The sequence below is a fragment of the Cucumis sativus genome, chromosome 3 (genome assembly GCF_000004075.3).
Source record: "Cucumis sativus cultivar 9930 chromosome 3, Cucumber_9930_V3, whole genome shotgun sequence".
Lineage (NCBI taxonomy): Eukaryota > Viridiplantae > Streptophyta > Magnoliopsida > Cucurbitales > Cucurbitaceae > Cucumis > Cucumis sativus.
This window is the reverse complement of record NC_026657.2, coordinates 17,768,913-17,841,001: the sequence shown is the minus strand read 5'-3', so window position 1 is coordinate 17,841,001 and position 72,089 is coordinate 17,768,913. Positions and strand designations below refer to the sequence as shown.

Here is a 72,089-nt window from a genome sequence, read left to right as displayed (position 1 = left end):
TTTATAAAATATAATAAAATTTGAGATTATGTACACTAGTATATTATTAGTATATCAATACTTCCATCCACTGATGAGACTACTGTACTCCTTCGTACTTCTCCCTCTTCTGTCCAGTTTCCTGCTTTGACCTTCTTCTCAAACCATCGACTGATGAGGCCCCAACGGAGACTGAGTACTCTTTACTCTCACTGAGGCTGGAGGAAGAGACAATACTAACTTCTCTCGTACTCACACACAAGCGGCTACACACACATGCATAAACTAGTTACTACCAAAATCCAAGGTCCCCGGGTATGGGTCATTTCCCCCCGGAGGTAGGGGAAAATACATTTGTTCTATTATTATCCTTCAGATTTCAATTTAGAGTGAATTAAATTTCAATCTCAACTGTAACATTAGTGTATCAATATATATTCAAAATGGTTACCAGTAATATGCTAGAACATTAATATTCTGAAGCAAAAGAATAAAGATTCAAACAAAAGCCACAAACAACAACAAAGTGACGACCGCTCATTGGCCAATAAATTTAGTATAATGAAGGGTAAATTTAGCATATCAGTTCTATATAGATATAAAGTACATCAGGTTGTGCAGCACAATGAAGCAAAGAGAACATAAATTCCCATTAAAAGAAAAATGCTTGTAAATGCAGATTTATACATGAAATGACAGAAAAACAACGATTCTAAGAATCATGAGACTCCACGAGCTGCTCCAGAAAGGGGTTGAGCAATAGCTAAAGGGTTCACTTGATATGAAAATGCAAGCTGCCACAGGTCTACCAGTGCCTTCTTCATGGACGAACCTTGTTCCTGAGCCATCCTAAGTTTACAAAAAAATAAATGTCAATATTGTAATGCCAGTAGTTTCACCTGTTACAACTAAGCTCCTCGAAATTGTGAAGATTCCAGAGAAACATTAGATAACATCATATTGCTCCAATCATATGCATAATGCTGCTCCATCTTCTAAATACAAAATTTGTTTTATACAAACTTTTCAGTTTTCATCAAGAAAAAATGAAAAAAAAATATTCACATACAAGAAGACTATGCTCTAAAGAAAGGAGAAACATTAGATAATACAAACAATTTTGAAAACTCTAAAAATACCAAAACTACTAAAGAAGACATTTGCAATGAGTGAAGCTAACAAAGGAGTAAAGTTCACGACTCCACTCCCCAGCACTCCCTTAAAGGAGTACAACTTCATTAGTGTTCCTTAAATTAAAGAAGAAAAAAGCATAAAAAAGAAGTGCTTTCATTCAAAAACATTCTTTTTTTTTTTCAGAAGTCATCTCAAACTTAGCCTTAGCCTTGATCTTTCCTTCTCTAATCCTCCCAGTATTTTCACTTTTCCTTGAGAGGGAAAGAAGATTTCAAATTTTTCCTGCCAGAAGATGCAAATATACAATATAATAATTGTGCATCAAAGTACTGTATTCCTAAAATACACTACCGTATAAACAAAACTTTGATCTGAAAAAAAAAACTTCTCAATCTAAAATATCCTTCATCTACTTTGTTGAACCTCTAACTTGCGTAAAGAATTGGCTTGGATATAGCTAGTAGAAAGAGAGAGATCAGAACAATGTACTTTATTTGACAAAGAGCATACCTCTTCAAAGCTGTTAGTTTCCTTCGCAGCAGATAATAAATTAGAACTAGCAAACAGCTAAGCACAATCTTTCTGGTGGATATGACAAGACGAAAACTTCCAAACTTCAATGTTATGGTACGGAACGGCCAAAACGATGGTTTTGTAAGTTTATGTAGTCTTAGAACTGTTTCTCTGTTAGCACTTCCTCCATCTTGATATGCAGGGTCTAAGGCTGTTTCTGATGCTTGAAGTCCTTCTGAAGAAGATAAATGTGTTCTATGGTCATTTCTAAGCAAAGATGAAGAAGACGATTGTGACGAACTGGCCGCTTTCTTAGACTGCAGGTAGTCTAGCCTCCTCAAAATTATCTAGCCAAAGAGTTTTGAAGAAAAAGATATAGCCGTTAGTCACGGTTGACAATTCAATTTTTCCAAATTACGAGGATTCTTTGAATCTTTATGAGGAAGGATTGATGCAACAGACTACTGATAAAGATGGTAATGATAGGATTAAATTAAGTGCTTCATCCGCCAAAATTCCTTGGAGAATTTATTTGAGATGCATTAACAAAGATGAAAAATGCAGCAAACTAATGAATATTGATAAAATATTAGAGTTATTATGAAGTTGTAGACGTAGGAGATATCTATAGAAAAGAACAAAATTTTAAAAAAAATCAAAACCATGCCAGATGCCCTGGAAATGGAAAATAGTTGGAAGAATAGAGAAGTATAATAAATGAAACAAAGAATAAGTACAAGAACACGGCTACAACATATTTGTAAATCAAAATCCCACTTATAGACAAACCAAATAATCTGATGTCCAATCCAATATTAAACTTTCTTAAATGACATTCAGTAGAACATGAAAAACAACTATTTACCTGACGCTTTCCCTCAGGTAAAGCAGCTTTCTCAACCCAAGAAACAGCAAGATCCACATCCTTCAAACCTATCTCTGTGACAATCCGGAGGTAAACATGAACAAGTTGGAGATATTCATCAACAGTCAACTGAGCATGGCCATCAAAACATTCTCTGTCATCAATACTTCTTGAGCCAACAAAAACATATATTTCCTCATTCAATAAACTCCACTTGCTAAGGAACTCTTCTAGTAAAGATTGCATATCAGAAAGACCTTCCGAGAAATGAAAACACGCCCTAAGAAATTGAGCATAGTAAAATTAACTATTAGAATATGCTCATAGCAATATGACTCACCCACAAGTAAAATCTTCATAGGACAATTACTTAAACCCTACAAAGTTTAACATCAGGCATGCCAATTGTATTGATCTTTAGATCAACGGCCACCAAGTTACTAATCTATACCCACAAAGATATGCGTTACTCCTTGCCCTTCCCACCATTGGGCCAACACAATATATCTTAACTCAAAGGATAAGAGAATGATTAGATCCATTTGCAACTCAAAGGAAGTTGGTTGGGCCAAATGGAGGAATGTGAACATATTACAAATGAAATTAAAGGAGGTATGAAGCCGAAGTAGATGAGACCTTCTCTCTATAGGTTACAAAATCTTGTCACTCCACATGTCCAGTTGATTTATAGCATTATTGACTAGACTACCTATTTCAATTCCAGTTATTTCATGATCACGACGAGAGAGACAGAGACAGAGAGAGACAGAGACGTAATTCATCAAGCTAAACACTGTTGTGCAGATACACTAATTATTTCAACATGCATTAAAATACTAGTACAACAAAAACATTTTGGGAAGGTAGTGATTCATCTTAGAAAAATTGTAAATACTTCAGTGAAAAGAGTTGTGAAAAGGACAAGTTGTTAGATCAATATACAGAACAAACATTGTAACTAATTAAGGAGAACCAACCAAGATGTCTTTACTTTTTCCATTATGATGGTTGGATAAAAACTCACATTTTCAATCAATGGACAGGAGAATTGAATGTATTACTATTACAAGACTAGCTTGATATTATGTTTGGCAGTTCGATAGTAGAACTGAAGAGATTACCCAAATAAAAGAACAGTAAAAGGGATGGCTGCAACGGAAGGAAATGATACTTTGAGCTCATCCAGTATCTGTGATGTCCTGTAAGTACACAAGTGAACTGAATGATTGGTTTAATATACAAAACAATATATGAACTGTCTTTCCATTAAACAATTCAGAAAATACTAACAACTAAAAGATGAAGAATGTTCTTAATCAAGATTAACATTACAGTTCAGCAGCCCTTCGAGAATGAATCAGTGTTAACTTGGTTATTGTAGGAAATCTAAACTAGCAATTTAACACACAAGAAATCTAAGAATAGGAAAGTAGTTTTAGAATAAAGCTAAGATTACCTTCCAAGTTCCTTCAAAGATTGAATTAAAACCATACCAGCCGATTCCATCATTTCATTTTTTTCAATACCATTTTCCAGTTGAGAAACACGCTTTAAAACAGAGGAAGATAGGGCTACTGCTTCCTCGAACATGGCGCACACAAGATAGCTGCAAAACCCATTGACGAATTACGGGTCAGCTCATGTTTCCAACTACGTACATCAGGAATGAATCAAACTGATAAATGAACACGTTTTTTCTTTGTAAGACAATAGAAAAATAAAGAAATTAGATATGATACCTCTCAGCGAGTTCGATCTCTTTCCAAATTACTTCTCCGGCATCCATAGTCGGCCACCGTCGGTTTCGAAATTAAGAAACTGAATATGGAGGAAGAGGATAACCTTCCGTCCACACTAATGAAGGTTCCTCTTCGGATTCACGAAGTTTAGGAGATGATTTTAAATTAATTATTATTGTTGTTAGTATGGTTGGAGTGGGAGATTAGACAAACATTAATTATAATTATTTTCGACATTAAATTAATTACTTTGTTAGCAATACAAAAAGTACATTTCCTTTTAATAGGAAAATAAATTAAAATATTTATAAATTATAGTAAAATTGTGGATTCCATCCATAGACTTCTATGATTTATAGACAATCCTACTTATAGAATCATATTAAGGTCTATTATTTATATAATATGAAATTTGGTTGTAAATATTTTATCAATTTTGCTATTTTTTACCATTCTTCATACAAAAATTTGAAATTGATGTATTTAAAATTTCTCTTAAAATTTTGTATTTAAATGAAAACTGAGAATGAAGTTAAGAATTTAGTGATGACAAATATAAACATTTTAATTATAATGGATTAATTGAAAAATAATATATGACAAAGTCAATTAATTGATTGGGTTGAGAAAGTTTTTAACCCACATCTTAAATGTAAGGATTTTGTTATGTTATATCACTCTTCTTACATCATATCACTTTTCTAAATTTGAAAGCAAACCATGCTTAAACATAATCTAGTAAAACAAGTTTAGAAATTAGGTTGAAACTTATTTGGTTACTAACATAGCTAACTTCTCAACCTATAAATCTACTCAATCTCTTCTTGCCTTGAAATTAGAGAATTTAAGTCCAATTTAATCCTCTAAAATTAGAAAACAACAAAACTTAATTTAAAAAATCTAAGAAAAACACCAAAAACCTAAATATAGTATCATAAAACACTAAGCACAACCCTCAGGGTGCATGGTCGTGTGCTAGCCTTGCACGCTAGACATGACGTGTGGCTCACGACCGCCTGCACTATGCCCCCCTCTGTGTAACGAGCGTACTTATACAGAGCGATGTTTGCCTATGGCCATATGGCCAACTACTTCTGATTTATCTTATCTTTATGTCTTGTATTTTGTTTAGCTTGTTGTTTTCCTTTTTAAGTCATAAAGCTTGGGTGTGACATTTCAGTGTTTTCATATGCAAGCCTACCAGAGCTGAAAATGTTCAAAATGAACTATAGAAGAGACATAGTAGTTGAATCTCCGCCCATGCCTTATCACACTCTTTGCAATCTAAGCTTTTTGTTGCAATTGACAGTATTCAATGCTTATTTTAACAATGATTTCAATGAAATTATTTCTCTCTCACGTTTTCTAAAATATTTTCTCAAAAACATGACGAGAGGTTGAATTGTATCTTGAGTTTGCCTGCGATTTTTGGATTTCGATCAGCTCACTTGTTGACTGGGTCGAATAAGTGCCACAGAATCGCTCGTCCTGAGGTTGAAAGGTTGTGATTGTGACAAATGGTATCAGAGCCTAATTGGCCAGTTGACAGTTTAGACAGAAAGATGTCAGTTGTGAAACAGTCGAGCAAGACCCATAATGAACGACTTGTTAAACTTGAAGAGCAAATGTTCTACCTGGTGGAAGTTCCTAATTCAATTCGGTTCTTAGAAAAGCGGCTTGAGGAAGTTGCCAAGAAAGCCGATTGCATTGATGCAGTGTCCGATCTTCTCAATGGATTGCCCATACAAGAATTGCTTACTAGAGTTGACACTCTAAAATCTTGAATGTAAGAACAGGAAACATCATCTATGAGCGTAGGGACAGTTCGTCAGACTCTGCTGTCCAAATGGAAGAACGAGTTACTGAGCTAGACAACTCCCATAAGAATATGTTGAAAATGATAAACAACATGACAGAGAATTTTCAAGCTACCCTCTGTGTCGTTAGAAATGAAATCACAGGGGTGAACACATAGGTGAACCTTAAAGTACGAGTGTTAGTCAACCAGACTCTGGCTAGAGGAGCAATCTCAATTGGTAGAATAAAGATTCTTGAACTCAAGCCCTTCTGTAGGGCAAGAGATGCAAAGGCGTTAGAGAATTTCATCTTTGACATCGAGCAGTATTTTAAGGACACAAGTACAGTTATCGAAGAGGTCAAAGTGACATTGGCGACCATGCATCTATCTGAAGATGTGAAGTTGTGGTGGAGGTCTCGGTATGTTGACATCCAAGAAGGGCATTGCACAATAGGTACGTGGGACGCTCAAAAGAAAGAACTCTATTTGTAGTTCTTCTCCGAGAATGTTGAAATTCTGGCTTAGCGGAAACTGCGCGAACTGAAGCACAACGACAACATACGAGACTATGTGAAACAGTTTGCGGGGTTGATGCTAGATATAAGTGATATGTCGGAAAAAAAAATCAAAGTTTTCTGTTTTGTCTAAGGTTTGAAGCCTTGGACTAAGACCAAACTATATGAACAAAGGGTTCAAGACCTCACATAGGCATACGCAACAGTTGAACGGTTGTTTGACTTACCTAGTGACTCCCAAGATGTAAGACACCATCAGAGTTCCTCCTCTAGGGGAAATAGGAACAACCGCCAACTTTTTCCAAGTCTGCAGATAAGGACAAACGTCATAACAGAAATCGCAAGCCCTTTCAAGCAAATACAGGAAACATCTGGCAAGGACCTTACAATCAAAACACAACCAGCTGTCCTTTCAGTTGTTTCATATGTAAAGGGTCTCATCTTGCTAGTGAGTGTCACAACCGAATTGCTTTCAATGCTTTTCAAGCCACGTTAACCTTCGACTCAGATGATAAATTGAGTCAAACAGAAGGAGAAATTGGCTAGATAGAAGAAGGCGAAAATCCTAGAATGAGAGCCTTGAAATTTTTGTCATCTCTCCAGAAAAAGCTAGGGGAGACTAGTGGGCCGACGAACAAGGGTTTAATGTATGTGGACTGTTGGGTTAAGTAGAAATCATCCAAGAGCACTATGGTGGATTCTAGTGTAACCCACAATTTCATACTACAGGCAGAAGTCAGAAGGCTGAATCTCCGTTGGGAGAAAGACACGGGAAAGATGAAGGTCGTGAATTAAATTTGACTGTCTTGCCTATTGTCGGGCTGGTAAAACGAATGATGGTAAGGTTGGAAGCATGGAACTACCTCATAGACTTGGTGGTCGTTAAAATAGATAACTTCGATGTAGTACTGGAAATGGAATTTCTACTCGAACATCATGTTATACCAATGTCACTGGCCAAATGTCCAGTGATTACTGGATCTACGCCCACTGTTGTACAGAGTGACATTTGTCAGCTCAACGAGGCAAAGATTATTTTGGCCATGCAACTTAAAAAAGACCTTGATCGAGACGAACCAATGTTTAGGGCTATTTCGCTTGAGTCGTTGGAAAATCCGGGAGAAATAGTCCCCAAAGACATTTTGTGTGTCTTAAAGAGGTACAAGGATGTAATGTCAAATAGTCTGCCTAAATCTCTGCCTTCGCGAAAAATGATTGATCATGAGATAGAGTTATTGCCATGGGCAAAACTACCTGCGAAGAATGCTTATCGTATGACACCACCAAAGTTGCCTGAACTTCGAAAATAATTAGATGAATTATTGAATGCATGATTTATTAGACTTGTGAAAGCTTCATATAGATCCCCCAATCCTTTTGTAAAAGAAGAAGGATAAAAGTTTGCAGTTGTGCATCGACTACCATGCCCTAAACAAGATTACATTTCGCAACAGATACTCGCTCCCCGTAATCACTGACTTGTTTGACCACCTACATGGGGTAAAGTATTTTTCGAAGCTAGACATGCGATCGAGTTATTATCAAGTGAGAATTGTCGAAGGAGATGAGCCTAAAATGACCTATGTCACAAGGAATGGAGCGTTCGAATTCCTTGTTATGCCATTTGGTCTCACCAATGCGCTTGCAACCTTTTATACGTTGATGAACCAGGTCTTTCATGAATACCTTGACAAGTTTTTTACGGTTTATCTTGACGATATAGTGGTCTATAGCTCCACGATGGAAGAACACCAAGACCACCTCCAAATGATTTTTCAGAAGTTAAACAAGACCCAACTGTATGTCAAGAGGGAAAAGCGTTCCTTTGCGTAAGAACATATACATTTCCTAGGTCATGTGATTGAGTGTAGCCAAATTGGTATGGAAGAGGAGAAGATTGTCGCGATATGTGGTTGGGCAGTACCAAGGGCAATCACCGACTTAGGTTCCTTTCTGAATTAGATAACTATTACAGGCGATTCATGGAAGGATTCTCCAAAAGAGCAAGCCCACCGACCGAGTTAGTGAAAAAGGACAGCTCATAAGGTTGATCCCCGAATGTCAGGCCGCCTTCGATGAGTTGAAGCAAGCTATGATCGAGGAGCCAGTTCTTGGGATTATCGATGTGACTCAAACATTTAAAGTCGAGACCGACACGTCTGATTATGCATTGGGCGGTGTTCTCCTCCGATGCTTGTTGTGGTACATTGTTTGAGGGCCTGGAGACAATATTTATTGAGGTATACTTTTGTTGTGAAAACAAACAACAGTGCTACATGTCATTTCTTTACCCAACCAAAATTGACTTCAAAACAAGCAATGTGGCAGGAATTCCTAGACAAGTTTAATTTTGAATTTGAGCATAAGAAATGGGTGAGCAATTGGGCAACCAATGCGCTTAGTCGAAGAAGTGAACATGTGGCTCTATGCATGTTAGCACATCTTCACGCAAGTCAGATTGATGGCTCAATGTGCGATGTTTTGAGATAATTCTTATAGAAAGATTCTGCCGCTCAGAATGTCATGAGTTTAGCTAAGACGGGTCTGACAAGACTGTTTTGGATTGAAGATGAAATGTTAGTAACAAAAGGGAAGCGACCGTATGTCCCTAAAGGACGGGATCCGTAGAAGAAACTACTACACGAGTGTCACGACACTCTATGGATCGACCATCTCGGATGGCAAAGAACATATGCCTTACTGAAGAATAGCTAATTTTGGTCCAATATGAGGGACGACATCATGCAATACACAAAGACATGTCTCGTCTGTCAACAGTACAAAATCGAGAAAGCAAAAGTTGTTGGACTTCTCGAACCTCTGCCAGTTCCAGCAAGACCGTGGGACAGTATTTCTATGGACTTCATCACCCACCTCCCTAAAGTTGGTAATTATGAGACCATCTTGGTCATCATAGATCGATTTTCAAAATATGTCACTTTCATTCCTACTACCAAGTTGTGTTCCGCTGAACTGACAGCCCAATTGTTCTTCAAACTCATTGTCAAGTTATCGGGTATACCAATAAACATTGTGTGCGATCTAGATGGTAGATTTGCACTAGTAGAAAAATGGTCTACTATGACAGTTGTATATATCTCAAATTGAAAGGAGAAAATAAAATACTATCACAAAAGCTAAAAAACCGCGTTTTTGGCGGGAAAAGACGGAATTTTTCGGATTTTACTTTCCGCGACAGTTATTTGGTGTCATAAAAGATACAAAAAAATATTTTATTTAATTTATTTTAAATAAAAAATTTATTAAAATCAGATTTTTTCCTAATTCTAAAAACATTAAATAATTTATTTATTAAAATAAAACATCTTCAAAACTTTTTCTCTACCTCCTCCTCTTCTTCTTCTTCTCTTCTTCTTCTCTTCTTCTCTTCTTCTTCTCTTCTTCTTCTTCTCTGTGGAAGATCCACACGTCACCCCTCTTCGATTTTTCCTCCCTTCCGCTAATCATCTCTCTCCCTCTCTCGTGTACGCCGGAAAAGACTAGACTTTTGGTCAACAACGCGCAAAATCCCTCTCTTTCTCTCCTTCAGCCGATGCAACCACCCAACACCCCTTGCACCGCTGAACTCACTGTGAATCTCAACCATTATTTCTATTGTTTGTATTTATACAGTATATTAACTTCAAATGCTTTCATTTTACCCACAATGTGATATATTGATGGTTTTTTTTTATGAAAAACATCCCTCATAGTTTTGCTTTTATATGAGATATGTGTTTGTTTTGTCTACCATCCTATTCAATATTGTTGTTTACAATCATTTTTTAATTTGAATCTACATTTTTTCTTTATGGTTGGCTATGTGATGAAACATTTTGGTAGCTTACAATGTGTTTGATGAAATGCCTCAATGAAGCATTTTGGTAGCTTACAATGTGTTTGATGAAATGCCTCAATGAACAATTTGGTTGATTTTTGATTGATATTTGTTCGTTCAAATTAGGAAATCAAGGTCAAGGGAGATGTCATGGCTATGGGCTGAAGCTTTGAGAAAAAGAGAATGAAAAATGAAATGTGAGGTTTTAAACTTTGATAGTGTGTAGGGTCTTTTTGTTTGTCTATGCATTTTCCAAGTGAATTTTAGTACTTTTGATTTTTCTATTGATATTTTGTTTATGGTTGCTATTGAGTTGCTTTGATTGAAGGATAGAGGGAAGTGATTATTGATAATTATAGGTATGTTCTCTCTCCCTTTCTTACAATAAGGATAGTAGCAACAAAAATTACTACATGTTCTATATTGAAAGGAAAAAACAAAAAAATGATGGTGAATTAAGATTTATTTTGTATGGTAGAATTTTATTTGCCACTTACCATGCTAGATCTTTCCAAGAGGAGTAAATTTGAAAATGTCGAAATACACCCTCTGCTTGAAACATAAACCGCGATGTATGTTATACACATTGGAAATGTATGAATGTGTATGTTGAAACTTAAGCCTATACACTTTCCAAGAGAATTTATGTATGTTATCTATTTGGTTTTTGGCTTTAAGTTTTTGAAACTTAAGGCTACACACTTTTTTTACCTCTACTTTTTCTCAACGTTTTAAAACTATATTTTCTTCCTATGACTACCTTATGACATTTTGAATAATTGATTGAATTGAGGATTAGCATAAAGTTCTCTTACTTCAAGGACGTTGTCGTTATTTGTTCAAGTAAGTAGTGTCTACCTCCCTACCAAAATACATATTCAACTATTGTGGTTTAAAGTATATTTTGTATAATTCTAGTCTCGTTGAAAGTGTTTTAGTCTAATTAGTATGGTATATTAGTAGTATATCAACGTTTGCTTGAATTAATATCATCCAAAATCTCCATAGTAGTTCTTTCCTTACTTTGAAAGATCTTGTTGTTCCTTTCCAACAATAGTGTTGGAAATTGGGGGGAGAGGGGATTAAGGGCTTTATGAGAGTTATCAACTCAACTTTGTCAATTTGTCATGTAAAACTGTCGCGATTAACATATTCATGACAATTAAAAAATGTCACAATAAATGAATTCGCGACATTTATTTAACCGTCGTTAATACACAAATGATGATAGTTATTTGTTGTCATAAAATAAAATATGACAGTTATTTGACGTCGTTGAATTCTGATTAACGACATTTATTTCATGTCATAAAATAACTTCTTGCGACAGTTTTTAAAAACCGTCATTTAACTTCTTGCGACAGTTTTTAAAAACTGTCATTGAAGGACTTTCCATGACTCCCGCTTCTATGACTGAAAATAACTGTCGCGAATTTCGTTTATGACAGTAAATAACTGTCGTCGTAGACCACTTTTGTACTAGTGAATTGTTGGCACTTTTTGGACAGAACTATTCACTTTCTTGGAGACAAGTTTGAATGTGTCCTCAAGTTACCATCCTCAGACAGGTGGTCAAATCAAGTGGTTCAACTACATGCTTGAAGAATATCCGTGCCATTTAGTTAATGCAAGACAGAAGAATGGGATTAAGTTGTTGGATGTAGCCCAATTTTGTTTTAATGCTTAGACGAGCACGTTAACTGGGAAAAGCCTATTTGAGATCGTTTGTGGTAGACAACCTGTACTGCCACACCTTGTTAATCACTCTTATGCTTCAAAAGAACCTCACTCTCACAACTTTACCAAGAAATTAAAGCAGACAATGGACATCGCTCGAGCCTATTTGGAGAAATCCTCGAAGTAGATGAAGAAGTGGACAAATAAGAACATCGCCATCTTGAGTTTCGGGTGAAAGATCGGGTCCTTATTAAACTTCAACCGAAATAGATTTGATTATGAGGACGTAAGGACCAACGCCTCGTCAGAAAAAACGATGAACCAGTGGAAGTGCTGAAAAGGGTAGAGAGTACATCTTACAAAGTGGTGTTACCCACAAGGATGAAAATTCACCTAGTAATTCGTGTGGGTAACTTAAAGCCCTGCCATCAAGATCCTGATGACATACAGCACAATGTTGTAGTCTGACCAAGCATCGACCTCAGTCAGAAAGATGATAAAGAAGTTGAAGAGATTCTGGCTGAGCTAGTGAGGAAGAGCCAAAGACCCACAAGAAGGATCCACGAATACTTGGTGAAATGGAAGAACTTTCCTGTGGAAGAAACTAGTTAGGAATGTGTCGAAGACCTAGAAGCCTAAACACATAAGATCAAAGAGTTCAAGCTTCACCAGTCGACATAGACGTCAACTGTTTAAGTGGGGGAAAATGTAACGGGCATACGTGTCCATGGCGATGTTTGCCTATGGTCGTATGCTCAAATACCCTTAATTTATCATATCTTTATATCTTGTATTTAGTTTAGCTGGTTGCTTTCCTTTTTAAGTCATAAAGTTTGGGTGTGACGTTTCAGTATTTTCATATGCAAGCCTACGAGAGCTAAAAGTGTTCAAAATGTACTATAAAAGAGATATAGTAGTTGAACCCCCGCTCAAGCCTTGTCAAACTCTTTGCAATCTAAGCTTTTTGTTTCAATTAACAGTCTTCAATGTTTGTTTTAACAATGGTTTTGTTGGAATTTATGTCCTAAAACTCGTAGTTTGTATTCAAAATCCTGTTCAATAAAATTGTCTTATTGATACTATAATCTGAAAGTCAATAAACTAATGTTCTGAGGCTATTAGGTAGACTTGAACTTTATGTACAGACATAAAAGTGGATTAAGTTTGAGTCATAGCCTAAATGGTCTATAGTATATGGATAAGGTTGGACGCCTTATTCAAAAGATACTATTGATGCGGTCTACTTTATAGTTAGTACAAACAATGTGATCCTAAATCGTTCATGTAGAGACATGGAAGTGAGGGCATCCTATGTAAAGAGTTTACATAAGACTGGAACCATGAGATATCCAATGACTGTAAAACTGACTATTTCGTTTATAGATATCCAATGTAACGTAATCTTAATTTTGAGCTAACTATGAACTTCTGTTCACATGAAATTATCCTTAGAATTGCATATGTGAGGGCATCTCAATCTCAATGGCGCTGGCCCAATAAGCCTCCCATTTTAGGGGTAAGATCGGGTCGATAACTAGGAACATAAGGTGCAAGACGAAATTCACTCCTACCCACTTTAGGGTTAGTAGATAGGTTGCTCCCTTAAGGACTGAATCCAGGTCTTGAACAAGAGACCTCATCCTCTCATTGGCTCGAGAGGGATTCGATTTAAAGGTTGGACCTTAAACTAATTGTTCAATAGTGGATCAGTGGGACTTAAGGAGAAAAGATATAATCTCGAGGGTAAAACGGTACTTTGACCCAGCTGAGATTATGAACAACCTTTGAAGGATTAACTTACTTATCATGGTCATATCACATGGACACAAATATATCTATAGTGAGTGGAGTGCAACTACAGGACTTTAGTGGAATGATCCGTTAGTTAACGAAGGTTGATTAGCTCGGTCTAAAGAGTTTAGCTAGTTAATCTCGAATCGTTGGAGCCCATGATCTATAGGTCCATTAGGTTCCCCCGCTAGCTTATAAGGAATCAACTTAGAACATTATGATGGAATAATTCGAATTGTTCGAATTAGGTAAAGAGAGAGAAACTGACAAATATATCTGATATAGTCATCGATTATAACTTAAGATAGAGTTTCATGGTTAAATGTGATTTAAATATGAATATGAATTCATATTTGGAAGCTCAGAATTGATGAGAAAGGTCAAAGAAGTAAAAAGTCAAAATGTTGATTTTTTACTTTGAAAAATCAAACTTTGACCGACTTTATATTCAAATGTGATTTGAATTTTGGAGAAATAAATAAGGATTCATGCTTGGGAGGTTGAAATTAATCAAGACGGACAAAATGGTTAAAAGTCAAAATGTTGACTTTGGACTTGAAAAAGTCAATTTTGAATTTGATTTAAATGTTGAATTACCATATTACCCTTAGACTAATTTAAATAATAATACTTGTTAAGATTTGACAAGCTTATCACTTGCATGTGATATACAAGTGACTTATTGCATGCAAGACACCTACCCCATTAAGAATGCCAAGTGGTGAGATAGGTAAGCTCTTGCATGTACTTTGCTTGCAAATAAGTTTTGTGCAAAGATGAAATGACTCTAGGAATTGAAATTGAAAAATTAGTTTTGTAATTGAGAATTACAAAATAACACCAAGAACTTTTTTTCATTAGTAAGTCTTAACATAAAAAAAAAAAAAAAAAAACTAAAGGTTAGGTTCCTAAAAATGAATCTCATCTCTCTCTATTTCCTCCACCATTTTTGAGTCCCACAACTCGATTCTAAGTCTGGAGAATAGCGGGTCAACACTAGTGGTAGTCCCGGCTTCAATTTGGTGAGGAGATCGTGAAAAGCACGTGAGGAGATTACAAGAAAAGAAAGCATTAAAGGTGAGATTTTTCTTTTGGATCTTTGTTATTTTAGGGTTTTTTTATGCATATTATTCACTAAACTAGTTTAGTTGCAACTAGAGTAAAAATTTGATCCTAATTTCGCTGTGCATGTCTACCGTTTCCATCAGGTTTCAATGAAATTATTTTTCTCACACGTTTTCTAAAACATTTTCTCAAAAATGTGATAGAAGATTGAATCATATCGTGTGTTTGTCCGTGGTTTTCAGATTTTGATCGACTGACTTGTTGACTGGGTCGAACAAGTACTACATAATCACTTGTCCTAAGGTTGAAAGATTGTGATTATGACACTATGCACGCGTATTTAGACACCCTACGTGCACATGGCTTGTTGCACGACCTAGGTGTGCATCTCACGTTGCCTGACTGTACACTAGCCATGTTGCGTGCATGCTACTAAGCCCATAAAGCTCTCACCTTCGAAAGGCGTGCACACACATTGGCTTGCATCCTAATGGTTTAACCATCCTTTAACCTTGCCTAGAAATTGAAAAACTCTAGAAAACTGCATTCAAGTTTTAGAGCTTATAACTTTTAATCCATCCATCAAAGTGAAAAAGTTCCTTCCTCAAACTTGCTTAGAATTGTCTTAACTAAGTTACCTTCAATTTTAGCTTCACATTTGGAGTAATACATTTTGTAGAAGGCCACGCTGCTCAGAAACTCTTTGAAAATGACCTTCCTCTCTTTATCAACTTGTTGAAGACCTTCCTCATATCCCCTTTATTCGACAACCTCACCCAACAAACTGCACTCTTTTAGTGAACTTTTAAAATAAATTTCAAAGAACATGCATGAGGGAATTGAGAGCAACCTTTATTTGAAAATGATCTATTTATAGGCCTTTCTGCATGGCCAACCTTGCCATCTCCCACTTGCCAAAATTTGAGTCTTGCATGTTATGAACACTTGTTCTCCAGATCGAGCTCCCTTGAACGCCTAAGGGTCAACAAAAACACTTACCATTTTAACTCACCTTACGAAACCTTCTAGCAAAGCCTTGTCGCCCAGCTAACCTCACATGTCATGACCCTGGCTGCTTGGTTCATCATACCTAGCTCCTTCCTTAGTTTGTCATAATGCCTAACTTGGCACATGGAGGTTTCCAACTCGAGTGACACTTCAAGTATTTGCAAAATGTATAACATTACATGTCTTGCGTTCCAAAACGCCTAAAACATGTCTTTAGAGGTTCACACGACAACTTTGGCCGCCTAACTGTGTCTAAAATGCCTAAGACATGTCAAAACATCTAATTACCAACCCTTAGCCAATTTCAACTTGACTCCCTTTTCTTACTTCACTTGGCCGCCATCCTCTCAACCCTCAACACGTAGGATTTTTCTTTAACTTTTCTTTCAACTAGGCAACCTAAACACAACAAAACAACAAATTCACTTCAACTCACACTGAACTTAGCTTTCCTTTAAAACTTAGAAATTCTTAAGAGAGTTGGTTTAGGGTTTACATTAATGTTGTATAATTAATTGGTCTATGAAGAAAAGTCACTATTAATTATGTATTAGAAAGTCAATAAGACTCCTACATCTATGATTATCATAATTTCAATCCAAGGTAAGAACAATTAATTAACTCATTGATAAAATTATAATTCTAAGAACACCTCTTTACTTGATTCTCACTTCCATGTCACTTTTATTACTTTCTAGATTTAGATTTTATCTTGAATTCAATTCTTATTAAAGTAGGATTCCCTAAATAAAATTGAAAGAATGTTTAAATAGCAAAAAAATATTCAAAATCTTGTCAATCTTTCTATGTTTTTATAGTAACAACAGGAGATTTCGGTATTTATAAATTCTTTTGAGCGGTCATTTTCAAATTTAGCAACACCAAAAAAGATTGCCATCAATAATATTAACTTTTCTTGATTATGTCTTCATATTAATATCCACAATCCCAACGATCTTGGAAACTCTACCATTCCATCCTTAATATATCATGATGTCTAATGTGAAAGAGCAAACAAACTTTTATGTGAAGTTATGTCTACATATAAGTACCACCATCAATAGTCCATTAACATGAGTGATTGCCATTCTCTATGGTACCCTCAACCCATACATAGACATCATTAATTTAAACTATATTGACCTCTTTGTTTCCTTTTTTATCCTTGTCTAGTTTTCTATTCTAACTTATTAAGTAATCTTTCTTACGATACTCTATAATCTTATTCCTATTACTCAATTTTCTCTTACTACTACTCAGTCTATCGATTCTTTTTCGAATTTATCTTGTCTTATCTTGTTTTTAAAACTAAAAATAAACTAAAGTTGCAACTTGTTCTTTGTTATTATATCCTCTTTGTTGAAGTTTATATCCTAAAACTCGTAATTATGTAAATAAACTAATTATTATTAATAATAAAATAATATATATATTTTAAAATTTTGTGTTATTACGTCTTTTGTAGAACATTGTCCAATAAACTAGAAAATTCAAGCTTAAAATTTAGTTGACATATACAAGTGAATCATGTTCATGAAATAACTTAAGGTCTTTAATATATATATGGATAAAGGTTGAGTGTCTTATCTTTGTGGCACTACGAATATGACTTACACTTTGTAATAATGTCTTCCGAATGGTTTGAATCAAACCATTTATGTGGAGGCATGTGGGTGGGGCTATCCAATATAAAGAGTTTGTATAAGATGCAAACTAATTAATCTCTCTTTTGTAAATCCTTTGTTTGATGAGATTAATATTTCATAGAACAGTCGTGTGTGAATCAATCTTAATCTTGAGTGAGTAATGAACTTTCATTTGCAAATTCTCGTCCTTTGATTTGCACAGGTGAGAGTGACTCATGTTACAGACTCAATAAGTCTAATATTTTATGGGATTGACTAAATGTAGAGTTGGAAACACAACTTCACAATATGAAACTCACACATTCTCGTATCGGTAAGTAGATGAGTAATTCACTTGAGTGTTAATTTCAGTTCTCGAATAAGGGACCCCACCAGCACAAGAGGGACTAGTTTATGGTTTGACCATAAACAAATTGCTCATCAAATGAATCAATGGTACTTAAGAAGAAAAAGGTAGTTAGAGGAGTAAAATGAATATTTGATCCAACTATATTTATGAACAACTGAAAATGAAAGATTAACTTGGTGACAATTTTTTTTTTTTTTTTATATTTATGGACACCACTTGTCCTACAATGTATAAGAATTCAACTATGGTCTATAATAGTCTACCCCGAAGGCAATGACTAGAGACTAATTTAATTAAATAGTTTAATTAATTAATATGATACGGTTGAAACTTATAATCTCAAGGTCCCTTAACCCCTTAGCTAGATTATCACAAACCAACGAAGATCAAATAGGTTGAAAGAAAAAAAAATTGAGATGTTCGATTTATGAGAGAAAATATTAATTGTATTTGATACAATGTGATGTAGTCTAAAATTTATTTGGATGAGACTATTTTAATTCAAAATTAATTTATTTGAATGAAAATCAAATTAAATAAATAATGAAGCGATAAATAAATATTTAAGTATGAATTACATATTTGAAACTTTTTAATACGATATTTTAAATGGGTAAATATCTTTTAACATTGGATATGATTAGATATTCATTTTACACGTAGATGTGTTATCCTGATAGGATGAGAAGTAAAAATGTAGAGTTTTATAAATAGGGCAATTAGAAGCCTTATCAGGCACTTCTTCATAATCTCTACAACTATTAGGAATAAATTCCTATCTATAAAATTACCCCATTTTTTTTCATTAAAAAATTTTGAGGAGAAATTACCAATGGAAGATTTTTATCGTGGTTGTGTTTCGAAAATGATATCGACATTATTTTTTTTTATCATTTATATTTTTAGTTGTTACAAAAGATCAAAGAAAGTGATCACACGCTTCTACAAATTAAGTTCCCACTTCGAACAAATTTTTTCATCTATAAGTAAATTACAAGCTCTTGAAAACTTTAGAGTGCTAACCCTACTTGAATAAGGCATTGTTGTCATCATTGTTTTCCAACAATTAGGCAAAGACATAATAACTATATAACATACACTTCATTTGTAAAGCTGTAAACTCTATCTTAACAAGCTTCAATTGGCTAATGAAAGTGGTAACTTTATTAAATATGAAAATTACCAAAAACATCCTAAATAGTTTGCTTGTCAAAATATTTCTTTAAGGAGAATGGTTTAAGCATAAGTTGATTGTTTATCAACTTATTTGTAACGCTTTCATCAACTTCGTTGTATTAGGTTTATTGGAGGCAAGACTAGCTACACTAATTGACATACACATTTTGATAATTTTTATTGCCTTTTTATTAATGGTCTTCAAATCTTTATCCAACATTTCTTTCAGTTTTCCCTTCAACGTCTTGTGCATTTTCTTGCGAGTTAAGAGATGTTTAATTAACTTGCATTTTTCAATACCCTTAATTTTTTCCATCAAATTTTATGATTCTCTTAAAAACTTTTCACTTTCATGATCTTCAACCAAAAACTTTAAATTTTAATACCAGTTGTTTGAAATTCGGACATGTTTTTCTCCTTTGAGACATTTTTCTGTAAATCTTGTGTGCTTTTTCTATTTATTTGGTTTGCTTGTTATTCTCTTGATTTCTTTGATTGTGTTTGTGTTTTGATTATGTTTGAGGTTAGATTTCGAGGTGTGAGATCATCTGAAAACAAACTAATAGGATTTTTAAAGAAGTATAATATATAAACTACCTAACTTAATGACACCATAATGTGTTTTGAAAAGTTATCTCCAATAAATCTTTTATTCCTCTATCCTATGGACATAGGTAACACACCTAAATTATGTTTATATGCATGTCAATGTGTATATGTTTTTATATTACTTAATAGTTGATTTAGTAAGAGAAGTAAATTCATGATAAAATCTAAAAAATAAAGTATAAATTACTATTAGTCAATCCCAGCATAGATCCTAAAAACGTGATTAAAATACATCCTATTCAATTACTTTACAATTGTAATATTTAAATGATTCAATCTTGTATCCCATTTCTCACATAAAAGTAATAAAAATAATAACAAACACAAAGTAAGATTAAACCCCCCAACAATTATATGTCAAAAAGAAAAAAAAGTCAGTTTTGAAGGAAGATTTGGAGAAGGGGTATTCTAATCATAGAATCTCACGTTAATTTTGGCCCAAAACCCTTAAACGCGACCAATTATCGCCATCGGAGGAGAACAAAATCAAGAAAGAAGACGAAGCTTCATTTCAGTTCATTCTTTCGATGGCTGGCATTTGCTAGCTCATTCGATTACAGTAGCGAAGTTTCATCGGAGACCAAGATTTTGATAGGGGAACTCTTCATATGGGACAACATTTTTCTTGAGCAATAAGGTCAGAGTTCAGGCTGAATCTGAAAATGGGAATGTCAAACTCAGATATGGCGGCGATGTATACGCTGCTAATGAATTCAATGAGTGGGGATGAGGTTGTTCGTAAACAGGCAGAGAAGGCGCTATCTGAGACTGATAGTCGGTCCGGGTTTTGCTCTTGTCTCTTGGAACTGATCACTTCGCCGGATTTAGTTTCTCAGGCCGATATTCGTCTCATGTCATCCGTTTATTTGAAGAACAGTATTAATCGATATTGGAGGAGTAATACTAGACGCTCAATCCCGAATATCTGGTCCTCCCATCCATTTCTTTTTTTTTTCTCTCTCTTTTGTTTCTGACTACTTTTGCATTTTCCCATGCTTATGGTGTTTAGTTTATGAGTTTCAGTGGAATTAGCAATGATGAGAAGGAACACATCAGGAAGAAGCTCTTGTCCCACTTGAGAGAACCAGATTACAAGGTATGAGTTATTCTTCACCTTCCTGTTTGTCTCCCGCTTAAGGGGAAGAAAAGTAAAGAACAATGCATAAACTGAAAGTGCTTCCTTGACATGTTTTTTCTTTACATTTCTGTGCGCTAAGTATTTAATTGTTCTATGGGTTGTCTATGTTTGCCCCTCAACAGATAGCAGCAATTTTGGCAGTCGTCATTTCTAAACTGGCCCGTATTGATTATCCCAAGGAATGGTATTATTTATCTCTATAATGTTATTACTGATGAGTGGCTGAATGATCATCTAGCTGCTTTGTTATTATTTGAAATTTCTGTCTTCAACGCAGTTTATTTGGTCCATGTAGCTAGTCGCTTTCTCATAGTTAAAAATTTTAATGATAAAAAGATGCATTGAGATTAGGCCATTGTAGTGTTTGCCAACAAAATGAACAAGAAACATCGTGGCTTGGTTGTGTTTTATTTTGTGTTGGTTGTATAGGAAAGAAAGAAAAGGTAATAGGGTTCTAGAGTAAGAAGGGAGCTTGGAAATCTTCCTCGCACACTGCATGAAATCAGAAGCCATTAAATCATAATAGCAGGACCCAATTTAGCTTTAATCAAAGTCCTCTAACGAGCATCTTTTTCCCAAATCCATTTTTCAAGTAACCATCTCATAAAAAGTTTCTATATCATTTTTCCTTCACCCACTAGCTTAAGCTTTTGAGTTGACGATTTAAGAATATCAAAAGCTTCGTCACAAGTTGAGTCTCTCTCTTCTTTCAAGATTAGAAATGATAATTGAATTTCCTTTTGGAATGGTACCTGGCCGTGCAGTAGCTCTTTGGCATTTCTTTTCCAAAGTCCTTTTTTTTAAGGAAGCATAAATTTTCATTGATTGAATTGCCCACAACCTTGTGACTTAAGGAAGCCGATTTAGTGATTTCATCCTCTTCAAGATTTCTTCACAGTTAAACACCCATGTCTTAGTCTATTATTTACCTCTTCTTGTTTGAAAGCTTTTAATTTGGCCACCACCCCTGCCGCATCCAGTCCCAGTCCATGGGATGATACCTCTCTCTCTTTTTTATTGTTTTATGAGAAACATTCACTCAGAATTGATTTTGTTGATAGTATGAAATTACAGAATGTCAAATTATGCCATGTGGGATTTCATAATGCTATTCCATTGAGAAATAAGAGATGCGAGGTTGTAATTACAAAATTGGGGGTGGGAAGAATCTAAGAAGCACGAACACGGATACGAGACATGCATACGACACGACAAGGACACGATGACACACCATATTTTAAAAATCTAGGACATGACACGACAAAGGACACACTTTTTAAAATATTCATTTTAAAAATATATATATCATTTTTATAGTAAAAGAAAATTCATAATAAATGAATTGATGCATTTATATGCTTAAAATACTTAGCTTGATGTATTCCATGCTTAAAAGCTATTGTCCAGAAAAAAATCCTAATCATCTTTTCTAGTCTATTGATAACACCAACTGGAGCTTGTGCAAAGGAAAATAAGTAACAAGGAAGGCTATTGAGAACTGATTGCATACGAATTAGCCTGCCCCTTTGGAGAGAGACACATTCTTCCACCTATCAATTTTATATCTAATTCACCCTTCAAGGGCATTCCACACCTCTTTTCTATTACGACCCCCTCCAATAGAGAAGCCAATAGTCAAAGGGGAGAAATTCCTCTCTTTGTCTTCAAAGATAGGATGATTCCATTCATTCCATATGAGCCAAAAGAAGGCTTTGATGATGAAGTTCCATGAGATCGCTTTCTTATCTTTGAACATATGACCAATAAGGAGCATATTGAATAGAATGAGAGGGTCATTTGGGAAGACCATATGATAATTGAAAGGAAATTGTTTTAAATGACAACTTTTGAAAATTTTTACACATATAGTAAAATATCACAGTCAATCTGTGATAGACCATGATAAACCAAGGTAGACTACTATCAGGTCTATCATGTATCATGACAGACACAAATAGTAGGTTATCGCGGTACATTGTAGATGGACCGTGATATTTTGCTATATTTTTAAATAGCTCATAACTGAAGCATGATAGAAATTCCTCCCAAAATGATTTAGCATATTCACAAGAAACCAATAGGCCATATTCATAGGCGCCTAATGGACTCTTCGTGATGATGGGTTAATGATGTAGAACACACCGATTAGGGGCCGATGTAATCGAAGAGGCCTTTTTAGTAAGGATGTGAGGATATCTTGTGTGTTAATTCTACCAAGACAGACCTCCCGTAGGAAGAACTGGATCTTCTCTTCTTAGTAATGGGACCTCTCCAAATATTTTTGTAGAGGGAAGTGTTCTGTTTGTTTTCACTAGAATTGAGGTGATTGTTAGGTATTTAGATCCCTGCAGTCAGAAAAATACCCAACAAGAACAATAACAGAGACAAACTTATTCTGATGTTGATATTCAATTGAAGAGGAATATCCAGATGATACAATATAGTCTCCACATTCAAAGTGAATTAAGAACACAACGAGAATAAGAACAAAGAACAAAAGATACAACAAGAACATGGTGGAATTTGAGAGCTGCCTCTTCTCTCCCATAAGCCTCAAAGCTTCCAAAATATTCACACCCCAAAATAGATTCCCAAATCCTCTGTAAACCCCACACAGATGGTTCCCACCTTCCTACTCTACCAAGCTAACATTCTTCTTTTTCCTTTTTTACCCTTCCTTTGATATGTGAATGATTGGGGGCCTAAGAGTGATGCATGATCGATTTGGAAGAAAATTGACTGGACTTAGCTAAATTCCAATTACATTGCTCGTCCACCAAGGGCCTAGCCGGTAGTTGTAGTATAGAGGACAAAATAGTCTATTCTTCAATCTCAGCCTTGTTTAGGTGCCTTCTCAACCCAAGGTTTCATGCTTGATAAGCAAACTTTCAACAGCGAGCAATAGAGGCCTCCTTTTGTGCCCGGATAGGGCATATAGTCTAGGAAAAGCAATCTTGAGAGGCAGGGTTCCGGTGCAATTGTAATCTTGCTTCTTCCACCTCCCTCTTGATTCCCCATGTAAATTTCATATATTAATGAAATTGCTTCTTATGAAAAGAAACTTTCAATGGAGATAAACTATGGTATGCGACCTTTGTAACATGATTATTACTTAAAGATAGTCAACAGGGAAAGTGCATTTGATGAAGGTTTTTTTTATATTCATTACTTATTTATTTATTTTTTACATATTATTTTTTAAAATTTGTATATAAATATATTATTGTCTTTACCTGAAGGTTTTTTAGTAACATCCTTTGAAGAAATCTTGGTTCGGGAGCTTATCTTAACTTGTTTTTTTCCATCGAAAGGTTACTTAAAAATACTAAATAAAAAAGTCAAAGGATCATAATTTTGTGTGACGTTTAATATTTTTTTTGTTACAAGCACCAATAATCTAGTTTTGTTGAAACCATGCTTCTTACAAGAGAAATAAAATTTCTATTGTCTTCTTGATCTTTGTTGTCTCCAAATCTAACTGTTCTTTTATGTATACGGGGGAATACAATCTTTCATGCTAACTTGCATAGTGTTATGAATAATACAGGCCAGACCTCTTCGCTGTGTTGATACAACAACTTCAATCTGCAGATGTTCTTTTAAGCCACCGAATTCTTATGGTTTTATTTCGAGTTCTGAAAGAATTGTCTAGCAAACGACTTATTTCAGACCAAAGAAACTTTGCAGAGGTAGTAACACACACACACTCTCTCTCTCTCTCTCCATAAGCTCTATTAGTTAATAACCATTTAAGGAATCTTGTAGGCAGTGCCAAAAGGTTCTTTTTCTGAAGATGCTTCATTTTTTTTTTTCGGGGAAAAGAATACCACACATTAAGAGAACAAAATCTGACTAATGCTCCTTGATACAAAGGAAACATAAAGTAAACAAAAACATAGACTTGCACCACGTGTGAGCCGCACACCTTGGTAAGATGCTAACTTGATTTTAGGGTTAGACTGATTGGTAATTGGGCTCCCTCATGGGATAGACAGTGACAACAATAAAAAAAAGACAACCAAACTTGCAATGTTGGTGGAAATAGACACTAATGGCAGCAGGTTAGTTCAGAGTGGACAAGTTCACAATTCACATACCCAACATGGAAGCAAGAGATGTATAATCTAAACCGTAATTGTGGTAGAAAAATACCCAATGTTCTGATATTATGTGAAAACTTAAGATTTGGAAGAACAACCAGGTCTATAATCTATTTCATTCACTAAAGAGATGTATAAACAACTATACAACAGTAACCTAAGTAATAAGAGAAATAAGCCAAAAATATTTTCAATATTACAACTATACTAATATCAATGGTATAACAAGTTTTGGACCGCACTATTGAGATAATTCCTTGAAACGAGGAAAGATAATTCAGCCGTGGTTATCCTGGTTGAGACTAAACGAGCTGCCTTTTATTTGGAGTTGGTCGGTAGATGGTGTGTCGAATGGGTTGGCCTTCAGTTGGTAGGGGCTTTTGGTGGTGGTGGTGGGAGTCTTATCTAGTCCATAAGCATCAAGTGGTTGACTTTGAGTTGTTCTTATATCTACTATTAGTTTAATCATATCTATTAACTTATTCTTATTCTAACCATTGTATGCTATAGAATTTGAAAGGTATTTTTTACATTTTTCTCATTAAGTGAAGTTATGTCTCACTCCTTGAATTTGGCAGATATCATTGCATTTCTTCGATTTTGGCTGGCACCTTTGGCAGAGTGATGTGCAGAAGATATTACATGGGTTTTCTACTCTTTCAGGGAGCTATAACCCAAATGAGCTGAATCACGAGGAACTTTATTTAATTTGTGAGAGATGGTTGTTCTGTTTAAAGATAATACGCCAATTAATAGTTTCAGGATTTCCAAGTGATACAAAATCAGTCCAGGTAAGTCATATTCCCCCCTCTTTTTAGTTCATTGCAGTTGTGCTTAAGTTAAAATGATTATTGCTATCTTGTAGGAAGTTGATGATTCATCAATCATTGAAATTGTTTCTTAAAAAAAATCTTGTAGGAAGTCAAGCCAATCAAGGAAGTTTCTCCTGCACTGTTGAATGTTCTCCAGTCATTTCTTCCTTTCTGTGAGTGTCTTCTTCTGTGCAATTGCTCTAGTTTCATGTTCCGCATGTTTTTTTTGAAGCCCATTCAGATTTTCGTCTAACTGGGAATGATGAATTGTTTACTGCAACGTCACGTGTAGATTCTTCATTTCAAGAAAGAAATTCGAAATTTTGGGACTTCATAAAGAGAGCTTGCATTAAATTGATGAAAGTCTTGATTGCATTACAAGCGAGGCATCCGTATTCATTTGGTGACAAGTCTGTTCTTCCACCTGTCATCAATTTCTGCTTAAATAAAATAACAGATCCTGAACCTTATGTGTTGTCCTTCGAGCAATTCTTGATACAATGTATGGTAATGGTAAAGAATACTCTTGAATGTAAGGAATACAAACCTAGTGTTACAGGTCGAGTGGTGGATGAAAGTGGGATGACATTAGAGCAGATGAAGAAAAACATATCCAGTGCAGTAGGTGGTGTGTTAAATTCTCTTCTGCCTGCAGACCGTGTAGTACACCTATGTGGTGTACTGATAAGGAGGTAAATATACAGAATCAATCTCACGCATCTCTGGTTTAAGGTTGTATTATTGTGGTTTTACTTATTGTCAGGTCAGCTATAATTAAAAATGTCATCTGACTTCGTGTACTTCGTTTTAACAAGAAACAACTTCTCACCGATATTTGAAAAGAAATCAATGTTCTAGGGATACAAACCCCTAAAGGGAGGAAAAAAGAAAAAGCAAAAAAGCAAATACAACCACAAAAGGATTAGCCATGAAGATACATTAAAATTTGAAGAACGAAGAACGTTACAAATATCAATGCCTGGAAGACTTAGGGAGCTTGTGAACAAATGCTGAAGTGATGAGTAAGGTTGCCCCCAAACACTGAAAATTGATAGCGACTAACCTTCCAAAGAAAATCAAGCATCGATCACCAACAAAAATATAACATCCAAAACCGACCACAAGGTATTTTGCTTCAACAAACATCAGAAATCTTTTCAAGACAAGATATATAGATTCCAACCTTCAAGCTATTTTGAAACCATTAATAGGAAAAAAATGATAACAAATCTTGAAGGGCAAGCTGACCAAAGCCAAGAACTTCAACTAAATGCCAGGAACCATTGAAGGATCCATATTTTATGTGAAGATAACCCAAAGCTCTTGTTAAAAGGGAAGAAACATCACCCCCCACCCACCACCCCCCGAGATTCTTGTTGTTTTTCTTCCGGTCCCATACTGTTTTTCTAGATCTTTTATACTAAGATGGTTGCTTTTATTATTGTTTTATTTGCTAGTGCTCGGGATATGATGTTTGGCGCTAAGGGATTGTCAACCTAGTTGAGATGTCCGGGTGCGCCTCCTGATCCCTCTAGGTCTCCCTTGATTTATACTTCTTTATGGCTCTCTTTGTATAACTCTCTTGTACTTTGAGTTCTTATTAATAAAGAAGTTCTTGTCTCCGTTTAAAAAAAAAACATCACAGCTTAAGAATCTGTTATACTGAACTGTTTGAATTCTAGAAGGGCAAGCTGACCAAAGCCAAGAACTTCAACTACAAATTTGCAAAAGAGTTGCACAATTAGAAGGTATTGGGGAAGGAGTAAGAAGAATTTATAGATCACTTCCTCTTTCCTAAATTAAAAGCTCGAATGTTTTAAAGAAGGATTCTTCACATGCAACATCATTGAAAATATTATCCATAGGTTACACCATGATTCACACTACTTAGGCTAGCATTGGATTCGGTAAGTCATCATGATGACAGGGGTAAGAGGAGAAGTAGGGTCTTTTGTTGGAGGGATGACACATTTAATCAATGAAGCATAACACTTTAGGTTGGCTAACGAGTTTGTGTTTGGCATGTGCAAAATCTTGGACGCAACACTTGATGGACGTGTATTAGACACTTGTGCGATAGACATGCGTGTGATAGACATGTCTGACACAAGTTGTACAAAGTCAAAGTAGGTCGTCCAACATCTGTTAGACATTAATCAAACATGTGTTTTTTTTTTTTTTGTTGAAGGAGATGAGTTTCAAATTTGATTAATAAAACGAGACTAATGCTCAAAGTAAATGAGAGATATACAAAGAGGACTCAAATGAAGAGACTGAGGATCAATAGATGCGCTCGACCATCTCAACTGCATTGACACTCCCATAGCACCCTCATCATCCACCAGAAAGAAACTAGCGTCAAAAGATTAATCATTAGAAGGGTCCAACTCCACCCTGTCCCAAGTCCTAAGAGAACAGTGATACATCAAAATTACAACCGAGAAGAAGTAAAGAAATACAAAGAGATTATTACAATCAAAGTAGAATATCTAACAATCTGGAAGAATAAAACCCCTCCAAAGTAAGCTTATTTCCTAAATGCTATAAGCTTCAAAGTTTTTATTTAGGGAACACCACGTTGAAGCGTTACGGGCTGCCGAATCAAAACGATCTAATCACCTCATTTCCTTGTCATGAAATGTTCTTTGATTCCTCTCAGATCACAAATCTGCAAGCAATGCTTTGATCATGTTTTCCCATAATAAACACTGTTTCTTTTTCAAAATATGCCCTGATAATAATGGTTGTACGTTGTGACTAAAATTATTTTCAAGCACCCCAACTGTTGAGAAAACTGAGAAAAAAATTCCTCCAGCAGTTTGAGAATATATGCAATAAAAAAATAGATGTTGTGACTCCTCTTCATTTTTGCATAGTGGACACGCAGACGGAGAAATGTAACTGGTCAGAAGCTTCCTCTGCATAACAGAGGAGCAGTTTAAAGCCCCTAAAATCATTATCCAGCAAAGTATGTTTACTCTCCTTGGGCTGTTAGTCTTCCACAATGCTTTATTTAGACAGCCGCTTATTGTCAAGGAAGGAGAGAGACGAGATTGCTCGAGGGATCCAATGACCAAATTCTTTTGTCTAGGTTATCCAAAACTGCCTTCCCTGAAATTAACCCTAGCAAGTCTTGGTATTCCTAAATTTCATCATCTTTGAGTAAGCAACGAAAGATGATAGACCACAAGGAGATTGAGAGGTCCCACTGTTCTGCAACCAAACCATTTGGCGATAAAGCAATCCTAAAGTGTTTAGGAAAGCAGATACAAAGGGGAATGTCACCAACCCACTGATATGTCCAAAACGCAATGTGGAAACCATTTCCAAGTTTGAATGTGGCCAATGAGTCCACTTTCCTCCGGCTTCTAGAAATGGAAATCCAAGGGCTTCTCAAACTATTCCCCAATTTTTCCTTTGTGTGCCAATCAAAAGCTTCTTGCCCGTGAATGCTTCTAACAATTTGTCTCCACAATGAACTCTCTTCCTTTGAAAAATGCCAACCCCATTTTGCAAGAAGGGCCAAATTCCTTTTTTTAAGGTTGCCCACATCAAGACTTCCATATTTATGAGAACGGGTTACTTTGTCCCATTTTACCAAATCGTTTAGTTTGCTCCCCGCCTGTCCTTCCCAAAGGAATTTCCTTATGATTCTCTCAATAGAAAGATACCGCTTTGTCAGGCATTGCGAAAATTGACATATAATAAGTGGGAAGATTAACGAGCACTTAATTACATACAAAGAATAGTTCTCCCTCCTTTGGATAGGTTAAACCTCTTCCATTTGTCAAGCTTCTTGTGAATTTTATCAATCACTGGTTGCCAAAAAGACACTTACCTTGGGTAGCCCCCCAAGGTAAGCCTAGGTAAATAAACCGAAAAGAGATTGCTTTACAACTTAACTTTTCTGCCATAGACTGCAATTCCTCCACATTGACACCATAAAGTGCAAAATTATCCCAATTTACTTACTGGCCAGAGCACCATTCAAATAAAGCAATAGTGTCTTTTAATTTCAGTAGCATTCTGTAAGGGCTCTAGATTGGAAAATAGTGAATTAATGAAGATGCTTATTAGTAGGGGCATATTAGTAAATAATTAGGTCTTTTTGTTATAAATAGTAGGAGAGGGGTTAAGCACTTTGTAGTGGGATTTCCTTGTAAAGGATTTGGGAGAGTCTAGCCTTCTCGAAAGCCTAGGATTATTTTGGTACTTGTTCTTGTGGTATTCTAGAATATATTTCATATATTTTCATATTTGATTGTTCTTTAACTGTACTTGAGTTCATCCTTTGTTCTCGAGGTAGTTGTTGTAGGAGGGATCTTAGCAAATTGGTATTAGAGCCATTCTTTCTTGGGTATTTTTGTTTGGCAGTGGGAGAAGAACCGTGGACTTGGGAGCAAGCTCTTAAATGAGCTGCCGATTGCAAACATGAGGCAGCGAGAGGAGAAACTCCATGGAAATAGGAGTAGACGCAGAAATGGATTGCAGATTGAATTGAAAGAGAAGTTGGTAGAAGTCACAAGTACCTCGAAATGAACCACTATCAATAATACAGAGTAACGTTAGATCATTGCAACAAAAGCTTACTGAATGGGTGCAAAGAGATAAAGAATGAGAAGAGAAGAAACTAGCAGAAATCAAAGCTGGAAAAGAAGAATCAGGAAAGAAAATATCAAAAGAACAGGAAACCGTTGCAGTGGAAGTTGAACATGAAACTACCATTGAGCTTCCATTGGGGAGTTCATTTGTGAGAGGAGCCTTCCAAACATCAAAAGGGCATCGTGGGAGAAGGGATGGGGTTTGTTCTAGCAAGCTCCGTTGGGAGGAAATTGATTGTGAAGATGGTAGGGAGGGAAGGCAAATCCTACAAAAATCGTGAGATTGCTAGGTAGATAAAATTGATGGAAACAAAACAAAAGAAAAGAGATGATGAGGGGCTCCATGGTGATGGAGAACGAGAAATGGAACAATGACTTGAATTGCACAGAAAGAAGTGGTGGCCGCCCCTTGATCATTAACCAGTTCAGTGATTAAGCTTTTCCCTTTTTTTTCTCGCGGCTAGGAACTGATGGAGAAACCCTAAATTTTCATCTCTGACTCTTAACCAATTTGACTTGCATTTCTGAATCTGATTTCTTTCTTCCACAAGATAAATGCTCAATAACTCACCTTTAAAGAATTTCTAATCACCATATCTCCTAGATTAGCATTTAGCCCCATGGTTTCTGCCAAGACATCCCACTTATCAATGCCCCTAATAACTCCTTTTCTCTTCTCCCTTGGCTTTTGGACAGATCCTTGGGTTGGTAACACCCCCCTCAAGGAGCAGTTCTCTAGTCTCTTTAGAATTGCACTTTTGCCCCCGGTTTAGTCGCATCACATTGAGACCATGATATTTCATCTTGGTCATTGGCCTTTAGAAGAAGCTTGAAAGATGAAGAAATTGCAGAATTTCAATCACTTCTATCCCTCCTCTCAACTGAAAAAGTAGTTACTTCCGATGACTTTTGATCATGGTCCATTGATTCCCATGGACGGTTTTCCGTTAAGTCTCTTTCAACTCACCTAAAAACAGCCTTCTTGATGGATAAACGCCTTTTTTCTGCAATCTGGAAATCAGGCAGCCCTAGGAGAATTAACATATTGATCTGGATTATGGTCTTTGGGTCCCTTGATAGTTCAGAAATTTTGCTGAAGAAATCCCCCAATAAATGTCTTTCTCCTTCGATCTGTCCTCTTTACTTGAAGGCTAGTGTAAAGATACTGCAGCTGTATCTTTGCATTGACATTCTTAAAGGAATTACAATGTAAGTTCTTCAACGCAACGATATATACAAAGTTCAAATTCCAATCAAAATTCCAGAACACAGACGACTAACGCTTACGTAAAAAGAAAGGTACAATCAACGTAAAGAACTCAACACACCAAATGAGTAATGACAATATCGAACAATAAAACCTGGACCATTCTGTCTTCTTCCCCGCAAGGATGAAGCAGCCTCCTCCTTTCCAGAAATTATCTTCGATAGCCTCTCTCTTTCCTTCTCCCTCTATTTATACTAACTAACTGCTGGGCCCCACTGCGTGGTGGTCCTGCCCTTCTTCCTCTCCTCCTGACCCACGTGTAATTCTGTTTTTACGACTCCTCCACTATACGTGAGGAGTATAGGGGGTCTAGCAGCTAGTGAGACCCTTTATCACATTTTCTTGTTCTGTCTCGTATCTTCTTTTGGCTGGTAAAAGATTTTTTCCTTGTTCAAATTAGTTTGGACTTTTGATCGCTCCCTAAGTGCTAATGTGGTTCAGCTGCTGTCGGGTCTGATTTTACCCAAAAAATCTTGCATCATTTGGGTAAATTTGATAAAAGCTTTACTATCAGAGTTATCGTTCGAGCGAAATCAACGTATCTTCAATGATAAAGCAAGGCGTAAGGCAGAAATTATGCGTGCAGTAGATCTTAATGCTGCAGCTTGGTGTTTTCTAAAAAAGGAATTCGCTAATTATTCCATTCAAGATATTTACCTCAACTGGAATGCCCTTCTTAATCAAGCCTAACTGTTGCTGGTTCTTTTTCTCTATTGCAGTTTTTTCTGACCGAAGTTTTGAAGCTTTGAAGTCTTGACCTTGTTTAGTTTTATTTTGAGATTGCATTGTATTTTTGGGGTTTTTTCTGATTTTTCTGTTCATTTTTTACCGTTTTTTCTGGACCCTTGTAATAGGCTGATTGTTATTAGGTTGCTCGTTTGTTGGTTTTATTTTTTTGCTTGGATGTTTACTTCCTTAGGATATGATGATTGGCGCTATGGGGTGTCAACCTAGTTGAGATGTCTGAGTGCGCCTCGTGATCCTATAGGTTCCTTTCTTTTTCTTTTTTATTGCTGTCTTTGTATAAATCTCTCGTACTTAGAATTCTGATTAATAAAGAAGTTTTTGTCTCTGTTTCAAAAAAAATAATTGTATATTTGTCAATGTTTATATGCGTGGCATATATTTAATTTCTTTTACTAAAAAGTTGACGTGTCCCCAACGTGTCGTGTCCTAATTTTTTGGAAAATGGCGTGTCACCATGTAGCGTGTCTGTATCCATGTTTCTAGGTTATAGGTATTTATATCCAGCCAATTGTTGCAAAAACAAAAAGGAGAAGGCCCCCAAGTTACTAAGCCTGCTTTCAAAAGAATAGGAAAGTGATAAGAAATAAACGGGTCTGTCCAAGAGCCCTTGAATTGTCAAACTCTTCATCCCAATTTTTATTAATGAAAAAAAGGTCAAGAAGGGATCTAGCAACTGCATTTCCCTCCCTTGACCAAGTTTATCTTCCATTTTCCGGTGAGCCTTTCCCTTTCTCTAGGAAGTGTGTAAGATAGGTAGATTCTGGTTAACTTGATTGATTCGACGATTTCTTGACCATGAAGGATTATTCTGTTTTAGAAAATCCAAGTTCGTAGAGGACAATTTAATGTTTAAATCTTCATCGGTGACAATTTGCAGCAAGCGAGACAAATCAATTGGATTTGAAAAATCCTTAAAATATAGATATTAATAACCAGATTATAAGCACTCAGAAATTGAAGGGGTGGATCTTAATGCTCTGTTTAACGATAAAGGCTTCCCTCCAAATAAAGTTCCCTTGGATCTGGCAAAGGATTTATTGACAATAGTCAATGATTGTGGAATTATTTTGGCTTAAATTATCAATTCAGTCCTCCCATGTTGTTTGACATCCATTATTATTCCAATATAGTAAGAGAAAGCAGAAAGAGAAGTTGGAAGTTTGTGTAATGGCTTTGCTTGGGTTGGCTCAGGTGGAATGACTTTTCTGTTTCAAAAAAAAAAAAAAAAAAAAAAAAAGGAGAAAAAAAAAAGAAAGAAGATTGAAGCTGAAGATCGATCACTGCTTTAATCTTGAAGGCTTCACTAGTTTTATTGCTTTGCTTGAATCAATTCCATCTCATGTTCCTAGTCCAGATTATCAACTATTTGAACATTCACCTTTAGTATTGAGATATTTGTTGAAGAAAAGGCTTGCTTGTGGTTCCTATGGTAAAGTATTACTGGCTTTTCATGGTAACTGTCAAGAAGTATTTAGTTCAGAAGGCGAAAATGTTAATTGTTTTGTGCATTTCATCTTTGGAAGTCTTCGCTGCCAGAAACTATGGTTGCTCTTCTAATATTTGTCAAGTTTATACTCTGAGTTTATCTTGTTCTTCATGAATTGTGTTATGGTTGAAAAAGGTGCTGGAATCTACTATTAAAGTGACTTATGGGAGAAATATTTTCGTGAATATTTTTAATACTTCTTCACGTATGGGGGATGAGTTTTCAATTGGAACATCAAACTCTGTCTTTGAAGATTCAACATGGTGTGTTGAGGTGTTGTAAAGGAAGTTCAACCTTTTGTTCCACTTCTGGGTTTGGACTTCTTTGGCAAGATGGCTTTGAGATCACCGATTGCATCTTTTTGCTAGTCTCTAGATCCGAATGGTTTCCTTTTGAGAGAGTTATTTTGTTATGCTTTGTATTTAGATCTCTTTGTTTTGGTTTTGTTTTAACTTCATTTTTTCTGTTGGATTTTGCCTTTTTAGCTTGTTCTTTGCGTTTGTTTGTTTTGGTTGTTTTCCCTTGTATTGGCCGAGATCATCTTTGGGCAGTTTGTTTGGATGTTTTTGTCTTTTCTTTTTTGCTCTTTGTATGATTCTCTTGTACTTTGAGCATTAGTCTCATTTTCCTTTATTAATGAAGAAGCTTGTCTTCGTTTAAAAAAAAAAACCAGATTATAAGCTTCCAATGAATCAAAATCGTTGAAATTCAGGAAATAGTTGCCTCAAACAACATTCCTTAATTCGACTGTCGCTGGCATAAATTCACAAAACTTCCTCGTAACTTGAATTCTTGCCTCTGAACAATTGATGAGTTTGAGAGTCTCAATAACAATGCTTTCTAACCCTCCAAAGTATTCTCCAATAACTTCAAAGATATCTCTCCTTCAAGGATTGAGAGGGAATTTTTTTTTTGTATATAATCAACCTACAATTCCTTTGATGACCATTGGTCTTCCATGCTTGGCCGTGTCCCATTTCTCAAATAGCATATGGTACTATCTATAATCAAACCATTTTTCTGGTGTATTTTTTTTTCTTCTTTTTGATATCCGTGAGTGTCCGGGCCAGCTTACGCGCATCTCGACTAATCTCACAGGACAACCCATCTAACCCTACAGTATTTGAGTGTCAAGGAAACTCGTAGGAAATTAGTTCCTAGGTAGGTGGCCATCATGGATTGAACTCATGACCTCTTAGTTAGATATTGAGACTATGTCTTCCTTTTTACCACTAGGTCAACCCATGATGGTTACCCATTTTTCTGGTGTGATAATCAAATCTTCAAGCTGCCTTTGCTTAACTTTGATAATTGCTTTGTCTACAAACAAAGGATTGATGATAATTTTAACTTGAAAAAAGTTTTCTAAAAGTTCAGCTATTTCGTTCCAATCGTCGAAAGCAAAAAGTCTGGACAGGACCCATAAGTTGCTAGAATCTTCCTTAAGAATGTCCTTGCTTCTTGTCGGAGTAATGGAGGAATGCCATTCCAAGTAGTTTTGTTTCATGAGAGACCTTTTTAGCATTCTTAGAAATGCTTGCCGCCCTGCTAATCTTCGCCTGTGAAAACGTGAACATAGACTGGTAATCAGAAGTTGGCTGGACAACACACCTTAATACCCACTCTGAATGTGCTCGGAATTTCCTTAAATTTGTGGTTCCTCTCTCTTCCTTACCATTTCTAAGAAAGAATTTGTTTTCTGAACCCCAAATCAGGTTGTTGATAGACTCTATGAACCATTTTAATTGTGGCTTCGTGACCTTGAATATTTTTCTGAAATCACATCTTTGATGTTGAATAACCCATTTTCAAACCAGGTGGAGTAGTAGGAATTAACTGCTTTGCTGCTTACCACTTCCATATGCCCCTCTAAGTTTATGAGAATCGTGAAAGAAGAGGTGAAGGGTGGACTGCTCTATCGAATGGACAATTTGTCGGCGAAAAGGAGTGGTGGAGGAAAGGTGAAGGGTCAGCGGAGAGGGGAGAGGGGAGAGAGGAGAGAGGAGAGAGAGAGAACAAACCTTTTCTATCAATCCTAATCCTAATTGTGTTTGTGCTTCCTTTCTTTAATCAAACACATGTCAAGTATATTAAATAGACACATGTGACATGCTGATAAATTTTGAGAGCGAAATATTTAAACTAATTTTTTAAGCATATCACTGCAGAAACTCATGGACTTTGAACTTTTATCTAGTATAGAAATGATTGGATTCTTGTTCAATTTGTTGTTGGATCCCTTCCCTATGGGAGTCTGTTTTTTTATGTGGTTTGGAGGATTAAGGTTCCTAAGTGTTATGCAATCAACAATTAAGCAATACAAAAAAACGTATATAGATCGACACAGTGATATACATGGTTCACTAACATTGTGTTAGCTACGTCCACGAGACAAAGGGAAACAATTTTATTAGAGAGAATTTTTCCGAATACAATATGGTGTCACTAAGTAAGAAAGTTTGTATATTGCACTTCTCTAAACTCCCGTACTAGGTTGTTTGTAGTGCCACATATCAAATTCAATGCATTCCAATACTAAGGAAGTTAGGTTCTCACATAGTTGAGATGTCTGGGTGTACCTTCTGATGCCCCCAGGGCTTTTTGCTTTATGCTTCTTTATATTTCTCAATGTATATACCTCTTGTACTTTGAGATTTTATCATCAATAAAGAAGTTCGTATTCTTGTCAAAAAAGAAAGTTAGGTTCTTTATTTGGCAAGTCTTGCTTGGTTGCACGAACTGCCCATCATTCAATCAACCAAGGAATGGAGGAACGATGTATAAAAACAAATAAGGTATGGTATTTGATGGTTTCAGTGATTTTAGTGTTCTCCCCTCAATATCCGATGTCTGTTTTTGTAGAGTAATGCTTGTGTTCTATCATGGCAGAGAGGATTTGGTTTCGGTGCCATCTATTTGGAGTCCATGGATGAGTGTGTCTAAGGTTTGCAAGGGCTTGGAGCCTTTAGTTCATTGCAAACTTGGAAATGGATTAGGCACAAGTTTCTGGTCAGATTCATGGAACCAAGAAAGCAGATTTTAAAACAGATTTCTAAATTTATTTCCCATCACTTCTAATCAAGATGACTTTACTTCATAATAGAGTGTTATCTTTCAACCTCTAAAAAATGAGGAAATTAGTGATTTTCAGAACTTATTATCTTGCCTCTCTTTGGCTTCCAGCGCTTCATTGGAAGATGATCGAAGTTGATCTCTGGGGTGTTTGGGGCTTTTAACAGTTAAATCATGCTACAACAATTTGACATCCTCTTCTATGGATAGAACTCTTTATGCAGCAATTTGGAAATCAAAGCGCCAGAGAAAGATTGACATTTTGATCTGGGTAATGCTGAATGGAGGCACTGGATGTTTTGCAGAAAATGTTTCCCAAGCATATTCTTATGCCTTCGGTTTGTCCCCTTTGCCTAATGGCAGGATAATCTCTCATTCATCTATTATTTGAGTGCTCCGATGCAAGACAAATTTAGTTTGCTCTCTTTGAGATATTTAAAATTCAGTGTTTTTCTATAGCTTGAGAGATAATTACTCGGTGATCGGATCAAGGAGTTCAGAGGCCTTTTGTTTATGGATAAGTTCTATTAAAGCTATTCTATCAGAGTTATGGTTCGAGATGAATTAATGCATTTTCAAAACTCTTTTTGTTCCAGTCTTGTCAAATTTGAATCTGCTCGCTTGAAATCTTCTTTGTAGTGTCCTTTACCTAAGAAGTTTTTGGTTACTCCCTTCAAGAAATCTCTTGCAGCTGGGATGCTTTCATATATCTTTATTAGTCTTGACATTGCTTTGATATTAAGATATTCTAGGGGTGTGGGGATAACCCAGTGCAGCTACGTGAACATTAGAAAAAAAGGATATTAACATATTCTATTTTATTTTGTGTTTTGTGTTTTTTATATTTGGCGTTTGTATCTTTGTGCATTAGTCTCTATTCATTCATTCCTTAATGGAAAGGGCCATTTTCTTCTTTTGATAAGAAAAAAAGAAAAACTCAAAAGAAAATGCACATTCCCAACCTTTCTATCTTTAATTTCAATTATCGCTTGAATAAATCCACAAAAATTTCTTTAACCACCATAGTTGCTCAGCTACGATCCAACATGTTTAAGGTTTTAGAAGTGATACTTGTGGATTGTAAATCCACCAGTGACATCCGGTAGTTTCAAAACACAATTGATCCACTCGTTCAAAGGTTAATTCAGAATTTCAATCCTCACACTGGATGTATTATTCTGGAAAAAAAAATCATTGGACTCTACATTGTTCTGTTATTTCTCTTGGTGTTCTGCCTTTCCTTACTTTGAATAATGCTGGCATTGATTTCAGAGGCACTGGTTTTATTTTTTATCTTTTATTTTTATTGTTATTCTTAATATGTTATTTATGCTTTTATCAACTTGTAAAGTGATTAAGTTTTGTGCTTTCACTTTCACAGGTATTTTGTTTTAACAGCAAGTGACTTGGAGGAGTGGTACCAAAACCCCGAGTCTTTCCATCATGAGCAGGATATGGTTTTGTGGACAGAGAAACTACGACCATGTGCTGAGGCTTTATATATTGTACTGTTTGAAAACCATAGTCAGGTATGTAAGATTTGTTTTTACTTTCATCAATGATTATATACTTTTTGAAAAAGAGGAAGAAGAGAAAGCACAAGTTATACGTGGAAAATTCTAGTAGAGGGAGAAAAAACTATGATCGATGCCTTTTTTATCATTTTCCAATAAGTAGGGAAATAAAACTAGGGTACGATATATTTACACAAATACCCTTAGAGCTATAAACACTCCACTAGCCCCTAATTTCCAACACTCTCCTCAAGTTGGAGCATAGATGTCAATTAGACCCAACTTGCTAACACAGTAGTCAAAGGTCTGCTTGAGTAACCCTTTAGTGAGGTCATCAATAATTTGTTGACGGGAAGGAAGGTACGGGATATAGATACTGACATTGTCAAGTTTCTCCTTTATAAAATGTTTGTCTATTTCCAAATGTTTCATTCTATCATGTTGAATTGTGTTATTGGCTATGCCTATACCAACTTTATTGTCACAAAAGAGCTTTATAGGTCACAGTCATGGTGAAGGTAAATCAAAACTTATTGCAGCCAGATCTCTCCACAGATTCCCAAACCTAGCTCTGTATTTGGCTTAGTCACTACTCGTAGTAACAACACCCTGCGTCTTAATCCTCCAAGTAACAAGATTAACCCACACAAAGGCACAATGGACTTTCTGTCAGTAACTGATCCTACCCAATCAGAGTCGGTATAAGCCTCAATATATTTTCTGTCAGTTTTTCGGAACCTCAAGCCTTTACCTGGACAAGTTTTCAAGTATCTCAGAATGCGATTCCCAACTTCCATGTGTTCTTTGTAGGATTCTTGCATAAACTGATTAGCACTCAATGCACATGAGATATTTGGTCTCATGTAGCATAGATAAATTAACTTTCCCACTAAATTCTGATACTTCTCTGTCAACAGAAACTTTATCACCATAATTTCCCTGTTTCGCATTGAATTCCATAGGGGTATAAGCATGTATGCATCTAGTTATATATGTTCTCTTTAACAAGTCAAGAGTGTACTTCCTTTGTGAAACAGAGTTCCCTTCCCTTGATCGTGCCACCTCCATCCCTAGGAAGTACTTTAGATTCCTTAGGTCTTTGATTTCGAACTCGTCACCCATCTTCTTTTTCAACCTGGTAATCTCAATAGGATCATCTCTCGAAAAGACAGTATCATCGACATACACAATCAACACAACAAGTTTCCCAGATGCAAACTTTTTGTAAACAATGTGCGATTAGAAGGTTGGATATTGTTCACATTGTTGCAATAGGCTAGTTTAATGGGTTTTGATGTTTTGGTGCTATGGAGGTGTCAACCTAGTTGAGATGTCCGAGTGCACCTTCTGATCCCTATTATTCTTCTTCTTTTGCTTGTTTGGATTTCTTTATTTAGCTTATTGTATATTTCTCTTGTACATTGAGTTCTTATTATTAATAAAGAAGTTTGTCTTCGTTTAAAAAAAAATAGAATGTCCTTGAGAGAAGCCTTGAGATTTAACAAAGGTGGTAAATCTGTCAAACCATGTCCTAGATAACCATAAAGATATTTTTGACACTTACAAACTTGGTGGTCATACTGAAATTCAAAGCCTAGAGGATGACTCATGTACACCTTTTTTTTCCAAATCACCATTTAGGAAAGCATTTTTTGCTGAAGTTGATAGAGATGCCACTCTTTATTGACTGCAATAGACAGAAGAACCCCGGCTATGTTCTAGGAGAAAATGTCTCTGACTATCCTACCCTATAAGTCTGAGTGAACCCTTCTGCAACAAGTCTAGTTTTGTACCTGTCTAAGGTCCTGTCTGATTTGTACTTTAGAGTGAACACCCATTAGCATTTCATTGTCTTGTGCCCTTTAGGAAGAGGGTAAAGATCCAATGTCTTACTCTTCTCAAGTGCTCCCATTTCTTCCTTGATAGCATTCTTCCACTAAGGACGTTTCATAGCTTCATGTATGTTTTTTGATATTGTTGTAGTGTCAAGATTTGCTGTAAACACCCTGAACATAGGTGAGAGATTACTGTAAGACATGTAATTACACATAGAGTGCTTCATACAAGATCTAGTAGTACCCCTTCTCAAGGCAATAGCTTGTCAAGAGAGGGATCGTAGCCCCTTTAGTACTTGTCTGAGTCATTCGGGCTAGTCTCACCCATATGTGTCTGCTAGAGTTTCATCACTCTTGGCAATCCTGTTCTTTTCTAGAACTATCATATTATGCATGTCCTCCTCAACCACATCAATAATATTATCCTTAACACACACATTATTATTAAGTTTCGTTGTACCTTGAGCTTGTGTTGGTTTCGATTCATGGACAAGAACCGATAGAGCAGTAGGGGGCACCATTTTCTTTCTAAGATTCTTCCTGTAGTAAGGGGACTTGGTGGGTGGAACGGTGTCATGGAGGATGGGTTTAGGAGGCTAAGTAGGGGCTATAGGAATGAAGGGAATGGGCCAGTTAGCCTCTTCACTCCTGTTCTTTCTCTGAAGCTTACGAACAGGAAAGAAGGGTTTATCCTCAAGGAAGGTGACATCCATAGACACGAAATACTTTTGAGTAGGAGGATGGTAACACTTATAGCCCCGCTAGTGCAAAGGATACACCACGAAAACACATGATTGAGCACGAAAAGCAAACTAGCATGGTTAAGCCTATGACTGTGAACAAAGGCAGTGCACTCGAACACACAGAGAGCAACTTCAAGATTAAACTATGTGGTAGGTTAGAGGACTCGAGATGACATTCTATTGATTAGATGTGTCGTAGTAAGGACTGCATCCCTCCACAAGTAGGAAGGAAAAGAAGTAGACGACATGAGAGAGCAAGCAACCTTGAGAAGGTGCCAGTTCTTTTGTTCAGTCACACTGTTCTGTTGCAAGGTTTAGGCATAGGAACTCTGGTGGACAATCCCTTTAAAGAATAGAAAGTCCCGAAGAGCATTGCTCAAGAACTCACGACCATTATCTCAACACAAGATAGCAATTTTAGTGTTGAATTGTGTCTCAATGATTGTATAAAATCGTTGAAATATTGATGTGACCTCAGATTTATCAGTGAGAAGAAAGACCCAGATGAGACGGGTATGATCATCCATATGGATTACAAACCAACGTCCCCCAAGTGGTGGTGATCCTTGAGGGCCCCCAAACATCACTATATGGAGAGGGTAAATGGAAAGAGACTTTGTGTTGTTTCGTACAAATACACACATCACAAGACAAAGAAGAGATATCCTCTTTAAAAAATAAATGAGGAAATAGATATTTCATATATTGAAAGTTTGAGTGGCCAAGACGAAAGTGCCACAACTCTTATAAAAAGAAAGACGAAAGTGCCACAACATACAATCTTTTTTAGTAGTGGAAAAATAAGATGACAATAGATAGCATCATCATGGAAATAGAATCTCCTACTGTGTTGGGCAGTGTCAATCATCTTCCCAGAGCCTAAGTTCGGAAAAGAAACAACAATAGGTGAAAAGACAACATGAAAAAGTTGATTCCTAGTTATTTTACCAATAAACAGTAAATTGGAAGATATGTTAGGCACATGTAACACATCATGCAGAAAGAGACCATCAAGAGGGGAAATATGACCCTTGCCTGCAATAGGAGCAAATGACCCATCTGGAATCCTAATTCTTTCATTTCCAGTACACGGCTGATATTATATAACATGTTTAGAGGATCCAATTAAATAGTCTGTAGCACCTAAATCAAGTATCTAGGGTTTCTTCCCATCGATGGTGATTAGACTAAAGGATTGTGATCTACTTGATTGTGTAATGGCTCCAAGAGAAGTACCAAGATCACCTTGATTCTCTGTAGGGGTTGGGAACTGTGAACTTCTGGCTGATTCACTCAGAAAAGCCCTACCGGAATTGTGCTTTTCATTTGGCAGACTTTCTTACCACTTGGTGGTCAACCATATAATTTTTGACAATTGTCTTTCATATGCCAAGGTTTCTTATAACGTTCACACATCAGGAAAAGCTTTCCATTTTGCTTTTCACTATAAGAACTGGAGGACTTTGTGCTTAAAGGTTGCATAATCAGTACTAGAAACAGTCACGATGTTCAATGCACTTGTGCGATCTTCCTCTAACCAAACCTCAAAACATACCACCATCAATGCAGTATACGACCACGAACTAAGTCAAACTTGGAATTCAAGCCTGCAAGAAAATCATATACGTGATATACTTCTTCAATGTTGGAGTACTAAACACCTTCACAAGGGCAGTTCCAGACAATCTCACGACACAGATCCATCTCTTGCCAAATCAACAACTTGTTAAAATATAAAGTGACATTCATTGTCTCCTGCTTGCGCTCATGAACGTGCTTGAGCAAAGTATAAAGGTGAGACTCATTCTGGCTCGAGTATAACTTAGAATTGTCTCCCATAAGTCATGAGCAGTAGCATCATACAACAAAGGTTTATCAATTTGAGGTTCCACACTGTTAATCAACATAGACTGAAGAAGAGAGTCTTCCCCTTTCCAAATTCTTTCTTGAGGGTCTTCTGGTCTAGGTCTCGATACCTCTCCTATTAGATACCCGAATTTGTGACGTCTCTTGAGTACCATCTTAATGGACTGAGACCATGAGAATAATTTTGGTCATTCAATTTCTCCCTTCCAATTACAATTGTAAAATTTCCTATGGAGCCAGATAAATAATTTGCTGTAGTTATGGAAGGGAAGGAAGTTACCAAATTCTCTGAATACATCGGTAAGGTTGATGGAATAGCAGAATTTTTAGAGGTGGAATCACCTGGAGTTGCCCTGATAGCAATTAGTTGTTGCTGAAAATTCATTTGGAGATTTGCTGGTTGTTGTTGAACCATCACTGGGGAAATACCACTCTGACCATCCCTAGAAGATTTACCTTTATGGCAGGCAGAAGACTAACCACTTTCAGCCTCGAGATAAGCGTCAATATCCTAATTGAAGAAGTTCGCCAGTCCGGTAGGGATGGAGGTGTGGTTGGCGGTGGCTGCAGAAAGGGAGGTTGGCAGGACTACTGATGGTTGAAAGGCAATCGTGCCCGTGGGTGGCAAAAGACTGATCAGCGGAAAGGGGAAGCTGATCAGTTGCTGTTGGGGTGGTTGTGATTGAATTGACAGTAGTGGTAGGAGATATTGGTCGACAGCAGCGTCTCTAGTGGGAGAAATGGCAGCGGCGGCAACGTCAGTGATGTTGGCGGTAGCAGTGAGGTTATTGCCAATGGTCAAGAGTTTTGTGTTAGGTTTTTCTATTGGTTGCTTTCGTTAATGACAGGTAGGATTTCATTGTTCCTCTGATCTGATATCATATTGAACAAGAGGAATATGAGAAAGTACAAGTTCTACGTGAAAAACCCTCGTACAGGGAGAAAAAACTACGATAGAAGCCTTTCTTATTATTTTTTGATGATCAAAAGAGTACAGGGGGAAGAATATATATATATGTCATAATAAGCCCCAACAAAAAAGGAAATAAAACTAGTGTACAATCAATTATACAAATATCCTTAGGGCTATAAACCCTAATTGTTTATACTAGACCCTAATTTCCAACAATATTTTAATTGTTTTTACAGTATTCTTTTGTTTCCTAGTGAAATATGTTATATGATCTTGATGTTTCATGTAGCTGCTTGGCCCTGTTGTGGTTTCTATCCTTCAAGAGGCAATGAATGGTTGCTCAAGTTTAGTGACTGAAATATCTCCGGGATTACTTCTTAAAGATGCTGCCTATGGTGCTGCTGCATATGTTTATTATGAGCTTTCTAATTACCTGACCTTCAAAGACTGGTATAAGCTTTTTCTGTTTTGTATAACACTCTTCTAATTATTTGTCTAACTGTTATATTATCTCCCATTTATTCGTTCCTAGGTTTAATGGTGCTTTATCCCTCGAGATCTCCAATGATCATCCAAACATGCGTATCATCCGTCGGAAAGTTGCACTAATATTGGGACAATGGGTTTCTGAGGTATTGTCTTAATGCATATGTTCACTCATACTGTATTTTATGATAGTCAAGAAGTTGATGCATGTTGTTATCATGTGCTATTGATCTGAAAGTTGAAGATAAGTATGCTTCTTTTGATTCTTTTTGGACTGTTGTATGTTGACATACAGCTTCTTGTTGGTGGCACACAAGTTATGCCATTCTTTTGTAATTATAGCCTTTTGATGATTTTTAACAATTGGGAAACTCTTCTTCACTAGCTCTTTGTAGGTGGGGTCAGGTCGGGTCGGGTGCGGCGTTCTCCCAAGTCCCAACCCCTCGCCCTTTGGTTGTCCTCCGTTGAATATACTCATTTGTTTGTTATAAAAGAATAATAATCTAATGATCCTTCATGTTGTAAACCAAATTTCTTACTCAAGGTTGAACACTCCATAAGTAGATGGATTTTACTTAAATGTGCTTGCTTGTGGCAAAGGCTTTGGCCTAAATGGAAATTTAAGCACTCAGAATGTGCTAGCTTTTTTAGGTTAAAAATCTGGAATTAAAGCCTCACAACAAACTCTTGTTGGCAAAATAACTTTTGTGTGAGTAACGAAGAGATCGATCTTCATCATTCGGAAGCTGTGAAGGTTGGGAAAGATTTCGAAGATTTTCCTGAAGTTTATGTAGCAGATCTGTTGAAGTATGGAGAACTAGGGTTAATTGGGTAATTAGTCAATATTTTAAGTTAATTCCCTATTTACCCTCACTTGTGATAAAGCTCTATGAATAGGAGTTTTCCCCTCTTAGATGAAGCACATTATTCATTTCAATAAAATGATTTACAGTCTTGGGTTTTTGGAGAATTAGTCCTTGAGGGTACTTAGGCTACATCAATTTGGTATCAAAGCGACCATTTGAGCCAACGTTGACTGCTGCCGGTGGAAGGCTGGAAAACTCTTGTTGACGTCAATCACGAGAGGGAGTTTTGAGTGTTGTGCTCGTTGCCAAACAACACACATCTAATTAGGGGAACCCTTCACATTCCAAAAAAGAGAGAAGAAACTAAACATTTTCAAGATTTTGCAAGAATAGACTATTGCCGATCAAGGAAGATGTTCGAGAAAAAATTGAACAATTGTTATATGCAAAAAAATCAATTTTACTTTAGGAAATGATGAGTGTTAAAGAGGTGGCAGCCTAGTTGAGATGTCTGGGTGCACCGATCCTTACGTTTATCTTTTCACTGTATCCTTATTTACTTTGTATTGTCTCATTTCATTATATTAATGGAGAGGCTTGTTTCCTTTTTCAAAAAAGGAAAATGGCAGTTAAAGCATGAAGGCTTTTGGTGCAAACCAAAGTCTTGGAGAATTCTTGAATTGCATTATTATTAATTAGCTAAAGGAATTCAAAATTTTCAAGTCACAAAAAGGGGAAAAAAGGTACAGAAATTTTGTTAAAATACTGAAATGTTCAGTTTTTGGAACTTCAGCAATATAACTATTATGTTATCTACGTGAGAACTTCCAAAGGTTTTGGCGAGGAATTTGGCAAGGTGACTTCCTTTTTTCTTTCCTTTTTCTTCTAGGAAGTGAGGTGCTAGGAGCTCTCTTAAATAAGCTAGTAGTAAACGGGCACTATGAAGGTGTAAGGACCCTAGATAGAAAAATAGTGGATTATTAAGAGAAAATGAAAATGGTTGTTAGTAAGGTCATATTAGTTAATAGATGGTAAGTTGGTTAGGTCTTTTTGTTATAAATAGTGGGAGAGGGGCTGGGAGAGGTGTGAAGAATTTTGAAGAAAGATTTCTTTGTAAGGGAACCTTGGGAGAGTCTAGCCCTCTCAAAAGGCTAGGGTTACTTGTTACTTGTTACTTGTTATTATGATCTTCTAATATATAGTTCATATTTGGATGTTTATAAGTGTTCTTGAGTTCTTTTTTTCTTCTTGAGGAAATTATTGTTAGGTGGGATCCTAACAAATTGGTATCAGAGCCGTAACATCTTGGGAATGACACGGGCTTGGATGCAAAAACAAATGGAGGAGAGGTTGGAGAAGAACGAGAAGGACATTAGGGAACTTAAAGATGTGACTTGGGAGTTGTCCAAAAGCATTGAAAGGCTGGCAGAGGAATTACAAGAAAACAATGTTAGTTGCCGACGGGAAGAATCTGCTACGTCGGAGGGATCGGTGTTGAAAATGAAAGGAAAGATGGAATAAGACCCGACTGCAGTTGAGAGAGGGAATTGGGAGCAAGCACTTAAATGGGCTACTGATTGCAAACTTGAGGCATTTGAGAGAGGAGAAACTCTATGGACATGGGAGCATATGCAGAGATGGATTGTGGATTGCAAGGCGGAAAGAATACAGAGGAATGCTAGAACAATACATCAAAAGCTTTCTGAAGGGCTGCAAAGAGATAAAGAAAGAGAGGAGAAGAAACTAGAAGAAATTAAAGTTGAAGATAAACAGAAATGGAACAATGACGTGAAGATGAAGGAATCGAAGAACAACCATGAAAAAGATGAAGGAAAGAGGAAGCCAAATCTAACTGTGTATTTCCATGGCCGACGACTAAGGGTGAAGTGGTCGAAGACAAACACTTGGTGGAAATGAAAACACCGAATAGAGAAGGCGGAAGCATGGGAAAGGAGGCAAACACTATGAATGAGAAGGAAGGCAAAGAAACGATTGAGGAAGCAATCATTGATACTTGGTGGTAGTGAAGAAAACAAAAAAAAGAATCTGGATACGGTCTGTGAAAATAGAAGAAACGGCTCATTGGAGTGGCAGCATTGAGAGGTTGATCATATACATAGGCCAATATTTTGTTGAGGTACGTTACTTTCCTTGCCTTTCTTTTGTGGCGTGCGAGTTATATCAAAGTAGGGAAGGGATGAGGAAGCTAGGCAGTGAAGAAGATGAACAAAGGAATTTCGAAGGTCATTAGAGTAAGATAGAAATGGTAACGACAAGGAAGAAAGTGGCACTGGAATTAGTACAGGGATCACGAAGAGGCTGGCGAATGGAAACATATTGGGCCGTGACGGAAAATCGAGGCGGGGATGAACAGAAACCGTGGCGGAGTAAAGATTCTGAGTCGGTCACCGGTGGCCGAAAAAAGAAGAAGATGGATTGTCGAAAAGTCCAGGAAGAGGAGATGGAGACAGGGTGCGTTGGCGGTAGTCGGCATAAGGCACAAAGGGAGTTTGTCGGAACGCATATAGCGACGAAGTTGCAAGTGAGATCGAAAATTGTGTGGAAGAATGCTTTGATATTTGCAGAGAGAGTGAGCAGCTACGGACAAAGAAAAAAATTCAGAAAGGAGGGGGAAGATTTCGTGAAGAAAAACGATTCTTCAAACCACGTGAAGCGTCAGACGTTAGGGCAAAAAATTAGAGAGAGCAGTAGTTATGATTTGTTTAATGGGCTGGAATTAAATGAAAAGGCCCAGATTTTCTCAAATGGGCTTGGCTTAGGTGGGGAAATTGGGGCTCAAAATTCCTAATAAATGGCCATGAAAACAAAGTGGGGGCTGGGAGAAGGATTGGCACATGCAAACCTCAATGGTTAAAGTATATCACGTGGGATGGCAATTAGGGAAAGAATTTAATCAAAAGTGGGCTAAAAAATTGCTTTTTGGGCTGATTGCAAAAGTAAGGGATGAGGCCCATTATACCTCAAAGAAAAATAAATTGACGGCTTTATCTAAGGAAGTGGAAATCCTATTGGAATATGGATGGTGGGCCAAACATGAGATGATAACAAAGAAATACAGCCTTCATAAAGAAAGAAAGGAAATTAATGGGCTTGAATTTGCTAAATTCATTGAGACCCATTTGTTAGTGTGGCTGAAATGTAACTTGAAAATGGATCGGAATTGCCTGAAGCTCATTGGTAATTCTAAGAAAGATGGTGTATGGGCCGTGAAATTGATTTGGGGATGGGGTCATAAAGTTAATTGTGGGCTTAGCCCATTAGGGAGGAAGAGCTTCAAATTAAAATGCAAGTGGCATGAAATTAGGCTAAGGGAATTGCAGCTGGTTAATTGGGGTCACTTTCCGTGTGAGAAGAATGAAGATTGAGGAAGTTCTTGGAGTCCGGGGCTTGTCTAAAGGGTTGGATGCATGCAAGTGTAATTATGACAACCCAATGGAATTTCAAGGTGAAGCTGAATAAAATTTCTTCCGAGAAGGCAGGGGTATGGTAGAGAGTTCAAGGTTCGTATTTTGTAAGCACACCTTGAGGACAAGGTGTTTTCGAAGGGCGGAGTAATGTAAGGACCCTAGATAGAAAAATGGTGGATTATTAGGAGAAAATGAAAATGGTTGTTAGTAAGGTCATATTAGAAAATAGATGGTAAGTTGGTTAGGTCTTTTTGTTATAAATAGTGGGGGAGGGGTCGGGAGAGATGCGGAGAATTTTGAAGAAATATTTTCTTGTAAGGGAACCTTGGGAGAGTCTAGCCCTCTCAAAAGGCTAGGGTTACTTGTTACTTGTTATTATGATCTTCTAATATATATTTCATGTTTGGAGGATTTTGAGTGTTCTTGAGTTCTTTTTTTCTTCTTGAGGAAATCATTGTTAGGTGCGATCCTAACAGAAGGTTTTGTAGTTGGCAAAGAAAAGGTTCACATACCAATCCTCCAATACGCAAACAACACCCTTCTGTTCTGTAAGTATGATGAAAGCATGCTAATGAAACTGAAGGACACGATTACACTCTTTGAATGGTGCTCCAGGCAGAAGGTTAATTGGGAAAAATAAGCCTATATGGAGTTAATGTGGAAGAGAATGAACTGAAATATATGGCTAGGAGAATGGGATGTTCTGTAGAAAATATGCCCTTCTTATACTTGGGGCTTCCTTTGGGGGTGTATCTGAGACATGGCTCTTTTTGGCTGCCCATGATTGGTAAAGAGCAGAGAAAACTAGACAAATGGAAAATACTCAACTTGTCACAAGGAGGTAGAGCTACTTATGTCAATCCATACTAGCTAATCTTCCTACATATTAACATGTCTCTGTTTGCAATGCCGGTAAATATAGCATCTTCTTTGGACAGACTAATGAGGATTTTTTTTGGGAGGGGCACACTAGTAAAATTAATCATTTAGTTAAATGGGCCAAAGTTATCCAGCCGAACTTGACAGAGGTTTGGGCTTGGAAGCGTTGCAAAATAAGAACATGGCCCTACTTGCCAAGTGGGGTTGGAGGTTTATGAATGAAGAAGACTCTCTTTGGAGACAAGTCATCCAAAGCATCCATGGAAAAGAGCCCTTCAATTGGCACACGGTGGAGAATTCTGGCAACAGTCTAAAAGCCTTGGATTAGTATCTTGTGGGTATGGAGGAAGGTGGAGCCTTTAGCTGCTTTCAAACTTGGAAATGGTTCAAGGACTGCCTTCTGGACAGATCGGTGGATTGACAAGCTTCCTCTCTGCACTCAATATCCACACCCTTTCAGAATTACGCTTCTACCGAAAGGCTCCATAGCAGCCCACTGGGATTATTCTACTTCTTCTTGGTCCATAGTCTTGAAGGTTTCTTAAAGACATTGTGTTTCTGGATTTTTGAAACTTGATGGTCCAACTAAGCTTCAAAAAGGGTATCTGACAATCCCGATTGAAGGATTTGGTCTTTGGAAGAGCATGGTAAGCTTACGGTAAAATCTCTTACAAGACACCTATTGGCTTTCTCCCCATTGGACAAGGATCTTTATAGAGCCCTGTGGAAATCCAAATGTCCAAAGTGAGTAAGTATTCTTGTCTGGACTATGATTTTTGGCCGCTTGAACTGCGCTTCAGTTATGCATTGGAAGATACTAAACAGATGCCTATCAACTTCAATTTGTCCACTGTGCAAGAAAGATGGTAAGATATACAGCACCTATTCTTCATATGCTCTTTCTCTGCAGACCAACGTGTAAGCTTTTTTCAATTTTTGATGCGACTTGGGTCTTTGAAGATTGTTTTGGCCAGAATGTTCAGCAAATTCTAGTGGGTTCTTTATTTAAGAAGAAACTGTTGCTGATCTGGGCTAATTTTTCAAAAACCATGCTTGCTCAAATTTGGTTTGAAAGGAACCAAAGAACATTCCATGACAAGGAAACTTCTTTGTTGGATTGCTTTGAGACAGCAAGTACGAACATGGCGGCTTGGTGTACCCCCATAAATATTTTGAAGCTTTCTTCAGTCAAGCTATCAGTCACAATTGGCAGGCTTTCATTTATTCAGCTCCTTAACAGTCACTCCTTCATGAAGACCCTCTGTTTTGATTTTCTATATGGTTGCTGTCCTTTGATGTATTTGAAATGTTTTTATTTCGATTCCATTTTGAATCTGCAGATCATCGCAGTTTGTACTCTTGAATACTCTATTTTGTATTTGTGGACCCTGTGTCTACTGGATATGATGAGGGTGCTAGGGGGTGTCATTCGAGTTGAGATGTCCGGGTGCACCTATTAATCCTATGTAGTCTTTTATTGTTTTCTGCTCTTTGTATAAACTTTTTGTACTTTGAGAGCTATTATTATCAATAAAGAGGCTGGTTTCCTTTCCAACAAAAACTTCCAAAGGTTTTGGCATATCATTAATCATCAGTTTGTCAAGAAAATTTTGTATTTTCTGCAATACCAGCATATTTCAATTTTTATTGGCAGGCGCTTTTATTCCCTAATTTTAGTTAGCTGATTTCCTTTGGTTTAACTATCTGATATGTAACTCATTTCTTTGTTTTGCTGGATTCTTGTTGTTGATGTCTTTCTAGCGTTTTGGGTGCACTTCATGATGCCTACCATGTTCTTGTTCTATAAGACTATCTCTTTTATTAGATCAATGAAAAGCAATGTTTCCCTTTAGAAAAAATGTACATTCCAATTTTTAGTAGTTGACAGAAATTGAGTCTTTTGTTACATATAGATTAAAGATGAAACAAAACGACAAGTATATTGTGCTTTGATCCGGCTGCTTCAGGATAAAGATTTGTCTGTTCAGGTATGATTCAAACTATCATATTTATGTAACATTATTTTTCTTGTTTGTTTTCTCTTTAATTTTGACACAACCCTTCCGTTACTAACAACTGAAGTTAAATATACATTCCTTGACTTAGCTGGCAGCTTGTCGGTCCTTGTGTTTGCATGTTGAAGATGCAAACTTTTCAGAAGAAAAATTTACTGATCTGCTACCCATGTGTTGGGAATCATGCATTAAATTGGCAGAGGACGTTCAGGAGTTTGATTCAAAGGTAGTGGTCTGCACTTTATAAATATGTGCAGTTTCAGACCCTTGCATTTGAATTTCACTTTTAACAAATTCCATTTCTTTATTAGCTTTACATTTGTAGCCTATATTGTTTGGTTTTGACTTACAGCAGAGTTGTAGTTGCTTTTGATTGGATGCATCCTTAAAAAAAGATATGCTGGATCATCATAACCACCACTCTTTGTAAAATCCCATCGAAAAAAGCATTATCTTCTTCTTCTTCTTCCTTGTTTTTTTTTTTTTTTATCAGAAACAAATGTCATTGATGTATGAAATTTACAAAAGGGGCCGAAGCCCAAGCCAATTGAGTTGCATGATATTTCTCCAATTGTTCAATTAGGGAAGTAAGGGTATGATTTAATTAAAGATGTGCATTTCACCAACTCATAGCATGAAAGATAATAAAGACCAAAATAGCTATCAAAAGGGCCTCCCTTATCTGTGAGAGGTGCTTGTTTCTCTCCTTCCATGTAATCCACAAGAACGCACGTATTAGATGCATCCACATAATTTTCTTGTGTTTTGTGAAGGGATGACCATTGAGAGTGTAGGTGAGGGCGCCAATAGTATCTTTTGGGAGGACTGTGTGCCATCCAAAAAAAAAGAAGATTTTTTTCCAAAAACTCCCAGCAAATTGACAATGTATGAAAAGATGGCTAGATGAGTTTGGGCCGGATTTACACAAGTGGCAGCAGTGTGGAGAGATGGCCATGTAGGGGAGGTGGTGCTGCATTCTGTCATTCGTATTGACATCCTGTTTTTCATGTTTCTCAATTAAAAAAGGTGATCAGTCCTCATAAAGAAAATAAGGATGAGATTCCCATGTTGACAGAGAACTATGAATGGAAGGCTGTACCAGATGAAGTCTATGGATACTGAAGAATAAGGCTGGAAGTTGGGATGTATTGATAAGCTGGAAGGGTTTACCTCGACATGAAGCTACATGGGAATTGTATGAGAATATGCAGCATCGTTTTCCAGATTTCCACCTTGAGGACAAGGTGAATTTGGAGGAGTGTAATGATAGACCCCCGATACTACATCAGTACAGCAGAAGGAAAAAAGAACTTATCACGCGCACATGAAGAGCACGTGAGGGGAATAATGGGAAGGGTTAGTTACCCTTTTGTTAGTATAAATAAAAAGAGAGTCATGGGCAGGAAAGGCAGTTAAGATTTTAGTAGTGAAGACTCATTTCTGTTATTCCTTGAGAGAGAGGGAAACAGAGAGAGATTCTATATTGTAATTAGGGTTTCTATCGTATTCTATCATCAATAATGTAGTATCATTTCATACAAAGGCTGGTTTCCATCAGTATATTGCTCAGAGTATAAAAAGGATTAGGAGTTGCGCTTGGGAATCTCAACTAGGTTGACAACCCCTTAGCGACCTCATCATATCTAGAACTAAGCAAATGAAAGTATTCCAAACGTTTTAAAGGACAAAAACCATAAGGGACAAACAAGAACAATACAACACTGTAAAATCTTAAGCTGAAAAAATAAGAGCATGCCAATTTAAACATAAATCTTGAACAGAGAAGTTTTTTTTCTAAACGAAAACATGCCTCTTTATTAATTTTAATGAGACTATCAAAGTACAAGTGAATTATACTAAGAGCAAAAAGAACTAAGATAAAAAACAAGCTAAAACTAAAACAAGGACTATACTCAGGTAACATAAAAATGAAATCTAAAAAGTAACCCAAGCAGAAAATAACAAGCTAATCAAAACCACTCAAATATAATACATCAGTAGAAAGCTAAATACAAAGCAAAACTTAAACTCTCTCAGAATTAAACCACTCGAAACTAAAATTTTGCACACTCAAATCCTCAAGATGAAAAGAAAAGAGACAACTAAGAAGATGACACCAGCCATGACAAAACTGTCTTGCCAATGTCCAATGCCTAGAGGAACTCAAATCAGTCCACAAAAACTTGTCAGCACTGCCTTCAACATATTACTCCAGTTGTCAAAGAGAAATCTGCTTTAGCAATGTCAGACTGAAAATAACCTTCAGTAGCAATGTCAGACTCTGAAAAATAACCTTCATCCCACCATGTAAGCATGTACCCCGAAACTCTTTAAGGCTTCCAGCAAAAGTTCAGCCATCTTTTGAGCTCTAGCTGCTTTTTATCAATGCTTTATCGAAGCTGACTCTTCTAGATTCTTGAATTAGTACAACGACCGGATTAATTTCTTTGGCAATCTTTTAATAATCAGCCAATTGATTTTTGTGCAAGTCCTTGTGTATTCCAATAGCTGGGGACCTGTAGGTGCAACTGACCATGGTAAAAGAAATTCAATTTACTCTTTTCACCTCTTTGCGAATGTGCTTCAGAATCATATTTGCTTCTATCTGCCATCCAATCAGCTGACAAGGAACGCATAACAGAAAGAATCCTTGAAATTTCTTTCTTCCGGAAGGTAGTTTGTAACATGGTGGCCAATGTGTTTTGAACAAAATCTTGAGCCTCAGCATGAACGGTTTCCCACAAAGCATCAGCTATCAGAGTATCACACTGCTGCATCATTCGTAACAAGGCTTCTTGCAAACAGTATTGTATTTAAACGAGAGAACTTATCTTCCTTTAATGATTTCAGACACAGATATTTACTTTCATCCCAACAAGTCAACATTCCTCTAGATCTACCGGTTGATTCAATATACGCCAGCCAATGTCCTTCGAATTCCATAGAGCCTTAAGTTCTTGTTTTGTCTCCTGGATTAGAACATCTAGATAAGTCAAATTCATTACTTCTTTCAAGGCTAATTGATTTGATTTATTTAGGATGCCTCTAGTGTGCCACGATATGACTTTCATGTTTCTCTTTTTCAGATTTTCCTTAGATAAGATCAATTCCACAAGCAGCAATGAAAGGGACTAATTCTGCAGGAAAGCTTTCTGCCAATTCTTTAATGCAAACCTTGGGTTCAGGGGTGAGAAATAACTTAGGAAGATCTAGACCCAATGCATCATCCAGATTATTTGCCTTGAAATACGCGTCATCTCTCTCCTCTAAATTAAACGGTTCGAATTCTTCAGTGCTGGTACTGATTATGGAAACTTCATCATCTAATTTCTCTTCGCCAGAATTTGTAATATTTGATGCTGAATGTAGAGTACCTCGCACAAGATTAATGTTCGAGTCTGAAATTTTTATAGGAGATAGATTAAAATTTGAAGAGATGTGAGTTTTATTTTCTGACCTTTTGCATTCTAATCCAAAAGTTTGAATTTCCACACAACTTTCCTCAAGTAAATCAAAATTCAGGAGGGCAGTCCAAGCATTTTGAAATGAGCTTCTTCCTTTGATGTAGAATTTCTGGAGGTCCTTAACCACTGTTTGAACAGGGGACTTTCTGTTTGGTCCTTTTCTTCCTTTGAACAGGGGACTTTTTGAGTTTGAATTTTGGCGCTTGTTATGCTCTTCTCCTTCTCCTTTGGAAGAATTAAAAATAGTGGAGTTGCAAGGTTCTTGGAGAGTATCAGGGCAAAAAGGATATTCTTGGTGGGGCCCGAGGCAGAATGAAGAGGGAGTTACAGTGGCAGTGGGCAGTTCAGAAGTTGGCTGGTGAATTGGGTTTACCAAGAGCTTCCTCATTAACTATATCACATCCCCTTGACAAGTACTGAAGTCTTTAAAAGGCTTGGATAAGTTGCACAAAGATGAAGCATTTAGACAGGTCACTTCACAATGATCTAACCACCCAAGTTTTTTTTGTCTTGGAGGATCCTTTGATTTCTTTCAAACTATACTTCAGGAAGCATTGCCTTTGTGACATTAGCCCAAATCAATCTAGGGACCTCTTTCAAAGACTATTCAGTTCCTTTCATTCCACACATTTATGATCTTTTTGTTTTTTGGTTAAGAAAGATTATCCAGTTCCTTTCCTCCAAACAATCCAAATTGAACATGTTGCCATAAGATCTTTTTATATTATTTAAAGGGGTGCTCTGTAAGCCAGAGACTGAACCAATCGTGAACGTTCTTGGGAGACACAGCATTCCAATGAAAAACATTGAAGAGATAGTGTAAGCTTTTTGTGAAGAAGGGACGATGTATAAAAAGATGATTTTGGGATTCTTCGGGGACTTTACACAAACAATACCAATTCAAGGTATGGTCTTTGGATTGCTCAGGAAGGTTCTTGGCAAATTCTTTGACAAAATAAGACTCTTCTTCCTCTTTAGAAAAAGATATTTACCATGGCCTTTGGAAATTCAAGTGTCCCAAGAAAGTCAATGTTCTGATGTGGATTTTGTTTTTTAGGATGCTAAATTGCTCTGCCACTTCACAACATAAGCTTAGGAATCAAAGCTTATCTCCTTCTATTTGCCCACTGTGTCTAGCAAATGAGATGATTTACAACATTTATTGTTTGATTGCTCCCATACAAGCAATCTTGGGTTTTTGGGCTGTCACTTCGAGAAAACATGTCCTAAGTGTTGGTTGGCCCATTGCTGTCTTCTAAAGCATAGATTCTTTGGTCAAATGCAGTTAAGACCTCTTAATTTCGGAGATTTGGTTTGGAAGAAATCAAAGACTTTTATGATAAGCCCTTGGATTGGTTAGATTGCCTTGGTTCTACTTGTTTACTAGCATTCTTTTAGAGCTCCCAGTCGAAGTTCTTTGAAAATTATTCTATTGAGGATATTTGTCTTAATTGGAATGCTATTATTTTTTCCAAGTAATCAGGTTACAGAACCAATGTAGAGGGGTTTTCTTGTATAGGAATGTGATGATGGTGCTATACATGTGTCAAGCTAGTTGAGATATTTGTGTGCACCTGCTGATCCTAAGTTTCTACGTTCCTGTATTTGCTCTTTTGTATCATTAAGCATTAGCCTATTTTCATTTTATCAACGAAAAGTTTTGTTTCTGTTTAAGAAAAAAAAGGTATTTAGGAGCCCCTGCCCCAGCATACTACCTTCGTGCTTATGGGCGCAATTGTTAGCTGCCATTAGGTGCCACCCCTATGACCGCATATGCCTCATGCACACATTGTTTACTTGTTTAACAAGGCCAGTGTACCTTGTGTGCATTTGTCTTATGTGCTATCCACACATGTTTTTGTTGGCCTATTGGATTGCATACATGTGCAGTGTCCCAATCTACCACATCTGTGACATTTCACTCTACTTGACTTGCACGTCTCACATGGATGTCTTCAACCATGCAATCACATGTCTCATATGTCATGGGCCTTCTTGAGCCTAGATGTGCACAAGCACGCAATCACACATCTCATACATTTGGGAAACGCATGACATGCACATTACATAATTGTTGTGTTGGGTGTTTCTCTAGAAAATTACGAAGGATTTGCCTTGTGACGTTTCATTAATTATTGTGTTGGAACCCAAGATATTACATCCTTGCTCCCTTTACTTTAGGAGTCTTTTGACATATATAAACTTTAAAAAATGGACTTTTTCTCTCTTTTTCCTTTATATTTTTATTTTTTATAAATAATGTGAAGATGGACTTCAACTGTTTGATTTTTCTGTATGTGGAAGTCCCTTCTTGGATTCTACAACTGGAGGCCGCGTCTTTTGGTCCTTCCTTCTGCTTTAAAAGCGGTTGCAAACATTAAAATAAATTATGCTGATTATGTATAACTCAGATCTCTCTTTCAATTTTTTAACATATCTTTTTGTTTTTGCATGTGTTAAACATCTCTCTCCTCAGGTTCAAGTTCTAAATTTAATATCGGTTTTGATTGGTCATGTCAGTGAAGTTGTTCCATATTCGAATCTGTTGGTATCATTTTTTCAGAAGGTAAGGTGTGCGTATGTATAAATATTTCTTTTACTCTGCCTATTTTTAAAATAAGTTATTGCCTACATCCAAAAAACTTTATAGTACGACGTGCATGTTGAACTTAAAAGTACTAATAATTTCCATCTAACATTAGGAAAACTACATAAGTCTTATGTTAGATGATCTAGTATAAAATTAGCATTCACTCATCGATTTAAGCGTTTGAGTCGATTAATGATTTAAGATGGTACCAAAACATGTGGTCCAAGAGGTTCTGTGTTTGAGCTGTGCAATGTTATTTCCTCTCAAATTAATATTGATTTTCACTTATTGGGTTTTCTTCATATTTCAAGCTCACGAGAGAGAATGTTAGATGATTTTATATTACATTTGTTTTTTTACCCATCAGCTTAAGCTTTTAGATTAATCAATAATTTAAGATATATATAAACTGAACTGATAAGTATACTAAAAAGTAATGTTCAAGATAGTTGATTGATCTATAAAATAAACCTTTTTAAGTTAGTCGTGTTTTCATTCTGTATTTTGAAGCATCAGTTTTTTTTTGCGCTTGTGTCATGTTACTTGTTTTGGTCTTTTACCACACAGCCTCTTTGGTTTTGTAATCTCATTAAAGTTATGGTTTTCTTCCTATAAACATAAATTAGTGATGTATTACTTTATGTTGTCGTCAAATTGACTTTAGTTGATATGTCCTTTCTTCATTCAAGCTTCAAAGTCTCAGATTGGTTGGGTATGTCTAATTTAGTCTTTTGCTGATTGCTCCCCCACCCAACTGTCAATCTAACTAGGTTTGGGAGGAATCTTCTGGTGAAAGCCTTCTACAGATTCAGCTTCTTATTGCTTTGCGGAATCTTGTGGTCAAACTTGGTTATCATTCACCCATTTGCTATAACATGTTGATGCCCATTTTGGATAGGAGCATTGACATAAATCATCCAGACGAACTCAATCTTCTCGAAGATAGCCTGCTGGTACTAGTCTATGACATTGACGTATTCTCTTTAATGTGTTATTACATTTCTTTGATCTTCTATCACTGCTAAAATAAAATGTACATACAGTTATGGGAAGCAACAGTGTCTCATGCTCCTTCATTGGTTCCTTCTCTGCTAGCATACTTTCCTCGACTTGTGGATATCATGGAGAGGAGTTTTGATCATTTGGAGGTTAGGCTTCTTCTTTGTTGGCTTAGATTAAGTTGGATGGTAATTAATCTATTTCTTCTATAGAATTCAATAGGATATGATTTTTGCAGGCTTTTGATGCATTTCATTTCTTTCAATTAAATAGCTTCTTAATGAAAAAGAAATTAGTTCTAACATAATATGTTCCCATGTGGCTAGTAAATGTTGGTTTTACACGCTTACTAAAGTCATCAAACACTCTTAACACGGTTATCTTGGTGTTGGAATGGTCAGTGGTAACAGTCCAGTAGAGAGTTTTCTCAAATGAGAGGGATGGAAAGATGAGTAGCAATGTTCTCATTTTCACCTTGAGGAAACTTTGAGTGGTGCGATATGGCCATATAGGCTCCTGAGAAGAGCTACACTAAAAGTATTTTTAACTGATTGTTTGTGACCGTATTTGGTACTTGTCTCGTTTTGTACGTGCCATCCTTGCATAGGGCCATGCTAGATTGATAGTGATGGTAAAAATTTGTTCAAGTGGAAGGCATTCCAAGCTAAATGGGTAGCAATGTTCTCATTTTCACCTTGAGGTCACTTTAACCGGTTAGACATTAGGCTCCTAAAGAGCTAGACTAGAAGTAATTTTTACTGATTTAGTGTGAAGAAAGTTTGCCGTGTGTTACCCTGTGCTAACTGCTAGTTCGGTCTACTATTTTCTTCTTAAGCATTTTAAATTGTCTTAAATCAGGTTGCCATCAACATAATTGAGACTTACATCCTTTTGGGGGGTAATGAATTTCAAAGTATGCACGCTACTAGCATCGCAAGAATTCTTGATTCAATTGTTGGCAATGTCAATGATAAAGGACTGCTTTCAACTCTTCCCATTATTGACCTTCTGGTGCAGGTATGAGTTTGTATATTCATTTTTTTAAGCTTACAAAGAGTACCAATACCAGCAGAATTTTGCCCTTATTTCCAATGGTTTATTCAGACAACTAAAGAAGTTCATTTGTTTTATTTTTTTGCTCAGTTGAACATTTGGATTGAAGGATTTGAAAATCTGGCCTCTTGGTCAAGGATATATGCCTTAATCACATTTTTAGGGAACCCATAATCACATTTTTAGTTTCTTTGGCCTTCCCTAAATAGAGAATCTTATGATATATTTTTCTTGTATTATGGTTTATTGGAAAGTATTGTTGTAGTCTCCATAGCATTGTTGTAGGTTAGGACAGACTCTCTATCCTTCATAGCCCTCCTTTTATATTCCCATCAACAAATATATCACTCATCGTAATATATAAATTTTACTGTAAGATTCTCACATTCTTTAGTGGCCTTGATCATGTAGAAGTTGGCCAACTTGAACCTTACTTAGTGTTTCTTGGTGGCAACTAAAATCAACAAGATCAAGGGGACTTTTATATTTGTTTGAAAACTGTCAACCTTCTGCCAAATTAATTATCTTTACTCATTTCTTGGGCAGTCGACTCACTGGATGTAGGACCTTCCTCCTCCCTAAATAATGTTGGAGTTCCAATATCATCAGATTTCTTTTCCCCCCACATAAGAAATTAACGAGACCTCTTTTTCTACCCTCTCAATCTTTTGAACAATGCTATCATGTAGCAACCACATTTTTTAAAAATGAGAATAGCTACTTTCATTGAGAATAAATAAAATAATACAAGCACGTACAAAAAACCAACCCACAATAAGGAGGAACACCATTTGTAAAATGGGACTCCAGCTTTGTAAAATATTATCTGGCCACACGGAATAGATCTGACTAAAAATGTTAAACACACGATGGACTTTGTCAATTTTCCAGGCTCGTATGAGTCTTGGACGTTTCATGCAGAAAGAGAGAAGTGTGATTAAAATAGTTTTGAAGTATGCTACCATGAGTAAAGTTTTGAAGTATGCTACCATGAGTAAGAATATATTTTACTGTGTTATATTAGATTATTATATTTTTAGTTGTGCTCGAGGGATGTTCATGTTGTGGCGCATTGTGAATTCATTTTTTCTGTTAGATTCATTTAACATGTATTTGCAAGTCCATATGATAATAAATTATCATCAACTTTTTCAAAAAATTGTGCTCTACAGTGAGATTTAGAGCTCTTATTGATCTATACAATTCCAATATTTTACTCTTGTTATTCTGCAGTGTTTTCCTATTGTCGTTCCCCCAATGATAGGCAGCACTCTTCAAGTACGCTGAATACCTTTTCTGTGAAACTTCCATTTGTTCGATTTGTAGTAATTTTAGGCTTCCAAGAAGCTGATGTTCTTTTTCAATTTTGTCCCTTTCAACGTTGGTACTAGAAATTGGTTGTTGTATGCTTGAGCGGGAAAGACGAATGCGATCCTTCCAAGACATCAGTCAAAGCATCTTCTGCTGCCATCCTAGCAAGGGTTTTGGTGATGAATACAAACTATCTTGCCCAGTTGATGACTGAACCATCCCTTACAGTGCTCCTCCAAAAGGAAGGAATCCAAACTGAAGAAAATATTCTTCTCTCTTTGGTTGACTTGTGGCTTGACAAGGTTAGTAGCTTATCTTTCTTTCTGTTAGATTGGTAATCATTTTAGTTGTTAGTTATAGAGGGTTGTAGGGTTTCAATCATACATTTCTCTTGTATGGCTACTTTTGAATAAGAATAGAAGTCCCATAGACAGTTTTTACGGTTGAAACTCTTTTGATAATAATTTACCGTTAGGAATTAGGCTTAAACTGAAGCATTCTGCACATTCATGTTCTAAATTCTAAGGTCTGATGGAAAGGTTGAGTTGGGACAGGTCCTACTTCTTGAATGTCTTAGGTTTGGCATCAACGACTCTGCATTATCCTTCAAGTTTTTTATTTGGCCACAGGTGGACAATGTATCATCCATTCAAAAGAAAATGTATGGCTTAGCACTTTCCATAATTTTGACTTTAAGACTACCCCAAGTCCTTGATAAGCTTGATCAGATCTTAAGGTACATAATCTGACTTTGAACATTACTCCTAGTTGAAATGTGAATAGATGTTGAGGTTCCTTTCATTTGGTTTTGATACTTTGATTACTTTGTGTGCTAGTGTATGCACCACCGTCATTTTGGGTGGACTTGATGACCAAACAGAGGAATCCAGGTGTGGTCACCTGATGATTTGGCTTGCCTTGTTTTGTTGTTGAATTATTTCCATATTGAATAATATATGTGCATGCGAGTTCCTACTTCTAATGTTCGCTTCTTAATTATAATTAATGTTAGTGATGAATATACTAGTGCGACCAATTGTGCGGAAACCATACCAAGCAAGGAACTTCTTAGACGACAGGTTAACCTTCTAAGTTTTAGTGGTCAAATTATTTGTTGAAACACATGCAGTAGCTCTGTTCTTATACATTTTTGCTCTCCTGTTAAGATCAAGGCTTCAGATCCTATCAATCAGTTGTCACTAGAAGATTCTGTACGTGGAAATCTTCAAACTTGTGCTGCACTCCATGGAGATTCCTTTAATGCAGCCATTAGTAGCATGCATCCAGCAGCATTTGCTCAACTTAAACAAGCTTTGAAGATGCCCTAATCTTTTTCTACCAATTGATGCTCCGGCAGTTCCATGTTGAGCTCTTTACGTCTCCTGTTGTTCAATTGCACAAAAAGAGTAAGTTTTTCGTCCATCTTCTGACAATGATCATTCTAGAATAGAGTGCCATTAAGCAATAATGGTTCTTTCTAAATATTGGTAGTTTAGATTCAGTTGAATATAAATTAAGCATACCTCAACTGATTAAAATATTTCTACTCGATCAAGAGGTCGTTCTAATACTCTCACTCCTGCATGTTGGTGAACTAAAAAAAATGTTCTTTTTTCTTTTGAAAGGAAAACATGTCTCGTTTATTAGATAAAAATGAGACCCAAGCCCGTAGTACAAGATGAGCAAACGAACCAAGGATCAATAGGCGCACTTAGACATCTCAACTAGGTTGATACTCCCTCAGCACCCTTATCATATCCAAAATAAACGATAACAAGCATGAGTAAAAGGGCCAAACAAACAGTCTTTACAGCATAAGATATTAATACGTGGAAAACAGAGACAATCCTTGATAAAACAAAAAAACTCTCGAATCTGTTAAGGGGCAGTCAAAAAGCAAGCCAAATGACCATCATAGTTAATCGTAATGTTCTAGCCATCTAAAAGATTTGTCATGAAAACCCCTTTGATTTCTTTCAAACCATAATTCTGCCAAAATTTCTTTTACCACATTAAACCAAATTAATCGTGAACCTCCTAGAATTAAACAAAATTGTTGAAACATGGACCTCCTAGAAGCTGCCTTACCGAATCTCTACAATCCTCTTTAAACACTCACGAAATACTAAAAACAGAGAACAATGTTTTCCAACACTTGGGGCTGAATACGGGCACAAGAAAAAGAGATGAATTGGGTTTAAAAGGTTAAAATTTTATTTTGGTTCCTTTTCTTGCTTTTGTTCATTACTCTCTTGTACTCTCAAAACGTCCATTTTGGTATGTTCTTAATTTTTATTTTGTTAATTTTAGTCCTTATAGTTTCGAAACATATATTCTTATGTTGTACATTTAGAAAGTGGCGATTTTGGTCCCGTCATTTTCATTTTTATCTCATTTTTATTACAAATTTTGCAGGACAGTTTATAAACAATTTCTTATAATGTTCCTAAAAATTTGTGTAAAAAGGTTTCTGTTGTATATAACATTTTGTTTAAAATTTTGTAAATAGGGATGGTCATGTTTAAAAAAGTTTGAAGGACGGAAGTGAACAAAAGTTGAAAGTACAAGGGGAACATTTTGAAAGCTGCCAAAATAAATTAAAACTTGAAATTACATCATTAATCATTCTTCGGCCTTTCCTGCTGTTTAGTTTATCTCATTATGAGTTCTCATTTATCATGCAGGTGGTTTCAAAGATTTTGGATGGTTTGTAAATCTGTGTTAATTTTAATTGATTGGGTTGGCGTCATTTATCAGTTTTGTACGGAAAGCTTGTTTGTATATATAGCCCTCTTCAAAATACCAACTCTGTAAATAGCTTGCGGAGTTGTTGAATGCGAAGGAAGAAAAAAAATCAAGACTTCAGAGGAGACTTTCAAAGTTCTTGTCAACAGTATTGTCATAGTAGAAAGTTTTGTTCCCAACTGTGCGTTTCCAGAAACACAAATTATCATCGTCTGAGTTTGTAATCTTTTTGGCCACTTTACTTGCTGAGATGAAATGAAAGAATAATATGGGAGGAAGAGAAAAAAGGAATCACCCTGAAGGCGAGAAGTAAAGATCAAAAACATCAAATAGTTTGGTTGGTTGGTTAGGGTTTTATTTGATTGGATTTTTCAGGTCATTGAATTTCTGTTTAATTCTACTGCTACCACAAGATGATTTTATCTGTTGACTGAGAAATCTAGGGTTTTCCTTTATATGTTGAATATGGATCTCTTCATATTAAAGGCTAAATATAGAAGCCATTGTTTTTTGGGGGGTTCCATTAACTTCAATCTTTTGGATGTGGGTTTGCTGGTTGAGTTGAATCTTTTCTGGGAATTTAAGATAGTAAAATGCATTTTTATATACAAGTGATTCTGTAGGCTCATTGATGAGGTTTTTTAGTTTTCTTAATTCGACATAAAGAGTTGGAAAATTCAAACCGCCAAGATAATCTCTTAGCTTGATGTTATATGCTTATACCAATTGATTAACGATCAGGTTAGTTATGGATAAGGTTTTAATTCCCTCCTGTAATATTCATTAATATAACGTTGTCTGGTTGAAGACATGAAGAGAAAATGTTATGATGTTTTATTACTAAATGATATTAAATTAATACAATATCATCTTTTCCAGGAGAGGTAAAAGATCATTGTAACAAACATGAATGATTAATTGTAAATAAAAAACTCAAATTCGTGTTTATATGAAATAATTTAATATGTTCGTACAGAAACCTTCTGTGCTTCAATCTCCAAAAGTTGCATTCTGAAAAGTAATAGGTAGGAACTTATTCGCTTTCACCATAAGAGTTGGTAAATTTCAAAAGCCAACCTATTAAAGTTGTGTTAAGTATGTTTTGTATTAGAGTATAATCATTCATGGTCGGTTTATGTAGGGATTTTGTATGGCTAAAACTGAGTTTATTTAAATTCTTTCCAATAATTTGATTCAAACCGACCGAAAGAGAGTAAGCCATCAACCTAACCAAAATCAGGCAGAACCCCTAAATTCATTTAAAATAGAACTGACGAACCATTTTTCATTAGAATCATACGATGTTAATGTAAATAAATAAATCAATAATAATCAGTCCCATAGCTTCGTAAATCCATTTAGCAATTAAAATTAAAATCCTATCGTTGATCCAAAAGACGAGTATCTTGTTCCATGGCCCTTCATGGCCTCATTTCTCAGTAAAGGCAATAAGAATTGCACTATTATTCTCAAACTTTATTATTTCTAATGTTGGCCAATTGAATATGATCCAAGAAATTGAAATCACTCATACTGTTTAAAAGAGCTCAGGCCGCACACTTGAAGGTTTTTCATCTGCCACAGCCAACCTAAAAGTACTTCAAACCACAGATCAATTTTCAAAGAAATCTACAAAATTGTTGTCTTCTGGCGTAAATATTGCAGTGGAAAAATATTTTGAGTTCCTCCACTTGAAGATATAGCCTTTAAACAGTTTGGAACTAACTGCCCAACTTGGGTTCTTTTGGAATTTATTTTCCTTATATAGCCGTCTACAGGGACCAACTCGGGTGGGACCTTAAAGAAAGGGAAGTTAAGAAAATGATAGCTTTCATACCGGAAGGATGTCTCACCCAAAGTTGTGAACTTCAATTTATTTCTTTAAAACAAAAATGACGACTTTCATTGAGAAAGAATACACATGCATATAAAAAAAACCAAGCCCAAAAAGAGGGAAGTACTCCACTACAGGAGCTCCAACTATGTGAAATCACGTCTATAGAATAATTAGAAAAGGTATTTGAAATGAAACTTCAGAGGGAAACATGAAATCAAAGATCAAAACTCCCTATGATCCCACTCAACTCCTCTAAACACCCTACTATTCCACCTGCCCTACAGAACCTATAAGAAACCGGGCTCTCTCCCAAAAAGGTGGATTGAGTAGAAACTCATAGAACTGACATCTCTATGACAAACAGTAATCACACCAAACGTCCAAAAAACTGGAATCCCAAACTCCACTCGCAAAGTCACATCACTAAAGCTCCGATCTTTCTGTTCTTAGGTCTAGTCCTTTCTTGTGCGATAACTATTACCTTCCTGCAACCTACTTAACAGAAAAACTTTAACATTCACAAGGCGATTTGTCTCTCCATATCATTCCATTCTACACAAGAGAGCAAAACCCTACAACATGGTTTACAAAGATTGATAAAGAAGGGCAAGTTCAATAATTATTCCACAACTTTAAAGAAATAGGCCAACACTAGTTCAAATGGAAGAAAGGAGAAGAAAGATACTAAAAAAGGAAAGGAAAGCAACAGGGAAGGCTCTAGGCAGTCGAGCAGATTATAAGCCAATATGTTTATCATGAAATAAATCTTTTCTGGAATTCTCATAGCCTGAACTTATGAACTACAGGAATAATTAAGTACTTGATAGTGTAGAATTATAATTTATAGGTAAGGTCTTTTCTTAGACCAGTATCAACTGCTCCACATGCTATTAAAATAAAAGGGCATTCGTTGGTAGTACAATATTAAACAAGACATTTACCACTTCCAGAGCTGACGAAATTATAATAACAATACTGTGGCAGTATAAAACCAAAATGAAATGAAACTTTTATCATGCCATCACATGAGGAATACTTAACCTTAAATTAATAATTTTGTGAAGAAGTAACCATTAGAGAGGTCTAAAAATACAGGTCCCTGTAAATAGATTAAAAAATTAATTAAAAAAAGTTGAACTGAAAAGAGAGCATATATAAGGGAAGGGCTGATGAAGTCCAACACAAGTCAACAGTTAAGTAGGGATCCTCCAGTTAAAATATCTGCTGAGCACACCGTGCACGTTGTCTAACCCTGTGAGACAACCATCAAACGCTACGATATTTGACATTAAAGAAACAATATGTAAAAACATTAATAGGTAGCATTAGCAACCATCCCTTGAACCATAACTTCAAGATCATAGCATAGAGATTGCTCCAATTGATCACTACATCTACTCAAATCGAATAGTGAGCATTCAACCAGAGAAAAAGAAACGATGAACAAAATCTAATTGGTTCAAGGTCTAAACCAGAAAAGTAATAAAAACAGTAACATAATAGTAAGAAATGGAAAGGTGAGGGTTACATTACAAGATAGAAAAATCCCAAATGAAGTTTAATCGAAAAACACAACTTTGAAACCTGTGGCCCTATTATATATACTCTCCCCTAATCGATCAACGCCATGGGAAGTAAAATGCAAAGACATTGAAACGTCCAATTGAAATCCAACAAGGAAGCATAATGTTTACAAACACATTTTTCAAAGAAAAATGACAATTAACAACATAGTTTTCACATAATATGGCAGAGAAGTTACGTTGGAAACTTAGACAAATTACAATACAGAAATCGAACATTAAGTATAATTTGGATCATAAGATGGAACAAACCAAGGTTACGAAACATATGTATAAATGATTATACCACTGATTTAACGGGGGCAACGTCGTCAGGGATGTTGATATAACCCATCTTCTTAATATTCTCCTTGTTATCATCACTGAGATCATCCTCATCCTCCCCAAAGTCATCATACACAGAGGAGCGATGCCCAAATTGACCAGCAAACAAAGAGTAAGCCAAATACATAGTGGCAGCAGTGAGAGCGCCACAGCCAACGCCGAAGAGCAAAGCGACAACAACGCTGAGAATATCCTTGGTGCGATCACGGAGAGAGGTGAAATCGTAAGGGAAGTGTTGGGTTGATGCTGAAACAGGGGTAGGACGAGGGAGATCGAAGCGGAGGATGTCGGTGGGGTCGGCGACGGAGGGGAAAAGGGGATCGGGAGAAGAGGAAAAGGAGGAAGATTTGAATTCGGTGATGTCGACGATAATGGCCATCTGGGAGAAGGGATGGGGGGAATCGAGGGTTCGGTGACGGTGAAGGGAAAAGGAAAGGAAAAGGGATTTGCAAGGACGAGCTTGAGATGGAATTGAGAAGGAAATTGTGAAGAGAAAGAGGAGAAAGAGAGGCGACGCCATGGATGAAGGGTTTGAAGAAAGGAGAAAAGTTTTTTGTTTGGGTTTGAGAGAAGAGAATGGAAGAGAGAAGACTTTGTTAAGTGTTTTGATTGTTTGTGTGTCGATTCAATTCAGTCCTATCTTTTCTTCTCTCTCTATCCTCCCCCGTCCCCTTCGCCTTCCCTTTCACCAATGGATCATAACCATTCACATTTTCTTTTCTTTTCTTTTCTTTCTCTTACCATTTTATAACTTCTTGTTTTTCATTTTCAAACTACTCAAATAAATTATAATTTTTCTTCTAAAATCAACTTAATCATTAGACATCCATACATTTATATAGACACTTACTCTCTTCTTTTTGTATTTTAATATTAATTTTACTCTCTTCTTTTCATATTTTAATATTAATTTTGGATGTTATATTATAATATATATTAAATAATATTTTATTTTTCTTCCAATCGTTAGACTGTGCTTCTAACTAGCATAAACTTGTCTTTTGAAATTTTGTTCATAAGTTTTTTTAAAAAAAATGTCTCAAATAACTTGTTATGACTTCTAAAAAAATGTCTCAAATAACTTCCTATGACTTGGGATAAATATTTTTTATTTAATTTTTTTTATTCGTAGAACTTTTAAATTTATGTAATTAGTGACTTTCTTTATATTATTTTCTCCATTCTTAATGAGTTATACATGTTCTTTCGACTAAAAAGACATATTAAAACATTTTGAATACATTGTTATATATTGAAAGTGATAGAAAACTACCACTAACTGTCAATGAGGCAGTATTAGAACACTATCATTGTCTACCATTATATAATACTTCATTGTTACATATATCCTAAACCAGTATAACTCAACTTATAAACATAAATATTTCAATCTTGAACCATCGTCTAAAAAAATCTAAATTATAGAAAATAAAATGTGAATGGTAATCTTTAATAGTTGCTATCACTCAAATAAAAGGTAAACAAAAGATCATTCTCAAAAAAAGGCAAATGACTCATAATGTCAACATGGCATGAATTTTATTCTAAGTCCTATTAACAGCAAACTATAAATTCAAATTTTAATTTTAATAACAAAAACACCTTTACTACTTAAAATCATTTTTTAAAAAATAGTGAAATATATGAACAATCAGAGCAAGCATGCAAAAAGGAACGTAGTTAAAACTAAGTCTTGAGACAATGATATAAATCATCTAAAACGGTAATAAATAACAAAAACTTGTTGTCGATAGAAACAAACGTAACTCTTGAAAAAGGAAGATAGTGATAGAATTCCATCCATATCTATCTGAGACATAAAACTATAATTTTTACTTTTATTTCTAATTTCGCTATGAAAAAATATCTCAGATGAGAAGATATGTATAATGAAAAGAACACATGTTTTTAATAAAAAGTTTATCCTACGTTATCATTTTTCATTTTCAATTTTGTTATTCTCCTTGTTGACGTTTTTGTCTCTTCTCTTTTCCTCTTTTTATTGTTTGTCATGTGTTAAAAAAAGTATATGTTTAGTTATAGACAAACAAGATCTTATAAGTACCAAACATTCACTAGAAGAAAATATGTATTTTTCGACGCACAACACGGACGTTGGGATTAGTGATGTTGGGAGAAAAAGTTTCTTTCAACGCAGTAAAAGCTCCGTTGGGAAAGATCAACAATTCCAACGTGACATAAGGCGACACCGGTATAAGATAATATATTAAAAAAAATAACTTCTCTCGACGCCATGCACAACGGTGTTAGGAAAAGTTTAACCTTTTATATATAAATTAAACTTCTCTTGACGCTATGCATAACGACATCTGGAAAAGTTTATCAGTTTTTAGATCTGTAAACTTATTTTCAAATCAGTCGAAAACGAGATAGAGGGAGGGAGACACTCCAGCCAAAAAATGAGAGAGAGAAGAGATTTCATAATCTCGTCGTTGTCCACCACCTAGTCTTGTCATTTGGTCTTCACCTTCATCTGCCACCACTCATCACCCGTAGGCCATTGTTCTTCTTTTTCTTTTTCTTTTTTTCTTTATTTTGCTTTAGAGATTTTGGAATCTCGTCGTCATCCTCCGTCTGATCTTCACCTTCATCTGTCGTCTAGTCTTCACCTTCGTGTGTTGCACCTCATCGTTGGCAAGTCATTGTTCTTCTTTTTTATTTATTTTATTTTAGGAATTTTTTTCTTTATATACCTTCCACTGGAAGGTATATTTTAATATATATATATATATATATATATAGGATCTCCCGACGCCATATATACGTCGTCAAAAGATGTATATATGATCTCCCAATGCTGAATGTTGTGCATCGGAAGAGCTTCTTCCGATAAATTTTTCCTGACCCTGATCTCGACGATCAATGAATTGAAAGAGGATCTTTGGTATGCTCAATTGAGTGCTAGAACTTGAGAGTTTTTGTTGTAATGAACACAATTACAATACTTCACCGAGTCGGGTCATTGCGTGTAATATGCTCATTGTAATTACTTTTTGTATCGCTTGCTTCCATTGTAGGCAATGGGTCATAGGTTATGATCATAGCATATAAGGGGCTCACAATGTATCTCTTCATCGCGTGATTCTTAAATCTTCGTTGAGTACAAGTTTTCCTACTGTTTGCTCAAGTGCAAGTGAAACAGTAGGTTTACTTAGGTGATTCAAGGTCAAACACAAAAATTGTTTTTAGACATTAGTTCTAGTGAATTACTCAATAGTTGGACATTATGAGAATTAACTACAAAGGCATAAAAGAATCAGAACTAGAATCAAAACTACGCATGCACACATAGAGAATCTGTAAATGAGAGAAAATGGATGCGAAATGGAATTGTATGTGAACTAACTTGTAAGCGAGAAAAAGTGACGGAAGGTTTACACGCCATTAGGAGATTAAGCAATGCAAGGTCTTGATACGATTTAACTTACTCAATCAGCTTATGATTAAGGCGTGCTCCTCTTAGAGTCATTGTACGCCACACATAGTCTACTTCCAGGATCTACATGACTAAGTCTAATTAGGTGAGATATATCTAGAAGTATTCACTTATAATGCTTATAGAACTTTACGATTAAGAACACAACCTCTCGGCGCTTAATGTCCACACTTGTTCTCCTTTCGAGATACAAATGTTGGAAATTATCTCGCCAAGGTAAATTTTGTTGCCCAAACTTCTCCTTGCGTTCATTAGTCTTATCCTTGCTACTTGCCCTCTCGGGTAGTTGGTGATTGATAGTGGCCAACCAATGAATATAACTTAACTAATGTGATAAGAATTATAAGCTAGACTCCTTATCAAGAATTAATCACCAACATAAACTACTAATAGCACTTTGATAAATGAACAGTAAAGAAATGATGGATTTAAAAGGTATAAAGATGTAATATATGTAAAAAATGTAGGTCTTATGTCATTATACAATATGAACAACTTATATTACAAAGAAGTGCAAAAATGAGGGGGGGAAATAGTGAAAAATTATTACAAGTTAGGGGACAATGAAAGTATGGATGCTTCCATTCTCAACGGTTAAGCTTTCGCTTTTACAACTAATCGAAGAAGAAAAAGAAAACAATTACAGACAGCAAAAAGGCTATTCATTTTCGCCTCTCTCTCTAGGATCTTTGGCTAGTTTAATCCTCATGTGCCCATTTAGGCTCTTGTGTCCATTAAGGCGTCCCTCTTGTAGGTTGACGGAGATGGCTTTATATAGGTAGCAATTTGGAGGGAAATTTCTATCTTTTGAACTTGTCAGCGACAACCGCCGAAAGGTGTTTATCGCATATCACATCACTTCCAACTACCGCTCTTGTCTTCTAGTGGCCCTTCTTCGCGTGATAACTTTGTTTCTCGTTTGGAGACATTAATCACCAGATGAGTTCCTGGTTGTAGTTCTTGCGCAAAATGTTTCTTGCGATTCACTACTTTCTTTCTTTATTCAACATCTCACGTTTAAACATTAAATTCACATGAAACGGGCATAACATTTGTGTAAAGTATATTTCCAAGTACTTATGCATTTACAACACAAGTTACGCGTTCTTATTACCTTATTGTGTGTTTTAACCTCATTATTCTAATAAAAGAAGCTATAATAACATATATTTATACATGCTATCAATCTTTTGATGATTTTCTTATAAATCACGACGCTTTTAAGCGTCGGGTGGTCCCCTTTTCTAGTGATTGATAGGTTTATTCATTATATCTTCAAACAAATGAGGATGAAGAAAGAAGAAGAATGGGAAAGA

The 72,089-nt window shown here is 36.2% G+C and overlaps 3 protein-coding genes across 5 annotated transcripts; 1 reads left to right on the top strand and 2 right to left on the bottom strand.

The window, feature by feature from the left end:
• Positions 1 to 493: 493 nt before the first annotated feature.
• On the bottom strand, positions 494 to 4,390 carry LOC101219185 (protein APEM9). The gene is made up of 6 exons (XM_004145789.3): positions 4,231 to 4,390; positions 3,948 to 4,097; positions 3,613 to 3,690; positions 2,492 to 2,771; positions 1,624 to 1,973; positions 494 to 828 (listed from the first exon to the last, which is right to left on the bottom strand). The coding sequence occupies exons 1-6, from the start codon at positions 4,275 to 4,277 to the stop codon at positions 699 to 701; spliced, it is 1,035 nt and encodes a 344-aa protein (XP_004145837.1). The 5' UTR covers positions 4,278 to 4,390; the 3' UTR covers positions 494 to 698.
• A 15,666-nt stretch (positions 4,391 to 20,056) lies between these two features.
• Positions 20,057 to 64,183, top strand: LOC101219422 (importin-11). 2 transcript variants are annotated; one of them, XM_011653097.2, is made up of 23 exons: positions 20,057 to 20,630; positions 20,726 to 20,798; positions 20,963 to 21,024; positions 24,388 to 24,529; positions 25,519 to 25,731; positions 25,859 to 25,925; positions 26,045 to 26,444; positions 38,307 to 38,454; positions 44,086 to 44,246; positions 44,329 to 44,428; positions 51,309 to 51,383; positions 51,502 to 51,636; positions 57,351 to 57,440; positions 58,235 to 58,417; positions 58,508 to 58,612; positions 59,322 to 59,480; positions 60,750 to 60,794; positions 60,908 to 61,129; positions 61,457 to 61,563; positions 61,664 to 61,717; positions 61,840 to 61,906; positions 61,994 to 62,233; positions 63,512 to 64,183. In XM_011653097.2, exons 1-22 carry the CDS (start codon positions 20,365 to 20,367, stop codon positions 62,153 to 62,155), a joined length of 3,036 nt encoding a protein of 1,011 aa, XP_011651399.1. In that variant the 5' UTR covers positions 20,057 to 20,364; the 3' UTR covers positions 62,156 to 62,233; positions 63,512 to 64,183. The 2 variants fall into 2 exon arrangements, with proteins under 2 accessions (XP_011651399.1, XP_031738081.1); XM_031882221.1 differs by lacking the exon at positions 63,512 to 64,183 and adding an exon at positions 63,337 to 63,452.
• A 2,223-nt stretch (positions 64,184 to 66,406) lies between these two features.
• LOC101219659 lies at positions 66,407 to 68,005 on the bottom strand. 2 transcript variants are annotated; one of them, XM_031882222.1, is made up of 2 exons: positions 67,279 to 68,005; positions 66,407 to 66,682 (listed from the first exon to the last, which is right to left on the bottom strand). In XM_031882222.1, exons 1-2 carry the CDS (start codon positions 67,834 to 67,836, stop codon positions 66,656 to 66,658), a joined length of 585 nt encoding a protein of 194 aa, XP_031738082.1. In that variant the 5' UTR covers positions 67,837 to 68,005; the 3' UTR covers positions 66,407 to 66,655. The 2 variants fall into 2 exon arrangements, with proteins under 2 accessions (XP_031738082.1, XP_004145840.1); XM_004145792.3 differs by having other exon boundaries at positions 66,407 to 66,661; positions 67,279 to 67,995.
• Between the last annotated feature and the right edge of the window lie 4,084 nt (positions 68,006 to 72,089).

Bases quoted from the DNA above. Each gene is read 5' to 3' on its own strand.
- LOC101219185 (XM_004145789.3), bottom strand. From the start codon at position 4,277: ATGGATGCCGGAGAAGTAATTTGGAAAGAGATCGAACTCGCTGAGAG. The intron at 4,098-4,230 runs GTATCATATCTA...TGGGTTTTGCAG, and splicing joins GAGATCGAACTCGCTGAGAG to CTATCTTGTGTGCGCCATGT. The intron at 829-1,623 runs GTATGCTCTTTG...TTGTAAACTTAG, and splicing joins AAACTAACAGCTTTGAAGAG to GATGGCTCAGGAACAAGGTT.
- LOC101219422 (XM_011653097.2), top strand. From the start codon at position 20,365: ATGGGAATGTCAAACTCAGATATGGCGGCGATGTATACGCTGCTAATG. The intron at 26,445-38,306 runs GTAAATATACAG...TCACTTTCACAG, and splicing joins TGTGGTGTACTGATAAGGAG to GTATTTTGTTTTAACAGCAA. The intron at 61,564-61,663 runs GTACATAATCTG...TTTGTGTGCTAG, and splicing joins AAGCTTGATCAGATCTTAAG to TGTATGCACCACCGTCATTT.
- LOC101219659 (XM_031882222.1), bottom strand. From the start codon at position 67,836: ATGGCGTCGCCTCTCTTTCTCCTCTTTCTCTTCACAATTTCCTTCTCA. The intron at 66,683-67,278 runs GTATAATCATTT...CAAATATCGTAG, and splicing joins TTGCCCCCGTTAAATCAGTG to CGTTTGATGGTTGTCTCACA.